Below are 72,089 nucleotides of genomic sequence, written 5' to 3' on the forward strand. Positions count from 1 at the left end.
CATATTGACTAAGACTTGAAAGAAAAAGATTGAGTTATATAAGAACTCCCCAAAGCTTTAATCCAGGGATTAGAACCAAACAAAAAAATTTCTATCTCTTCTCTGTCTTCTTTGCCCTCTGCTGCTGTGGCCTCTGTCTCAACCTAGCAAAAGTAGCTCATAAAAATTTAACACTTCACACTAATTTCCAGAATTCCTGTGTCTCCCAGTAGAGGGAAGTATTGTTTCATTTCCTTTGGCTTTGAAAGCCTGTCAGGCAAAATAAGGCGAAAGTACAGAGAGATCAATAATGTACAAAGAAGCAGATGGAAATGATCACTTAGACCTTGGCCTTGCAGGTACACAATTTCTTGCATAATCAGGAACTCAAAATAAATAAATGCATAAAAGCTTCAGGATCAGGCCCTACATTATTTAATATGCATGTGAACGACACAGAAACTGTACCAAACAAAAGTTCCTGCAATGGAAGCTAAAAGTTTAAATTAGGGTTTTGTTCGTGCTATTACCAGTATTTTCCTGGATGATAGTCTGTAGCCTAAGCTTTTGCTTGTTTTCGTTCTGCTGTTATGTCAGCCAGCTCTACTTATCCAAGGGAAAGTGAGAATGAAAGATACAAGTCATATAGGTACTGTAGCTTCCCAAGGCAGCTCTGCAAAAAGCTAGCTTGAATTTCTGCATGATGCTGCCAGGTGAACTCATTCAGGGATGGCTTTCCAGTTATTGTTTGCTGTCCTGTGGGTACAGAAAACTAGCTCAGGAGGGATCAGGGTCATTGCTCCTGAGCTCCTGGAGCAGGAAGCAGGAGGGAGTGAGGCACAAAGCCTGCTCAGTGTACCAGTTCCTGGTGATGTGCTTTGGGGCTGTGGACATGATGCTTCCAGCTGGCTCAGTGGGAACAGAGCTGTGCCTGAACTAAATAAAACTGATTTGGGTGTCTCAACCATACTAAAATTATTAGGACCAGAGTATAAACTCAGACAGGGATCTTTAATTATTCACACACACCCAGTGCAATTTTCTCCTGTGCTTATTAACTCTCCTGCAGACCAAGGTACACAGGGACAATTGGAGAGCATGGGCTGGAGGCAGAATGGACATATTCATCTCAGCCAGGGTTTGTCCATATGGACATGATCTATGTGGCATTACATAGAGCCACACCACCTGGGTAGAGACAGCTTTGTTATTTCTGTCCTGTGGGGTTTTATCTGCAGAAGGAGTAATGTGCTGGCTGGTGAGGGAGAGCAGGCTGAAGAGATCATGTTGCAGAGCCTCTCTGCTCCTCTGCATGACCTCACCTTCTGTGGCTTCACCTTTTCAGGTGCTGGTATCAGTGTGAGCCCCAGCACCATGGGCTGCAGCACTTGCCTTGTGCCCTGGGCACTCATCAGGGGCTGAACTGCTCAGGGATCCCTTCTTCTGCTGCCCCATCTTCATGCCTCTTAAGATCCCCTCCAAACTCACCCTGGACGAAGCTCATGGAAAGTCTAGAGGTGACTGAATTAATTCTCTTTCCTATGGAGCAAATGAGATGATCCTGCAATGGTTTTGAATAATTTCTCCCAGCACTCTGTGTGCTGTGATGAACTTAGCCTCAGTTCCTTAGCAATTCAGTGCTATTTGCAACAGCCAACACAGTGCTACCTTTTCCCCAGTAAAGGCCAAGACAGGATTTTTGTGAACTTGAATATGATTGCTTCATGCTGTGTTATCTTTCTTACTACTCATGGCAGCATTAATTAAAACTTTAGTGACTGAAATTTTGTACTTATAGACAATCAAAACTATGTTTTTTTCTTACCTATAAATATAATCTAAAGTTGTTCTTCCCTTTTTCCTTTTTCTTGAAACAATAACATAAAGTTTGTCTTCCACCTATAGAGTCAAGACAGATGCACCTGCTCTCTCCCAGTTCAAAAGAATATTAGCCTAGGGACTGGCATGGCATTCCCTAAGTTGTAATTGGGGAAAACACTTCCTTCCCCCATCTAGAATCTGTTGTGGGAAATTTGTCATTTTTAAGTCAGATTTATTTCTGTTTCTCCACTTTTGCTGGCTGCCTAATGCCTCAGGAATCATGTGAAATTATTCTGCATGCAGCAGCTCATGGTGGCTTCCTCAAAACATGAGTCAAAGGATTGGGCAGACAGTACCACACTACTCTGCACAGTGGCATAGAGCAGCAGTGACTGTGTGTAATCTGGCTCCATACTCAGCTCTTATTCAATCAGTTTGAGGGTGATGTTTTAAGAGACAGGAGTGGGTATGGCAGAAATTCCTCCTCAGCTTGTTAGTGGTAGTTGTGAGGATTAGCATGTTATGCTTTGCAGGAACTCAAGAACTTGTTATTCTCTTTACACAGGCATGAGCAGTAGGGACACAGCAATGTGAAGGTTTTTCTGAAATACACATTTTTCTTGTGTACATTGTGGGTTACTGGATGTAGAACTGTTTGACATTGTCAGACACATCAGACAAACTTTCTTTCCTCATACAGAACATCAAATGTAAGCAGAAGTAGTTTTGTTGGTTACAATAGACAGATTAACTCAGAGAACAGGTATCAGTCAATTTTTTCAGCCTCAATTTTACTCATAACCTGGAAGTTAAAGGGTATCAGATAGCTGCCTTCAGTGACCCTATGTGTGATGACAGGTGAGCATGCGTTCACTGGAGGAAGAACTTCAGCATCTGAAATAACACTTGCCCTCTGCTGTATTGCAGCCCTTTGCTGGAAATGCCAGCCCATGGCAGAGCCCTGGAAGGGAATGTGATTGCTCATCCAGGGTTTCAGAGCACGATCTGCCTGCTGGGTTCAAGTTGCTCTGGCAAGCTTTGGAAAGGATGTCTGGGCACTGCTGGGTGCAGCACTGGGGCAGGTGATCCCTATGGCCAGCAAGCAGCAGTGTCTGCTGTCACTAGGTTCATTTCTCCTCCCTCTTCTGGAAGACTTAGTGTCTGACTATTAGCAGTTTATAAGTTTTTGCTAATGCTGAAACCTCTTGTCAGAGATATGTGGCTGCATGCTTTCTCCAGGCAGAAGTGTCAGCAGAATTCTCCACAGGCACCAGTCAGAGCAAGTGTCTGGCTGTTTCTGATTCCTCTGACTAAAGGCTGTTGCTGGATCTAGCATGGAAGCATGCCAGTGAGCAGTGCCAATTAGGAAAGGGCATTTAACACAAAAAGAGATCTAATCAGAGTCTAGTAAACAAAGACACCTTGCCTTGTGTCAGCAATACACTGGGTGCATGGCTACAACTTCCTCCAATTGTGTGACCTCTATGATATGAAACTTTGTCCAACAATGTTTAGAATAGCCACCCACAGTTGTCTTAAAAATGACATTGTTCTAGGCTGAGGCTCATTACTCTGATGAGAGACACTGTAAAAGAAGAGGCAACATACAATTCCTTATATTGCATAAGTCTCAGGACTGGATTCTTGATGTTTTTGCTTTTGGGTTTCAGCCCTGCCTTCTTTATTTCTCCCTGTTCGATATAACGATGTAACTATGGACAGATATGACAGAGGGAAACTGCTAAACATTTTCTTAAAGATGGAACAAAATTTAATCTACTACTGCTACTACTACAACTTTACATGTTTGGTTTGTGACTGGGATTTACTTCATAGAGCTTAAAATCGGAAAGAATTTTGGATATAACTAAGCAGAATGCATTCAAAGGACATGTTAATATAATCAGTAGATCAGTGGAAACTGAATTCAAATGCATAATTTCACATTCAAGTCATTTATCCTGTGTGCAGGATAAATGTAAATATAAGGTAATTTTAACCCAGTGTTAGAAATACTGCACATTTGGTTTAATACGTCATGTGCTTGGCACACCACATTTTGTGTTCATGGTTTCAATGAAAATCAGAGAACAGTGACACCTCAGAAAAAACCCCAGCGTGTTATGCTGTAATTGATATTTTATACAGAGGTGACAGACTCTATGAATAAACCACAGGCTTAGTGTGTGCATAATTGTTTCCCATTGTAAGTTAATACATAGGGATCCTTAAAACAGAAGAAGGGAAATTATTTCAGGAATATGTAGAATATGTTCCTTCCTGTTTTGGTTGCCACTTGTCTTTGGGTGCGTGTGAATCTTTCTACTTTTAACAGAGTAACTTCACGCCAGCCAGTGCTAGATATATGTTACATCGAGTCTGCATACCTTAGCAGAGATGATCTAACTCTTCAGGACAAACAGTTAACTCCACATTTACTAACTGCTGTGCATTTTCATATACAGACAATGTATTTTTATGAATACTTTTGTTTTCCTTGGTTCTGGAGGGTTTTATTCAGATGTTGGGTTTCTCACAAACTATTTCCATCACTTGTCTCAGCCCCAAGTGACCAGTAATTCATACAATAGATAGTGTGTTGTCCGCCTCCATCTCATGGGATTATGTCTGCTCTCTTGCTGGCAAGCTGGAACTTTTCATGAAGACTAGAATGAGTCCCTCAGGGATTGGACCTTTCTGCAAACATGTATTAGTGTAAGCATTGCTATGGTGATGTGTGTTTGTGTATTATCTGTCACAGCTTGCAAGCCTCCCCAAAGCAGCAGCAATCATTCTGATGAATTCATTTGCACAGCGGTGCTTTTCAGGTCATCTTCTTGCATGAGAATTGTCATGAACAAAGTATTTCTGTGCTCAGGAATGATGAGAGCAAAACTCACGGGTGATACTTAAGCAGATGTTGTAGAAAAGTTAATATTTTCCTGTTTCCTCTGCACTCCAACTGAAGGAGAGAGCTTTCCTTATATCTGTTCTGAAGTGGGTTTTTTTTTTTTTGAGTCCAATAGGGCAAAAAAGTTACCTTTTTAACTGACTGCTGATTAAAGAACAGAAAATGCTGTGCCTAGCTCCATGCTGCCAGAAGGCAATGCTCAGAAAGCCTTGCATGGCCTTTGCTCCTGGGATTTACAATTTATTGCTAGTACACATACACAGGCTTAGTTCATGCTATTGAATGATTGTGAGGCATATGAATATGGTTAATAGAAAAACCAAATATGGAATTGAAAACAAATCTTCTTTGGCATGAAGGTAACACAGTTTGACAGCAGGAGACTTTTCCTATTGTCATTCTAGCAGTTTGCTTCATGGTGTTTGCGGTGATAATCAATCAAAATATTCTATCAGGCTGTACTAAGTATTGCAGAAAAGTTTTTCACATGTCCACACAGCTGTGAGGTCTTTCTCTGATTTGGCATTGAATCTGGAAGATGTTGACTGAGGACTGTGGCACTTAGTTGACTCCAGTGTTCCAGCAAAACTGCCCTCTGCTGCATAAGTAACCTACCCCTGGTGGTGGTTGTGCTTCAGAGGGGCTGGAGTACGATGGAGTACATTGAGGTGGTATTAACTGCATGCTCCCAATTTCTGAAGTTAAGGGTTGATCCCTTTGCTGCTGGTGGCACAGCGTTTACAGGAGGGAAACCATTTCAGTCCCATCCAGAGGATAATGGTGACACATTTTTTAAAATTTAGCTGAAATACTGAACTTGTCCTTGTTTTTCTTTTGTACCTGAACCCAGGGTATTCCCATTTAACCAAAATATATGTTCATGGCTTTGGCAGTGTATTTGATCATATGTAAGAAAAGAAGTTATCCCTGACCAGATTGCCTGAGTCACCCCACCGTGAATCTGTTCGTCTGAATGCAATTCAATGTATTTCATGTCATACTAGGAGGTCTTGGGGATTGGAGACAATTTCAGGGAAACTTGTCTTCTGAGTAATCTTTGATTTCCCAATAGCTTTTAGAGGCACAGCTGCTTTAATTGCCAACTGTTTCAGCCACAAATTTTGCAGATGTTTGCCCAGCTTGCTCTACGTGAGGTTAGTAGGAGTACTCAATATCTTGCAGACTCCTAATGAGCAATACCAGGAACAACGACCTTTCCTGCAACAGCCTAGGGTTTGACATCAGATTTCCTGGAGAAAATAATGGGGAAATAATTTAATATTGAGCTTGTATCTGCCCAGTAACTCACAGGTGTAAAAGCTGGGGGAATTAAAACACTTGTTTTCTTTGAGGATGTATTGAAAAAAAGGCTAATTGGCATTTTGCAGAAGGTTTATAAGAAGAACTGTAGAGTACTAAAGAATTATTAAGAGCAAAGGGGTGTATTAAGACAGCTCAGACATCACCAGAAGATTTATATCAGTTCATTATAGGTTCCAAATAGATGTAAGTTATATCACTCTGTAGCTGAAGGAGGGAAACAGGTGGCTCCTAAACCCTGAAATGCGGCTTTGAGAATGTAAGTAGGGCACCTATTTCTGCCCGCTGGTGATATATTAGGCTGAAGTGACTCTGAATGGTGAGGAGGTGTTACAAGCCAAGGGGAGACCACCAAGTGACCTACAGAAAACAGTAAATAAGGGGGGTTCATGAAAAGGTGTCTGCCTCAGCTGCTGCTTCTTCCTGGGCAAGTTTGGGAATGTTTCGTACCCAGCCCTCCAACTTTGCTTAGGCTAGACCAAGTTAAAGGTGGGGATTCAAAGAAGTGTCAGTCTTACTGTGAGCACTTGTATGAACTCATACATGTGGAATTTGTTGGGTTAGCTTGACTGTGGTAATCTGGAAACTGGGTCAATTGCTTGAGCTGCTACCGAAAAAGCTAAACTTCGCCATCTTGGAAAGAAAGGGTGGGAACTGTTGGATGGTCTGTGGTGGAAAAGACAGAAGTTGCACCTAGGTCAGAGCGTGGAAAAGAGGGTGATTCTGATGGCATGCAGCCATCGCTTCCTGTAATCAGCAAGCTTCCCCTGAGAGCAGATACAGACCCTCCTTTTGGGAATAAACAGTTGGATAATAATTTATGTAAGACAATCTGGTATCGAGGACAGGGAACTTTCCCAAGCCTCAAGATAAATGAGCCAGAAGAGGTGCGTGCTACATGTAAAGCTGAATGAATGCTGTGGACAATTTCCATTTGAGTGTGTGTAACTTTGAAACATCCACTTCAAAGAGTCCTGGAGAGCTGCAGCCAAGCAAGCATCTCTTTATGTTTAGTTTTGCTTCTGCTGGGTGATAAACACCTTCTGTTTCACTGTTAGAAACAGCACAGAGTCTCCTCATTTTATTAACCAAATTAGAACATCTTATTGATTTCCAAAGTTATTTATCATTATGTGATGTGTTGGGTTTAGAACTTGGCTCAACAGGTGGGCAAGGGGATTATGGCCCACAGGACATAAATCCTGTCAGTGCTAATGCTCTGCTGATGAAGGCAGCAGCTCCGCAGCACTGTGAATGCCCCCAGCACCTCTTTGTCCAGGGAGTACTGAGATATCAGAGATGTGTCCTACACAGCTGCAAACAACATCTCTTCCGCACTGTAATGGTTGTGAGACCAGTTAGCAAGTGATTTTTTTTCTTTGACTTAATGAAATGTCAGAAATGAACAGGTGGAACGAATGTTGTTGGCCCCAAACACTAGCCTAAGATTGCTATCTAATGTGGCTTCTCGCTTTCGAGTTCAGGCGGCACGCCCCGAAGCCACACAGAAAGGGCGAGCGACCACGCCGCTGCACCTGCCGGGTGTGCCCTGGTAGAGAGGCTCACTGACCGGTCTGTGGAGTCCCTGGGGGACAGAGGCGAGCGGGAAACGAGGTGGGGCAGAAGAATGTACGACACGCAGTCTGCCGGCTTCCAGGGATTTATTTGAGGGTCTTCAGGTGAGGGTCCAGGGACAGCGAGAAGGGATGGAGAGACAGGGACGTGCTGAGGGCTGGAAGTCTGGAGGCTGCGAGCCCCAAACAGCCAGTGACAAAGGGCTATATGGGGAAGGAAAAGGGGAGTGGTTTGGTGCACAGACCAACCGGGACAGTCAGAGGGAAGAGGGACAGTGTGGCTAGCACAGTTTTTCCCATGAGAAGTTTTCTTGTGTTTTGTAAATAAAGATAAAGTTTGGATGTTTTGGAACAGTGTCCCAGAACTTGGGCAGTGCAGGCCTGGCCAATCAGGCCTGGGGGAAGGCTTCTGACTGACCAATCTGGGTGACTTTTGAGAACTCTATATATGTGATGAAATCAAAACAATAAAGGTCATTCCTTCTTGCCACTGAGAACTGGTGCTTTCATTACTCTGCTAGCTGCTCAACAGCAACAGGACAGGGACACAATTCAAATGAACCAATAATACACAACTCAAGAGGGAACAAAGGAGAAGTCTCTAGAAATAATTTCTTCAATCGCAGGGGCTCATGGTTGGTTTCCACAGGTCTCCATGACCTAAACAGTCCAGGCTGTCACAGGCCCCTGCAGCTGGTCTCTTGAGCACTAGAACTTGCAGGCATGCACCACAACAATCTAATCCAGGTGTGGAATAGGAGCCTACCTGAGATCACTTTCAGCTTCATATATCTCATATCCTTAAGAGTTTTTATCACCCAGGTTCAGCACAAGCTTTTAAGTGTTTTCAGTAAGTGATAATTAAATTAACTAAAACCATGCTTGGTTTTTTCCCAAGGATGCTACTAGACAGCACAATATACCATGGAAGTATTGACAGTCTTGCCGCTACAGCACCAAGGCTGAACTCCACAGAAGGAAACTGTGCGACCCTGAGCTCACACTGGACTCCCCAACCAAAGCACCGGGGCTGTCTGTGCTGGATGTGAGTGGGCTGGCCCTTGCCCATTGCCAGAAGAACTGCAGGCCAGGAACTGTAAGCTCCCCTGGAGCCCACAGAGCTTTGCCAGGCAGGTTAATGGAAAACAGATGGGGCTCTGACAGAATTTTGTTGTAATTGCAAAATTTCATTAAAACTTCTGTTGAAATTTAAAGTCAAATGAATGGAAATATTCCATCTAGAGCACCACCTATACCTCTTAGTGAGTAATTGCTGACTAGCTTTATTTACTACTATGTCAGCCATTGAGAACCAGCAGGGTTTAATGAAAAGGAAGAGCAGACCCAGCTGCTCTGACTTACCTAGGCCTGCTGCCCTTCTTTAGGATAGATACTACTGAATACAGTCTTAGGAACTTGAGAGGATTTTGCCCTCTAATGAGTGTCCTCTTTTTTGCCCCTTTCTAAATCCAGAGCTGAAATACTCATTACTTCCATTTTTGGTTTTTTTTCTATATCACTTCTGGCATTCTTGACATATCCATTTAATGACACACCCATTTAATGACACACCTCTATGCCACTAAAATCTCTAACATTTTCATTGACTTTTTTTTTGTCCTTGAAAACATACCTTTTCTTTAACTTCCCTCATTTGTTTATTACAATTGTAATTGTTTAAGTAAAACAGCCTCCTGACTCTAAAAAGTTATACGTCAAACATCACTGAGACAGATTAAAGCTAGTGCTGCAGGGAATGAAGGGTGCCTAACTAGATGGGAAGGAGAAATCAGGGTGGATGTTTGTGGAATAGGGGTTGAGCATGTGTCTGGGACTGTAGTGCCTCCCTCATTAGTTGGCAGGTTGCAAATGCTGTCTGGCCATGGGCATGGTTCTCACATGAGCTCATTGATACTGGAGCTGTGTGCAGACCAGTATATTTTGGGCTATGAGTATACGTTAGACAAGTATGTAACAGCAGGGAAACCTGCAGCTGCAATGATAGGAAGTATTTATACATAGTGGTACCATCTGGTGTGCGCTCCCATACTATAGTTAGTAATATACTACATATACTACTGTATATACTCCCATACTATACTTAGTTGCTGTACCGTGTATCCCAGCTAATCCCAAGAATGAGGCATTCAAAATCTCACAGATAACCCCACCTTTAACACCAGCCATTCTCTACCCAGTGACGTCTGTGCAGCTCCATGAATAGTTAGAAAACAGAGAATGCCGAAGGGTTATTCTATGAAGGGGGTGCCATCGTGCTCGTCTGCAGATACATATGGATACACAAATTTCTGTCTTAAAAGGGAATGTACTTTTAAAAGGGAACGTACCTGCGTTTTTAGCAATACCTGTGTTACCACCTTGACTCTGCTTGATTTTCAAAAAAAAATTCTTATCCTGCTAGTGTAAAGCAGATAAAAAAATAATTTGCAATCTTTGAAAAAATCTTTTATTATACATTCATGGATGGTCTAATAATAAAAATCCTCACCAAGCCTATTGTCAACATTACAAAATTAATAAGCAACTCCAACTTCCAGCATTCCCAACAGTGCTAATAAGCTATGAGCAATACTGCCCTTACTCCCAGTGTGCGTAGCAGCTGCATATCACTATGACCAACATATTTTAACTCAAAAACTTGACATTTTAAAACCTTCTGGTTTTTTCTTTTTTTTTGTCATAAAAAGGCAGTGAGTTATGCCATTGTTCCATAGTTCTGTTACTTTTCTTGAGGTCATTCATATATTTTAGGTGGACTACGTGTGTTCCTAAGTCTCTACATGCAGCTGCAGTCTCAATATGTGCTTTTACTCTGAAGTAAAGATGCAGTTACAATTTCATACGTACAACTCTCAGCAATGGTAAAAGGAAGAGAGATATGGTGGTGTGTTACTATTATTTCTAGTCCATGCTAAAAGTCTCTTCAGCAGTAGAGCAATATTATTTGCATTAGTCTGCTTAAAGTAGAGAAAAATATTACTGGCACCATTTTCTTAAAAAAATACAAAGCCAGACTTAGCATGCATGAAGAAGTGTTTCCCAGTGTATTAAGAATACAGTACTCAAGTGAGCATATACTACTGCTCAGAAAGGTCGCATTTGACATGGAATATATATCTGACATTGCTTTCCAGTTGATCTGCAAGTATACACAATTTATACATACACAGACACACACAAACAGAATTTTGTGTGAAGCCGAGGAGAGAGCAGAGACAGCTTTTGAGTGCTTCACAGCCATCTGAATTCACAGGTGTGCACTCAATAGATTTCTAAGTCAGAAAATGAAAACTCCTATTAAATGAAATTGGATTTGTGTAAGCATGATAAACCAGCAGTCACACCGTCCCACTCATTCCCTCTGCTAAGGAGTTAGCAAGGCCTCTCTGGCTGCTTGTCCCTGGTGTGTACAGAGAGCATATGTAGTGAGTACTCCACAACACAGCCCAGCCATGAGCTGACTGTTAATTAAGCATGAATATAACACAGAATGCAACCCTTTTTTGTCTGTCTTGCACAGCTGCATAGCATGATACACTTGAGATTGTCAGTAATGCTGTTTCCTTTGCATAACTTCATTACATAGGATGTTGCTGAATGCTGATGTATGGATAGACAAGATGAGGAGCAAGTAATTAAAATTTGTGGTATACAATGGTAACACAAAACTTTAAGGCATGTATTAAAAATTCTCAAGAGGAAAACATCTTGCAATTTATTGTAATGTAAGTAGTAAACATACGAATGTGTTTTTACACAGGTAGCAGTTAGGGCTTGCTACAGGTAACACTGGTGAATAAAAATGAACCTTTTACAAACTAAACAATTCAATATGTTTCCTTCAAAACAATATTAAGTGTGTGGCTATGAAAACAGAGTGACACATAAAAAAAAATCAAAAATCATTTACCACATTTTTATGACTAGATAACATTTTTATGACTAGAGGAAAACAAAAAATTATGTACATAAATACATATGTTTTTATATATAGCAAATTACAGTTTCCTGCACTGAACATTTATCAAATACACAAGTACTGAACAATACTGGATAGGGTGCTTTGCCACACTTTGTGGTCTCCTTAAACTCCTGTGAGAGTGGAAGACAAGTTTTTATGAAGGATACAACTTGTTCAGTGATGCAAGCTCACACAATAATCAAAAATTAAAGAACAAAAAAACCCTGCAGCAGAAATGACTGATGTTTCCAGCACAGGTATCTTTGACAACAAAATGAGAATGCTCCACTGTTCTTCAAGCATGTGCCCCAACACAGAATCCATGTCAGAGAGCTTCATTCTGTGCGACAGCCGTCACCTACCAAGGGCGACCAATTTGGGCAACAAATCTAACACTCAGCTTTGTCCACTGGCTTGTCAAAGCTGTTATCTTTCTGATAGGCAGGTCAGTCTATCAGGCAGGGAGGAGTCACCTTGCAGATCACCCCCAGAAGCTGTACCCTTTCTCTTGGACCTGGGCAGCCACTCCCATGATCTTCAGATTGAAAACAAGGCACTGGCTAGTTTTCTGGCCATTACCTTTCCAAGGCTCTAGGAACTGTGGTTACTATCATGATTGGAGATTTTGAAAGGGGTGACACCAAGATATTTTTGAGAACTATGTACAAAGTCATTTTGCTTTTGAAAATAGAAAGCATTCACACCACACATTTCATTTCACCTGGCCAGAAATGCTAAGCTCAAGTTCCTAATGCATAAATAACAATCCTTATTGACAAGGATGACGTAGACTCCACTGGGTTCTTAACAGTTTCTTGACATTACCAGAAACTGTCTTCAAAGTACAGCAGTTACTAGCTAGGGAATAACAGTCCCATTTAGATGTTCTTCAGAGCACACAATACAAATATTTTTGTTACAAAAAGCACTTGGTTGTCTTCACAGGTTAATCATGCCTTGAACTTGGGGGATTGTAAATCCAGTCCATTACAATAAGAGTCATACTCACAATCATGAAGATTATGCCAACTATGAGAAAAATTAGAGCCTGAAATTGGAAAAAGAAATTTTATTAATAAAGCAAGTGCCTGAGCAGGCTGTAGCTCATAGATTGTCCCACTGGATCTGCATTAATGTTAATACCCAGGGCCTAAATTTGGCTTATTCTCTGTGACTAAAGCACAAGAAACATTGTGCAGGGCCACACAAATCAAAGTTAGTTCTGTGTGAATTTCAGTCTGAGAGAGATGGATTTTATACAGCTAGATCTGGAAACACCCCACTTTGTTACTGTGAACAATAATAAAAAATATAACAGACAAACAATTTTTTAAAATCTTTAAAAACGAATAAATTTTCAGTCAATTTTAATAGTCTCTGACATTAAGAATACCTTCAGAGTTAATCCTTATTAGACAAACACGTAAGCCCATATCTCTTATCTGACCATATTTAGTATATATTCAAGTGATTCAGATGCTTGTAGTCACCTTTTGCTTTAGTGGGGCTTTAGTTTACCATAATCTGTCCACACTTAACAATATTGTGTCTTCTAAAACAAAGATGAATATTGCATGTGATCTCATTGGAGGATGTGAAATTCTAGATGTGCCTAACACACAGCAACATGAAGAGTGAATGAAGACACATAAAAAATATTCACAGTCTCTCTATAATAACAGCTACAAAAGACATTGTAGAAATAATTTCATCATAATACACCTTTTATACTTGAAGTATGTATGTATTGAACTTGCATGTCTTTTATGAACATATGTATAGATGTATATACGCTCATCTGCTTACATTATGTGTCTGCATATGTATTTTATTAGTAAATTTTCTAATTTAATTTTTAAAGAACATTTCCTCAGTGATAGTTGAATGTGCAGACAGTTATTGATGATCAGGATAAAAGATACTGAAGTGGCAGTCCAGCATGACATATAGACACATGCTGTGCATAAATGATAGACCTTCATATATGTGTCCTGTAGGTGTATGGATCTGTCTCACAAGAGAGCTCACAGTTACTTATTTATCTCTCTGCAGCACAACTTCCTTCTTAACCTTGACCTCAAATCTCTCTCTTAATCCACAGCTGGTTTTCTAGCATGAACCAACAACTTCTTATAGACAATCTTGCTGCTATTTATGCAAATACAGGTGTTAACTAGAGCTTAGATCGGATTAAACAAATCCCTTATGCTAGTGGTTTAAGACACACTTTATCCTAAACACTTAGGTGAGTGTCAGGAGTAGTAGTGCACTAAAAGCTTTGGCTTGTGAAACCTGAGGTGGATCCCACTGCCCAACCTGTATTTTGAGTGAGACACTTCCATTAATGAGCAAGTGCCAGATATTGCAAGTCAAAAGTCTGAGTATTAACGAAGAGTGGAAAGCACACACCCTCTCACCCTTCCTTTTGCAACTGACCCCTGTTCTCTTACCCCAATCTTCTGGGGAGACCTGAAGGGTTCCTTCTTAACAATTCGAAGGTAGAAGGCACCAGGGAGGATGAAAATCAACATTGTGGCAGAAGAGGCTCCTGCAAGAGAGAGCAGAGCTGAGTGCTACAACATCTGACAGAAAAGCAGAGTGGTGCACCTGCGAAAGAGAGGAGGTGCAGCTGTTGGGAGGCAGCTGCCTTTCTGTGCCCAACTGCACAAAGGGCTCTCTCTGCAGACAACATTCATGGAGAGCTGTAGTTGTCAAAACATTTATTTGGGTGCTTGGGTCCTGAAGAGACTCGTTACTGAGAGGATTTTCCAAAGTGGTGTGGCTGCCCGTGGTACAGATGTCTGTATGTCATGTCAGCTGGTGAAGCAAGGGCAAATAGACATTCTGGGGGGGATGACCCTGGAAAGCAGGCATCAAAAAAAGAGTGGATGATCTGTGTCTAAGAAGCGCCTACTCCCCTCTGCTCTGCAGAGTCTAGCACGATGGCCCAGGTATAAAAGGCAGGGAGGAGCAAACCAGCTGCAGAAACCCCATGGAGGTATCTTTCTCAAGGGCATCTACATCCCTGAGTCCTCAAGCAGCTCAGAGCATGGAGGTTTTTTTTTTTTTTTTTGGTCAGAGGCCAAGACAACAAAAGAAAGTGGTAGGGAGAGAACTGTTAATGTCAAAAGAAATGTGTCACTTTTCTCCTTTTTCTAGCATAACAGTTTGGAAGTCAATGCATTTTGTTCATGCTATAGGTGCTTGAAAACCAAAGGTGATTTCCCTTTCCTCAAATGGGAATGGTCAAAATAGGAATTTCTTACCAGTTTTTATACTGGGATTATTGGATTCCTTGTGCCTCATGCAAGGTAACAACGAAGTTGAATAGCCTGTAGCTTAGTCTGTCAGCCATTTGGGAATTCTTATATCCCTTTTAACTTCAATTTGTATTTATGTCACCCTACTGTAAGACCCAAACTCAGATGGCTCCTCAGTCCATGAATGTAAACATGTTATAGAAAGGATAACAGAGTAAACAAACAACATTTATGAAACCTACCGATAAATCCAAAGATGTCTTTAATAGTTGGGACAAAAATTACAAGCAGATTATTAAAAGCCAGAATTACTGCTGCAATCAGGAAATGTCTTATCCAGCTGAATGGCCTTTTGGGAAACAGCAGTGCACTGACAGATGAACGGATCTGCAAGATGAGAAACAGCAGGGAATGTAAACCAACAATTATTTTATCTTAGCTTTCAGTTTTAAAAAATGATGCCTGTTAGTTACTTCTGCTGTGAGAAATTCTGACTGAAAAAATGTGTTTTCAGTCTTTGATTCCCATAATGTAATCTCACTCTGATGTATGTTTTTGAGAAATGGGTTCACAGTTTAATGCAGGAACTCAAATATTTGCAGTGCAGAAGAAAGTCAAGTAAATAGGGTGTAAAATCAGGGACATGAAATCTGTTCAACTGAAAGATGCTAATATCAGCAAAAAAAATCCTCAAAGAACCCCCCATAAGTACTAATCATCAGGCAAGAAATGCACGTGTGAAATATGAATTGCTGTATCCCTGAACCTGCTCCCTCTGAAAATCCCATAAGAATTCTGTCATTTACTTTTTGGAAAGAAAGAGGAAGCTGTTGTTTCACTTTCATTAGATATATACATATATATATCTGAAAAGAAAAGCATATTTTTCAATGCCACTTGGAAATTATAATCCTAAAAGCCATCGAAGAGGATCCTTTTTTGCTCCACTGACTTTCTCACACAACACAGAATTTTTTTGCTTTTACAACATAAAAGATGGTGAATAGAAAAAAAGGTCAAAAGCAAATTCATTTGGTGGGTGGAGATAGTCTTACTCTCAAGTATTATCATTAACTTAAAAGTGGATATTTAGAGATTGAACAACAGTATTTTTACACTAAAAAAGGCCCCAAATCCACTTCTGCTTGCTTGTTTTAGAATAACGTGTAACTGCTTCTGGGTGAATTTGGCAATTGAATAAATATGTGGGGTTCTGTGAGTGTAGTCCATCACTTGAAAACACAGCATGAGCTCTGTATTTCATGTTTTTCAGGTTGATGTGAACCAATACTAGGAAGAGGGAGGTAGATTGAAAATATTTTGCCCAACTTTTGAGTTGGTGTAAAACAGCTTTATTTCAGAAAAAAACTTCTGCCTGTATTCCTGTGAACTTACTGTCAGCATCTTGTGCATTATTCCTTTTATGGTGGTCCTTAAAAAGGAGCTATCAAACTGAAGTTTCACAGTGACTAATGGTACATAGATCTATATTTAGTTAATTTTATAACAATGCAATGACTTTTTATTTTTTTAAATAAAAACCTCCGACTACTTTAAGAAAATACAAATGGGATGATTAATTTAAAAAGTAGTTGAAAAAATTATACTTCTTATTTGAAGTAATAAGATGTGCTGAGCTGGCTGTCCTGATTGAATGTGTAAAGCTTTTTGATATTCTGATTTACAAGCAAATTATATTTTCTCAGGAGCTCTTTTAATAGAGCAAGTACTGCTGTGGTATGTAACTGCTAAGCTTTTGCACACTACTTAGATATAAAAATGATAACACAGAAAGCTAAAAATGTAAAATGCTACACGTGACAGACAGAGGCTTTTGCAATGTCCTTAGCTTGTCTTCCCATGAAGATTGATCAGTTTAAGTCTAATTTAAACATTTAGTTGCTGCTTTAAGCACAATGTTTAAGGCAGAGCACGGTAACTCTCCAAGCCAGAAGGACTGATCACACTGGGTGCTTTTTACCTGAATTTTTTGAAGTTTTTTTTTGGGACACAACACTGAACAGTGATCACTGCTCTTAGGCATTTGTCAGCAAGCCTGGAAACAGTACCTACGCAGAGCGTGCGTTGCATCCAGGACAACGGAGCAACAGGACCCCAGGCTTACTCAGATGGGAACACTGTGCTGGGATGCAGCCTGCTGGGAGCCCTCCAGCAGCATGATGCTGGGCTTGTACATGCTGTACAAATGACACACCAGCCGCCCAGGACCAAAAGATGAGGATCAGCTATTTTCTCCTCTGCTGCATGGCAGCTCAGGGAAGGCATGAGGGACAGTCTTACACATTCAGGAGCCTGGAGTTCTGCTCATTGGGAAAGATTGATCCATGAGGAAGGTCAGTCCCTCTGCAGAGCAGTTAGTTTAGCTGTGCCTTTCTGTCCCTGCTACTGTGGTTATTGTGTTTTTCCTTGTGAAGAGCACACAGAAGCTCAGAAGTTTGCTCAGACAACTGACTATGCAGCTGAGTCTTGTATGCCATTTTTTTCTGGCATTTAGCTTCCTCCCCTGTCCAGGCATGTGGGGTGATCACAGGGGCTTCTGTCCTTTTACTTTAGCAGCTTGGTCTGGGATTCCTGCACAATGCGTGACCTGAGCTTCATGTGTCTGTCCTGAGTTTGGATGCTATAGTAGGTGCCTACGTCTGTATTAGGAAATCTCGTAAGTGGTTTCAGTATATCCCCAAGTCTTTAGTACTTAGCACTGCTCTGATAAATATAGTACAGAAAGAGCCAGAGAGAGACAGAGAAGTCATTCCTGATTTATTTATAAAGACTGATTTATTTCAGTCTTTTATATTTTGCAACCCTAACTGCTTAAGGTCCATGCTCTGGTCAAAATGCATGTGAGAAAACAGACCTCTCTAAATAAAAACCTCAGGCTTACTTTTCTTCAGTGTTAAAATCCGTCCGTGCTGAACACATACAGCCACTGTCAGCCCTGATTTCAGCTATGTTACTTACGGGAAAAAGGACAAGGGGCACGGTCAGGGTGACAGCCACCAGCACTGCCAGGCGAACTGACAGCAAGAGGCTGTCAAAGGTGTACACTTTAGTGTAGGTATGAAGTAGCTCATCTTCAACTTCTCCTATAAAAAGGAAATAGAAAGGAGTTAAACCACTTAAGCAATACCTTGGATCGTTTTACTGCAGCCAGATAAGAGATAAGATTAGCTTTAGCCCAGCTGCTGTCATTAGATACATGTTATGGGCTAGACATGAAAGAGGAATTTTCCCACCATGACTGATACAAGTCCATCATTCAGAGATGATGAGAGTAATACAGCTCTGAGGTGATGCTTTGCACTCCAGTATCTTTGAGATGACTTTGAGAAAGTCAATAAGTGGATGTAGAACCTGAAGTAAAAATAATTTCTGGGATACAAAACATGAAACGACTCACTGAACTGGTAACAGCTCCCTTTGGCCTCCACCCAGATGTCCCAACTCTCAAAGAGAGCCCTCTTGCCCCAGTGATAGGGAGCAGATTGTGCTGTATCATTCACTTCTCTGCTGTATAGAGGAACTAACAAGGTAAAAAAGGTGGCGTTTGCACAAAATTGTGTGCTAATAGAGAGACTACTCTGTTTGCCCATCGGTTAGTCTAGCTCGTCCAGATTTTTTTTACACTAGAATGATTTGCACCTGTTTTTCAGCATAGATGGATGAAGCTGAACCAGTGGCGTCAGAGACAGATTGGATAGCACTTAATAGTGTCATGTAAAACTGTTGAGCACTAGTGTATTTTTAGTACTCTTGGCCTTTGCCAAGAGCCAAGTTTACAGCAGCTTCTTTTCTAAGTCCACAAAGCCAAGGGAAACAAAACTAGTCCCCCTAGTAGGTGACTCTGAGTCTCTCCCAGGTGAGGAACTTGTGGCCTGACAGCTGGATAAGTCCCACAGTTCATTCAGAAGGTTACATGTTGTGTATTACAATTGGATGTTGCTTACACTTGGATTCAGACCCCCAGAAAATACATTAATACTTGAGCCTTTGTGATAGAACCAGGTCTCCTGCTTTAAAATGTGAGGGAAAATTCTACAGAGAACAGGGTTTTGACCTACCGTAGAAGGTCAAGTATCCAAAGAGGGCAGCCAGAAGATACATGACAAGCATGCCAGTGATGGAGATATTTGAGACATTCTGCATGCGCTTTCGGGAGCGACTAAAGTACAAAAGAAAGAAAATAACAGTCCTATAAAGCCTCTATTTGTACAGGAAGTGCTCTGAAGTATCTTAGCTCTCTGACATACCCTCACTGGACAGTAAGTTCATAGCAGCTATATTGGTTACGTAAAGTTTTTTATGTTTTACAGCTCTGTGCAGAGCACCACAGATTTATAAAATGTGTGGAAAATGCATTTCTAGTGCTTTCTCAGTGACAACATAAAAATTTGATACATTATTTTGTATATCATTATTTATTAACTGTCAATCTCAAATGGTGTATTTTAGATTTAAAAAAAAAGGAGGGGCTAGAATTACAGGTCTGTTAATAATAGTAGACAAGATCTTTCAGCCGTCTCTATATGAACACACCCTTATATATACATAGGGCTGTTCTGCAGGTTCAAGAATCCCTTGCAGATCAAATATTTTCTTCATAAATCCTTTGGTTGAAGAAAAATCTTCATTTTATAGGACCTGCGAGCATTTTCCCAAGTCATATGAGAATTTTTATTGCTTCTGAGGTTAAACCTACTGAAATAGGAGGTAATGGCTCTTAACCGCTTTGTGTTTTGCAACACACCCTCCTGTAATGCAGTTATTACTGTTCAACACCTTATATTAGCCCCTCCCAGTCTGTGCTGTTTTAAGTAAGTGTATTTGATTTTTGATATTTGTTAAGAAAAATAGGCTGAATGAAGAGCCTATGTAAGACACCCAAACCAATGACATACCAAGAAAATTTAAAAGTAAGCAGCAACTGACCCAGACACAGTACTCATTAAGGTATTATGAGAAACCAGAATTATCTCTTTCAGCGCAACCAAGTTGCCCAGTTTATTTCAGATCATTTGAGGACTGTCCAGATTCCTGCTTGCCTAAGTAAATATCGACCAATGCAGTGGTTCTCTGTCACCAAAATCTGACTGTAAGGTCAAAGCAACGCCAATATCTGCTTACCATGGAAAGCAATAAATCATTATCATGTGGTTGTTTACACACCAGCAATCAAAGGACAACATGTAGAAAGTTATCTCTATCAATGGTTAACTGGAAGTATTGGACAAAATTTAAGAACCTTACTCTTTCAGTTCACTGTATATTGGTAGCACCTCAGGGTGGCATACGAATGCAAATGCCAGGATGGGTATTGCATAGGCAGTCTGTAAAATAAAGCTCCCATTAGTAAGAATGGTCACGGCTGTACCTCTGACTTTTGGCAGGCAGCAGTTTAGCTGTGGTACAAGTGGTTAAAGACAAATTCTACAGAACCTCCCTTACCCGTGAGTTGAACACAAAGTATTTTGGCTGGCACTTGTCGCTGTTGTCGCTGTGTGCTTCATATTCTACATCGCTTTTTGGGGAGGTATCTTTTGGCTCCTCAAGGCTCGGAAAGTGCCCAGCTGTGTTGTCCATCATGAAATTCACTCCAGAACCGAGTGACCCGTTTGGTAACATGACCAGGTGCATTGGCACTGTGCTATTGGTGGTGGTCCAGTTTTCAACCCCGTGGTCCAGGATGGGAAGAGGACAGGGTATTTGGGATTTCTTGAAGATTACCTGCAAAAAAGTAGACAATGTCATCAGAATAGTACCACTATATAGGAGATTACACATATTTGGTGTTCCAACAGAAGTATAAACAGACACTCAGAAAGAGAGGAAGCAAGAAATTAAGTGCTACCACTTCTGCTTCTTCTGCAAATATTTGTTGTTACTCTGCCTCAGCTGTTTTCCTGCTTTATTTTTCATTCTCAAGTGTTTTTTTAAACTGGTCTTTTTTATTCTGACTTCATTCAGCAGTAAGCTGTTTATTTGATTCACTTGCAAGTGCTATTCTAACATCCCCATTAAATTGTCATGATAAGAACTATAACAGTGTTTAAGGATTACAGAGTCTCTATTTGCCTGGAGACAATACCCAAACAGTCACCTACCACACTGACAAAGAAAACCATACAGGTCAGCGAAAACCCACTCGTGTAACCAAGATAACCTGTGCAGCAAGAAAAACAAAACAAAACAGAACAAAACAGTTCAGTTACATATAAATTCACAATCCTAACAGGAATAAGAAATGAGTTTAAGAGGGGCATTAAGCTTACCTAAGCTTTTTAGAAGGGAGAGGGGAAGAATAACCACAACTGTTACAAGTATGACGAGGTAGTTCCCATTAAGGTACCATTCTCTAAAGAGGAAGAATGAAAATAAAAACAATCATCACTGACATCAAAGTGAAAAATTTTCACCTGAGGTTCAGGCTGGGAAAAGGCACCTACCCAGAATTCTCCTCAAGTTTCATAAATGCTCTGATGACTTCAGGAAGTTCATATTTAATAATAAAGAGGTAGCTTGACATTGCTGAAAAAAAACCCAAACAAAACAAACACCTTCAGAGAAAACTGTAGTTCTGGGAAAAAAAAAGTTTTTGCTAAAGTAGAGAAATTAGGTTTGTTTAAAAAACAGTGTGTCTAAATAAATAAATAAATATTTTATATTGTTATGAACAGGTTCTGAATGACATCTAGCATTCTGTATTAGAATGCAATACTGTTAATATTGATTTTTAGCATACTTTAATCACTCTTAACTTTTCCTTTTGTTTTCCTGTTATAAATTCTTTTCTTCCAATGGACACTGTCTAGACCCATTCCATAGTAACTTTAGTTGTTACTTCCTCCAGATCTCTTCAGCTACCTTATCCTTCCTAGTTTCAACTTCTTTCTTCCAGTATCTTCTCAATATAAAAAGAAATCAACTAATTGTCAAGATTCCTGATGTAAGAGTGGACTTCTACACATCTCACTAAAAATGTACTGCCAGAATTAATTTTTTTTTTCATTTGTTTTATGTTTGTCACAGAGAGGTCTCTGGAGATCTATGGATCAATCTAGACAAGGATGACAGGAGCAGCTATTCCTCTTTAATAGGGAAGCATACTCAATTTCTGAATTCAACCAATTTGATATCCAGGCTTGGGGAGGGAAAGGAATACCATAGAATAATGTTTTTTATGAACAAAATTAAGAAGTCTTTTGCGGTAGAGAGGTGTGAACTTCCTCTGTTTGTGTAGCAAAGCTGCTATAACAGGATAGTAATGATCTGTTGACGGAGATTTGCGAAACATAGCAAGTTCCAATAGAGAAATCTCCAAAAAATCCGCATACATTTAATTGACTAGTGGCACATTTAATTTAAATTTCAACTGCCTCTCCTTAAGGAATCTGTAAAAAATTACACACTCCCCTGTGCTTTCAGATGTGGTGATTTTCAGCCTCCTATAAGTCATCTTCCAGGATAGTAAAGGAAAAAAGCTTTGTTGAATGAATGTACAGTCCTAACACTGCTGTTTATATTGGTGAGTCTCCTGTTCTGAGAGGATGGATGTTACTTGATAGATATTTCACAGGAAGTATCTTTGTGGGTGAATACATCCAGAAATTACTTTAAACACATATCATAGGAATAACACAACCCGACTCTTATTTCAAGGAGAGACTTAATCCGACAAATTAACTACTGAAGAGGCTTTTAGGGAGAAGTCAGAATCCTGTGCTGTTCCTTTTAGGTCAGACTAATCTTTTCTAAGTTGAAGCAGATGCTTCAACTAGATGCTAAGAAGAATAGTCTGAGCCACAGTCAATAAGGAGAAATGGCCAGTTCCTTGAGGACAGTCAGCCAGGCCACTTAAGCCATCATTGAAGCTTCTTCACTGGCCATGGAGACCTCCCAGGCAGCTGTCTTTCACCATACACTGAAGTGTCAGGTAGCTGAAACAGTGAGATTTAGTCCTCATGTCCTTCATTTTTCCAATACAATGTATGCTGTGTCTGGCTCACCTCTGATGCCATTTAGCCAGACAGAGGAGAGAAAGAAAGCATTTCTGTTCTGTAGAAGAGCATTGGAAGTGAGAAAATTTTTGTCGCTCACCTCCAATATTCTGCATTGTAACTGAAATGAAAACACCACACTTCCCAGGCCAGCCAAATGCCTTTTCTCCCAGTTTTTCATATATTAATGATCCTGGAAAAAAACAAACAAAATCAAAACCAAAAGGAAACATGGGTCACTACATTGGGCATACTTGATGAAATGCATTCCAAGGTAAAATACATGCATGCCGTAGGGACTCCATCAATTGCAGCCTGATCCACCTACCTCCTTCTTTTGATATCTTCAGTAAGAGGTGGACTGAGTAGAGTGACAATATTGCTACGCTGAGCAGCAAAATTCTGCAACACAAAGCAGAAAAGAAAAAAAAAGAAATCAGAATCCTGAGCAGGACATAAGAGACTCTCAGTCTGTGATGATTTGAACATACACTTTCTCATTCTCATGAAGTTCATTATGTAAATAGTTTTCAGTAAATTTGTTCTTTGGTCTCGAGCGCTACATGCAGAGCCAAGTGTCAGCTGTAGCTTACTTGTGAGTACAGTTGCACCTTATGCACTCCAAAAACCCCTGAAGGCTTGTTTACATTCACTAAGTGCCAGTTCTGTTCTCTTCCACGAGGACAGAATCTTGTATCTTAACAAGATCCTACTAAAATAAACAGACTTCTATGCAAGAATCTGTTCTTTGGACCCTCATCTGTGCACTGACCTCTCATTTTCATATCTCTCCTTAATCAGAGCTGTCAAAAAATCCCAAAAAATGAAACCCGAAACCAAATCATGACTGGGACAACTTCAATGCTACCTCCTGGCTGGTCACTACTTATGACTCCTGCCGTGTCACTGTGCAGTGGAGGTTAGTTGCCTGCTGTGCAAGTACATTAGAAATATTGAATAATGTTTAAGGGTGGCACAACACTGGAAAATCTGCTCTTGGAGCTCTGGGAGCTTAGTCTAGTCTAGTCTGCTTGAAGGTACCAGTGCCTGAATTAATTAGTTCTGATTATTGCCATGTTCCTTCCACACAGCAGGTGCAACCTATGTGATTTCAGCCACATGCCTCTTGTAAACTGCTGGTGAAAAATGTAGCTTTGTATGGCATTTTCAGGGCACAGCACTGTGGACAGCGTATCTTATTACCATAACCATCTTGTCTTCAGCCTGCACAAGTGCTGGTGAGGAAGGGAATGTGACGATAACATGACAGAGCTAGAAAATATGGATGCACCTCAATCCACAGCTGAATGGGAGGTTGTGCCTCCACAGAACACGTGATTTGGTATAGATATGGGAGACACTGACAGCCAAGTTTGTAAATGAGTTGCAGTCTAGGAGCAGACAGAGGTCCTGGGGCCAGGTGATGACCAGCAGACTGTTACAATTTCCTCTGAAGTTTCCCTCTTCAAGAGAGACAGACAGTGCTAAGACCTTAGTGTGGGCAGGGTTGTCTCTCGCGCTGTGAGCTCATGCAGTATGGCAAGGGGGGATCATGGCTGAGGTCACAGTGCATCCTGCTGAGATGGCATCCTCCTTGATCAGGGGCACCCATACAGCTGCTATTCACAGACAAGGTCTCTGTGTCCTGACAGATGAGGTGGGGTAAACTAAAGTCCCCCTGGCTGCACTTGCTAAATCATGCTGAGCAGCAGAAGTGTGGCTCTGGTGCATGCTCAGTGCCTCTGTAAACCTCCTTGATGGGCAGAATGTAATGGGTATATCCAGGGAGCTTCTGAGTTTTAGGACCCCTCCTTTTGCCTTGACCCTGCAGAACACCTTCCAGCATGACAGTACTTGGGCAACATGAGAACCCCAAGTTACAAAAATTTAGAGAATGCTACCAGCATCATCTAAATTAGAACTAATGTCCAGTAGTTTCCATTCAGTAGATGGGATTTTTCTGTCCCACATACAGTAACATCATGATCTGTGAAAACAGAGGAATTCCAGCAAGTGGATAAATGTTGTGGGGGTAACAATACCTACACACAAGTTTATACTTTTAAATAAAACTCTTTCCTCTACTAGAAGGGAGAATGTTCTCATGCAGAAAATATGGAAATAGCATAATAAAGAAAGTGAGCTGTGGGTGGAGACATCCTCTGGTTTTTGCTTTAGCATTATCCCCTTCTTTAGCACTGCCAACAGAGCTAATGTCATTAAGCTCATATAAGAATTTATAGCCACCTGTCAGAATGAACAGTTTCAAAATAAAGACATTACGAAGGTAATGTTTTTTTCCTTTAGTGAGGCTTGACATATCATGTTTTTCTTTCCAGTGATAATTTATGGAGATACTAGTTAGTGCAAGTGCTCAGAGAAAGTTGAAGGAAAAAAAAATCCTACATTTTTCTGACCCTGATGTGGTCAATTTTTTAACTGGCTTCCATTTTTTGCTCCGCAAATACTATATCTAAACCAGTTGAATGCAGGTGTTATGAAGCACTTACAGAGAATAACACTTGAATCTACAATTAATTTCCAGTTAAAAATTCTACTGGCAAAACAGGAGGTGTTTCTTAGCAACTGGAAGCTACATGTAACATTACAAACATCGTTGCTGTCATAGTTACACACTTCCCAGACACAAGAAGCTGTATAAAAACAGTTAAAGGATGCTAGATTTCTGTAATGTCAAACAATGGCCTATTTCCACACAGTAATATCATGCTTTATTCTAGTCATGGAGAGTTAAAATTAGGGTTTCTGCTAAAATTAAAATCTGTTATTGAAACAAGAAAACCAAAATTTTTCTTCTGATGCACTTTGTCTCATTAAAATGAGCCAGAGGTTAGCCATCGATTCAAAAACTCCCCATGGCTGTATGTTACTGCCTATCAAAACCCATTCTGTGTGGATACTGTGACTGTATTTGTCAGTCACAGATCAGTGCTGTCATTTGTGCACATTGGGTACAGGCTTGAAGAAGCAACATTAAATTCTGTGAATGCCTTTGCATTCAAAAGCATGCTGCCATTTCAGATTATATCGAATATTCTTGTTCCATTTCTACATTGTGATTAGATAGCTGGGATGATGCAAATATATTTAAGGACGATTTAATTCCCTTGTTGGATTCCCATACTGAACCGACAAGGTTGCTCGTGTTATTTTAGGACCAGTATTTCTTTCTGGATTGTTCTTTCCTTCTGGTATTTTGCACAGCATCAATTCACTCTTCTGTTCCTAATAGAAAGGAGGTCTAAACTATTAAAAAAATAGAAGGGTTCTCAGCAGTGTATGGCTCCTTGTGGTAAAGCTAAAATGTTTTCATTACAGAGGATCTTAAAAGAATCTTCAGCTAACAAACCAAGCTTGACATACCTCTCTAGCTGTAAAGACTTAATCTCCTGCTTATATTCTGTTTGCTTTTCTTTCTATATACTTACATGAAAAGGATAATTCCTGTGTTGGCCATGGCATAGGAGAGCCCTAAGATGCCGCTGCCCATAATGGCATTGCTGAGGTTGAATGAGGACATTCCAAAGGAAGTTCTTCCCCGGTGCTGTTGGGTGCAAGAACAGAAAATGGCAATTCATTTGCATTTTACTGAGCATGACCAGCTAATTATCCTCATTGCTGGTTTTCCCTATACTTCTCCCTTGATCCTTAGAGGTGGAGATTTTTCAAGGTTCTTGAACCCAGAGGCACTTGCCACCATTAGGAGTCTCTTTACTCCAATGACAGCTGTGCTGGTAGTATTTGCCTCTTCCCACTCTTTTGCTGTCTCAGTGAAGAGGAGGCCTACATTCCTGACAGGCAACTAAGGTGACACAGCTGCACTGGCTGTGTTGGCCAGCCTCTATGGAAATACATGCTGTTATCAAACAGATTTCCCAATTTTTGATTTTTAAATATTCAGATGTAAAAAAAAAATAATGCAACAGATTTTTGAATTTTTCTCCAAGTAGGATGCGCTTTTTCCCTTGAGGAACTAAAAGTGTGTCTGGGGGAGGAAAGAGAGGAGTGCTGAGTGCCTAGGGCTGGAGGCAGAGGACTGGAAGAGGATGAAACCAAGGAGAGAGGGGATGGCATGTGAAGGATTTGCAACTGACACCAAGTGGAAAAGGAAACGGGAACATGGCTCTTAATTTCAGCTTACAATCACAAATAATATTTTTGATTTTATGCCATCATTTCTTAAAAAAATCTGTAACACAACTGATAAAAGAATGCCTTTCCTTTCACCAAATTCACAAAAAATTGAATAAAATTAAATCCTGACCAGAGAGGTACCCACATGCACACCCCAGGAACAGGTGCTGTCCTTCCACTTGCATGTGGAGTTGTATAAGGAATTGGAGGTGTGCTGACAGTGTAATGATCAGCATCATAAAGCCAAAACAATAATGTCCTTTCTTTAAAGCAATGGAGCTGGATGTGGGTTCATTTAGACTGATGCTGGAAACTAAAAATACAAGCAGGCATGCTCTAAGGCACAGATCTTCCTGGCTATAGGAACAACAAAGTCCCTCTAAGCTAAATATCCTGTCAGGAAAATGGGTGCAAACCCTCCCTGGCTGAGCATCTCAGCTGACATTACATGAAGTTACTGAAGTTCAAGTGTGATCTGAGAAATTTTTCTGATTATTTGCATAGAAAAGATTCAGTTTCACTTGAAAGACAACAGAAAGGGCTTGCCACACTAACTGCTAGAAAATGTGTTTATTCTTTGAAAGCCAAAATTATGCTGGCTGAGCTCCAGAGTAATTTTGCTTACTGAAACTTTCAGAAAAAATGCAGGTCAATAAGATCTACTTTGTAATTTTTAATTAATTAACTAATTCATTCATTAAAAATGAATAAAACTTACGTATTCTTCATTATAGTCTTCCAATTTCTTTTTATCCAGATATCCATTTGTAAGGAACTTCTGACCTTCTGCATCATTACTAGCAAAGGGACTGAACACAAAGAAAAATAAGAAGATATTGATAAAGCTTATGACGTGTTTTGAGTAGTTCCTTTTGTTATCAGTGGAAAGCTTCCTTTGACGTTGCAATGAGTATTTAAAAATCCTTCAGAAAAAAGCTCTCTTCTCCTGTAAATTTCTCATGACCAATGGCATGTTTAGTAGATCTTTGCTTTGATTTGGAATTTAGTTTTAAACACAGTAATCTTCAAATTATGTTTGATTGCAGGCAATGGAAAGCAGAATTCCGTACAGCCAGCTACATGCTAAAGCTGAGCACATACTTCATGTCTGAGGAACAAAGGGCCTTGCAGCAACCCAGCTGGAGGTACATGCTGGGGGTGCAGCAAGCTGAGAGCTAGACACTGATGGCTGGTTTTGAGATGCCTTTTTCCAGCCATGCAGGTACCAGTGCTATGGTGGGTTCTGGTGGAATGAATGAGGCTGGGCTGTCCCTGCTGCCCTCCATACCTTGCCCTGGAAAGCGTTCCCCCTCAGTGTACTAAGGTTGCACTGCTCTGAGAGTGTATTAATTTACACATGTACTATCTGACTGGAGTAGCTGGAAATTGGCAAGGGGTTCTCTGTGCTGGGAACCTGCAGATGTCACTCCAGTTGGTGGCTGCTCTGGGGGGACCTGGGCTGCCTTGCTGTGCTGGGTGCACCTCCAGAGCACAGAGCAGGGAGGGTAAGTGTTGTGGGAAAATGTCCCAGATGCCATCAGTAAAGCTTGTTTATTGATTACTGCTTTCTAGCCTAAACAGAACAGATAAATGCCTACCTCCTGATTGCAGCCTTTTCTGAATCAGCCAGCTCTGTGTAGTTGTCTTCGAGGCTTTCTCCACTGTTGCTCTGGTCATCAGGTTCGATGTTGACTTTCTGCAGCTCCATGCGATCCATTAGAAAGGTCAGCGCTTTCCAGCACACACACTCGCCTCTTCAGGGTAAACAGCACTGAGCCGTCTGCTTGCAGGTCCTCTCTATCATGCAGGGGCTGCCAGAACACTCTGTTCTGCAAACAAAATACAACAGAACTCATTTGAGTTTTCTCCAAATTAGATAAACCAGTGTGAATTGTTTGGTTTGTGTTTGATCTTTGTAATAGCATTAAGAGGAGAAACTGTTGCAGACTGGGAAAATTCTGGGCAAGCATAAAAGTCTCTTTATGTGCTAGCACTTGGTCCTCCTGTCTCCCTTCAAATGGTAAAGACTGCAGAGGCCAACAGATGCACAATGGATGTTCAGCATCTGGAAAAAATACAAAGCCAGCAGAAAATAATTTCCTGAACTTCTGCTTTCGACTTTATAGGGAGGAGTGATGTTGAACTGCTTGCTGTTGAAAGAAGAGTACAGCAGGCTTTCCCATTTGTTGTAAGATTAATGTTGTCACAAGTTTTAATGCTTCGTAGATTTGTTGCTTTCACTGGGATCTTGACAGAGGTGAGTATCTCTGTATGATCATTTCTCAATAATTAGGAGGTGCAATTATTATAGGCGTGTTTCTGTTTTTCAGTGGACTGGTGTTTAATTCTTACTTGACCCATCACTGAAAGCTTTGTCTCACACAGGATAATTACATGGATATAAGACTGATTATCTTCAACCCATTAGAAAAATTCCTGCCTTTAAAAAATCATAAGAATAAATGCTCAACTCTTTATTTCTTGTATGGGCCAAATGAAATTGTACAACCCAAATTTACAATGAAAAGGTCACCTCTGGGATTTCAGCAGCTGTGTATTACAGACTCATCTGTAGATACACATGTGAACACATTTGTTTATTGCCAGATTCAGTAAGAAAATGCTGTGCAAGAAAGGATGCAGTTCTGCAATATTTCTCCCTTCCCAAAGATATTCCTTGATGCATTTTATGTTTCCACTCCACAGCTGAGGGGACACCAGTGAAGGGAGTGAGCACAGATCAGAGAGCACATTGCTGACACGCTTGGGGCCACAGCTACAGTTTCCTGTCCATTTACCTGCTGCCTTGCAATCAGGCACACTGGGCAGATTCATGACAATTTTCATAAATATCACATGCCAAATGCAGATCAGCACTCTGTAATAACAGTATCAGAAAACACTGCAACAAATAATTTCTTAGGCTGGCTCTTTGTAAGGCTAAATCTGCAATTATTTAATAGCCTTTTTCCTGGGTTTGCATTTATGGATGTATAGGTCCAGCTCAACGACCAGACCTTCACTATCCTCTAATACTGATCACATGCTGCTCTTAAGAACGTCTGCAAGCATATTTATAGTGGCAAGACATTGGAGTGCATGTGTTTAAAATGCAAATATAAAATTTAAATGCCAACCCTGGAGGTTAAAACTGACTCCAGGCCAGAAATTAAAGTCAAATTCGTTGCTTCTTACTAAAAGCATTCACCCAGACCAGACAACTGAAAAGCAGAAGCAATACCAAAGCGCATTAGGAAATTTCCTACCAGAGAGTGCTGCTGGGTTTAATTCTTTCTGCTGCCTCACAGAGTGTGTGTGTGTGTGTGCGTGGAGATGAGTGACTCAGGCACCAGGGCAGAGCTGCTGGCACTCACATTCCAGTGCCTGGAGGATTCTGCCCGCTCAGGATATGAATAACTCCGTGAGATCAAAAACCAGTAACAACCCCCGCCCCCTCCACCCCCAACAGAGCCCTAACAACTGCGGTTTCATTCACAGAACTGTCTCCAAATGCAATGCTACCCTGTCTGAGAGAAAGAGCTTTTCCAATTCTTGATGCTTATTTTTAAAATGTGGTGCAAAAAGTCAGGCAAACAAACCTAACTGTGCTTATCCCTGTTCTGGTAAAGGATAAAATCTCCCCTGTGTGCACTGCCTAACTCTTCTTGTTTGAGAAATGTCTTTTCTACAAGTGGCGGTCCAAAAAATACAGATCTTCAAAGAGATGGGAAATGGAGGAAAAGTAAGCAAAAAATTTGCCAGGAGTTAAGTCGCACAAAGATTAGATTGAGGATGAAAGCTTGTGCAGCACGGCAAACAATTTGGAAAAATTGACTGAAAATACATGTTACAGTATAAGAATCATCTGGACATTGCCCTGTCAAACATTTACACAAGTAATCTGATTTATGTGTGTCATCTCAAAAGGCTGTGGAATTACTGCATAAAACAGTGATTTTCTATTTTATTTTATTGTTTTTAATCTGTGAATTCCTAAAAGTCTTCCCATGAAAGTACAAATCCTCAGGTGGCAAAATTAAATCTGTTGAGAATCTGCTTTCAGGGAGTTGTAACTTTTTTAGGGAGAGGTTGGTAGAGCTTAAGAGGTCTGCAAACTATGAGCTGAAAGCCATTGGCATAAATGTGGGGAGAATGGAACAGGACTGGTACTGGATTTGAATCCTGCCAACACTGATAACTGTGACTATGACCAATGGTGCCTTTGAACTTTAGTAGAAGTTGGCAGAACTGCTCCTGTAGTTGGTGGCAATCCAGCTATTCAGGTTCCTGGCTCTGCAGATACTGAAGGATTTGGGAAGATGTGCAGGCACTGGTAGCATGTTCTCCCTACAAGTAACACAGAAGGGGCAGAGCTGTCACTTCTTCACCTGAGAGGGACATGGGGTGACCCTGCACCCCTGGAGTCATTACTCAGCCTGCAAGATATTTAGACACAGGGGAAGGCACTGGCACTGGGTGCTCACTTCCATCCCTTCGGGATCTTGTTCTTGTCTGGACTACTGCTCCTGGGGGAGAGCCAGGAGCCAGGGCAGGGATGGCATGAAAGCACAGCCACCAAGGCTGTGGCCTGGGCCCTGCCAGAAACTTAGCCTGTGATATTGGAGGAAAAACACCAAAGATCATCTGCTTTAGCATCCCTGGGATTTAATGCTTCCTGCTTCACAGTTATGAATTTGATGCCTAAACATACAACAGAAATCTCTTAGATTTCCAGTGTTCCTCAAACTTGGCTTCAATGCAGTGATGTTTTTGCTGCCTCTTCTAGCATTTGGCTGAACAGAAAAGATTTTTCTTCAAGTATAGTATTAAAATGGAAATATGCTCATTGCAAAAGAAATTCACCTACTATTAGAGCTTATTGCTATAAAACTAATTTTCCTCTTCAAGTGTAAGGTACTGTTCTGCATCATCTATTAAGTGATGGTTTTCAGCAATGATTCAGAAAATGATGAAATTTTTGGCATGTGATTTCACAATTTTATTGATTTCTGTCCAGTCTGCAGTTAGAACATCAGGCAAATGGACAACCACTGGGCAAATAATGCCGGGTCACAGATATGACTAATACTGTCATGGGTTTTGCAATATCAATATTTGTAACCTCCGCCATGGTGTCCCATTTAGCAGATTTTGCCAGATACTTCATCTTCATGACAGTGACTTTATAATATTATTGTCTCTGTGGCTATTTCAAAATGAAATAAGTGTTGCAACTGTGAAACAAACAATTAAAATGTAAAGCCTGTTTTCACAAATTCATTAGTTTATAGAAATATTAGCCAACTAACTCAAGGGCCTTGAAAAAAATTCTCAGAAGTTAGCCAAGGGCTGCAAAGCAAAACAATCATTCATTTCTTAATTGACTGGGCAATTTTGAACACTATTGCTGCTTCTATGGTTGCTTAGACTTTGATTTTCTGTACAAAAGAGAAGACTAAATTTCATTCCTGAAGAAATACCAAAGATATTTGCCAGTGCAAATTACTGTCTCAGTAAATCTTAAGGAGCCTATCCTTCACACTGCACTTATACTTACAGATTAATTAAATTTATAATGTCCAATTTCTGAAGATGTAGGCAGTGTCTAAAATACATTGATCAAATGTTATGAAGAAAAGAAGTTTACCTCTGAGTTGAGCAGCTCCCTGTCCTCACTTGCTAGGCAGGTTATATCTTTTAGGAATTCCACCTGTAAGAAAAGGTTTACTCATATGCAACCTAGAGCAGTTGAACAGTGATTTAAAGACAAATGGGAGTGTATGGGATGAACCAATCAACAGCTGCTACACCCAACAACTCCCTTTGACAAACTTGCGTCAGCTCTTTTAAAAAAAAAGGGAGGAAAAAAAGAAAGGTAAATCAGTTTATTGGAGCACACTGAGGGCAAACATCTCAGTTACCGGAGCTATTTGCTCTCTGAGCTTAGCCCTATTACAAAATGCGTATCATCAGAATGCTGCATCCAGGCTTGATCACACTTTCATTTGACAGTCTGGATTTTTGAATAATGCACATGCATTGAACTGCAGCAGCACAATAATAATATGTCTGGAAAATAAGTTCTGGGAGAAATACCTGTGTGCTCCCACACTGCTCTTATCTTTGTGACTACAGAGCTACATGTGGCACTGGCTGTCCAGACTTGGTCCTAAGTGTGTGCTTTCACATGGGCTGTTTGACCTGTGCCTTTGTTTCCCAGCTGAAATGTTTACTGTAATGGCAATTGAGGTGTATGTCCAGGGAGAAATGTTCTTAATTTAATGGCAATATAGGCCTGTGAAGAAGTATTTCATTACCTATGATGTGCCTGTAATACTGCAGAAGTTACTGCAGAATTTTATCCAATTACATAATGACCATAATTAAGAACTACAACTAACCCTCCAGCCTTCCTTCCCATGTAGGCTTTGTGATCAAAGCCCTCAGTCTTGCCTGACTGTGAAGGCAGGAGGGCAAATGAGGGGATGTAATTTTTAATTCTTAGAGTTTCCTGTGGAGCACTCAGAGTGTTTTAGCTCAGGCTTGGTGACAACCTGTGGGAACCCAATGCTGCTCCACCATGACCAGGGCTTCTGCTTCCTTGCTGCCAGTACTGGCTGTGGTATACTGGTTTCAGAGTTCCCCTCCAAAAAAATCTGAGTTCCAATATAGACTCAGACAAATAGTTTAACAAAAATAAGCTCTGTCTCCCTCAGTTCTGCATTCCCATGAAAAGACAGCTCATTGTAAAGCCAGTCATGCCATATGATGCCAAAAGTAGTGCAATCCAAAGATTAAGAGGTGCAAGGTTTGGAGCCAGAGGTCCTATCTTGATTTAAACCTATCACATAGCTGGAAAAATGAACAAATTTTTGGGCCTAGACTGGTTGAATGGACTTTGAATCTGAAGGCTCCCTGTGTTTTCTATTTCATCAGTTGGTCTAATGAGGGAAACAGGCTTTCCATCTAAGGCATATGACAAAGAATAGGTGTCCTTAATCTACTAAGGCAGTTCTCAGCAGAAGTTTGGCACGAAATTGCCTTATGCCATTGCTAGGGTGGGAGAGCAGAGCTGCAGGGGGAGCTGGGGGAGGCAGCTCTGCTCTGCTTGAGCCTGTTTGCTTTGCACACTCGACAGGGCTGTGAGTATGGGCAGCCTTCTTGCACTGCTGCTCATGTGGATGTTTCATGTAACAATAGGGGAGAGAAAAACATTTCTTTAAACAAAGGAAAACAAGATTGCAAACCATAAAGAAAACAGCAGGGAGATTTGGGGACAGATGTACTAACAAATCAGCAACAGCTGTGAAAATTACTTCTGATGCATTTTTTTGAACCCAATCAAATAAATAATAATCAAGGTTAGAGTAAATTTCCTTTTCAAATACCACAAGTATCGATGTCTATGTCTGATTCCCATCGAGTCTAAGCAGTGTGGCACAATTCTCTCTGTAGCCACATCACGGTAGTTGGGTGGATCTTTCCTCAGTGCATGGGGGATGGAATCATCAGAGCTGATGGTGCCTAGCAGTGCCCCTGTCCCAGCATTTGATGCCCCAAAGAGGCCAGGCAAGGTGTAAAGGCAGGTGGTGTTGGCAGGAGCCATCCACAGGCCTGTAGGCATTTTTTCCAGAGAAGAGCCAGCTAACAGGTTTTAACACAGTTTTTGGGGTTTTTTTGGTTTTTTTGTTTTAGTTTTTTGTTTGTTTGTTTTTGTTTTTGTTTTTCACTCTGCCAATCCTTAACTAGATAAGCACTGCCTAATTTTCATCAGGAAAGACTTCTTCCAACAGAGCACAAATGTCAGTGTCCAATCTTCACATTGAAGAGAGGCATATAGCAACCCTAGGACTGCAGAGCCCTTTCTGTGTTGTCTTCAGCTTGGCTGTGTTTGATTTCACTATTTGTAAAGAAAACTTTGTATTTGCTAGGATTGCTTGAGGTCATGCTAGAGTTCAAAGATAAAAAAATACATTTTCTTTTTGTTTTCTGACAAAGAACAGGATTAAATTCTTTATTAGAATGTTGGAAACAGTGAAAAAAAGAAAGCACAACCTTGTGATATCCATCACACCCTTGCCTCTTGTAGCTGGACCTAGCTTTCTGTGTGCCATGCTTTGCCACAGAGCCATGCAATCAGAGTAGCTCCACTTACGTTCGAAGAAGGGCAGAGTGTACCCTTGTCTACTTTTCCTCCAAAAGCTACTAAATAAAGCTCTTTGTTAATTTGTGGGATCATTCTACAAGCTCTGATAGTCACCTCAGTACCCATGGAGCGCCCTGATGCTCACCAGGCAGTTTTTCCAGCCCAGACCCCTGTTTACCCTTTCTCTGAGGAAGCCAGGTTAACTGCAGTTAAAATGATGATATTTGGTAGATGTTATATTTTTCTCTTCTGGTGCCTTTGGGCTATCTTATGTCTCTTAGAGAAAACTCCTGTTGCAATAGTACCTGCCATCACTTACAGGAGCAATTTCCAGGCATGGCAGATCTGAGGGCTGAGACCATGTTCGTTTCCTCAACAGAGAAAGAGGGAACAATCTCCCGTAGCTGTAAGTGTGTGTTTCCAGAGTCTTCTAGAGTTAGAAGGGTGTTTCCACAGCAGAGGTTTTTGGCAGAGCCTAGAGCTGGCAGTGGTGGCAGTGCCATTAAAAAAGGCTCAGTTGTCCTTTGCCCCCCAGGCACAACCTTCCACATCTGCCACACCAACAGGTCCCATTTTCTGAACACTATAATGTTCTTTAGGGAGCAAAACCTATCAGGCATTGCTCCGAGCCCTTGTCTGAAGTCAAGAGCAATCTGGAGTTGGTCTGGTTGTGTGAACTAGAGGTGCTGGCCCAGAGCTTGGTACCTGAGGTCCCCCAAGCATGGGGATCACTAGGGCACTGCTGGGGGAAGTCCAGCATGTTCTGCTGCCTGCCTGTGGCCCAGCTGCTGTCCCCCACACAGCTGGTGGTCAGTCTCCAGGACCTGGGCTTGGTCAAGGCAGGTCAGGGCTGTGCTGCTGCCCTTGTGGCTGCTTACATTGCTATGCCTGGAGCCCAGGTTGACAAAAAGGCTTTACAGCATGAAATCAACTTGTACGGAGCATGCTGGAGATGTGGTTACCAAAATAATAAGTACATTTTCCCCTGTATTTTGGCCTAATTTTTTTTTTTTTAACTTGAGGTTGTGTTAAATGTTTCATTAACATTTTCATGTTTTCTATAAACAGGAAACACCATTCTCACCTATAAACTAATTTAAAAAAAAAAGAAAACCAGAAAAAAGAATATGCCTGTTTTGTAGCAATTGCTGCTCTCTGACTCATGCTACTTTCCCCTTGACACAAGAGCCTTTATCTGTCTGTGTTTACTTCTTGCTCAAATACCTTCTTCTGAAGTTGAAGATTTTATTGTAGCACTGAGTTTAGATTTCACTCTGTATTCACTGTCACTGAGACAGTTTTGTAGAGCAAAGCAAAGTGTATTTTGCAATGTTGCAATTTTCACAGTTGTTGTGACTGTGTGCTGTAATGCACTAAAAGTCAAAGTAATCCTGCTGATGATAAACCAGCTATGTTCAAAGCACCTCACCCTACACACACATGCATACAGAAGTCTAAATCCCCACTTTAAAAAGGAAGCTTTTTGCAGGAATCTTTTCCATGTTATTTGACTCTTCCTATGTTTTACCTATGTTTTGACTCTTTGTATCTCTTACCCCTTAAAGATTAGGATTTTTAAACAGTTTTTTAAAGTTTAAGGCCAAGAGGGGCAGTGTCCCCTCCTGCATCTCAAGCAACCAGAATTCTCGCTCAGATCCTGCAAATTCAAGGTGCTGCATGATTTCAGCTGTTCGGAAACATTTGGATTTTTCAAAATAGCAAAGTTTGGGAAAGAGATGCTTGCATAAGCTGGGAGAAGCTAAAGGGAGGCATGAGAACAAGCTACTGCTACTTGAAGGGTAGTTACAAAGATTACAGAGGCAGACTCTTCTCAGTAGGGCCAGACAGCCCAGACATGGGGCAGGAACCATCAGAGTGTGGGAAGCTCACATTGGACATGAGGAGAAGGGTAGCGCAACTCAGGAAAAGGTTGCTGAGGGAGCGGAAGCTGCAGAGTCCCTGAAGGTTTTTGAGACTTTACAAGGCAAAGTCACGTCCGAAATGACTTGGTGTTCATGTCAGCCCCTCCTTGAGGAGGAGGAGGCTGGGCCAGCTGCTCTCCACAAGTCCCTTCCAACCAGCGTTTTGATGGGTCTGTGAAACTGCTTAGTGCCACGGACACGAACACAAAGATGTGAAAGATGCTTTCAAAAACACTGATGGCAGGAATGCAATTAGGTGAGACATGACCAGACATTAGGCAAACAACACTCCCTGTCCCAGAAGCAAGTTAGAAAAAGGACTTACTGAGGAATTCAATAGACTTCTTGAAGAGATTTGCTGAAGAAAGTGAGCAGGTTTTGGCTAAAGTAGTCTTTTTGTCTTCACACATACACTGTAAATATAACTACCCGCAAAAGATCTCCTGTAAATTATCAATACTCACAAATTTTGAGAAACAAAACTGAAGACAGTTGGTAAATATATTAAGTTCTGTGTAGCAGAATAACTGGCATGTTCTGAAAAAAGGTTGCAACATCCTGTGTTTCCCTTCCAAAACCAGAATTTCTTCTTATCCCCAAGTTTATTTCAGTCTCTCTGGCAATAATGAACTTCACAGGGCAAGTATGAAAAGCTGCATTTGCCATTGGCTACAGTGAACTAAAAGGAAGAGCTAAAAGAGAATATTAAATAAAACATATGTGATTAATTTTATGAAATAGGATTCCTAATAAAAAACACAAGTTTCAGAGTCATGATTATAATTTATAATATATTAACTGCTTTACTACCGTGCTTTTTGACTTAGTATGCTTATAACATTAAGTATGTCTACAGACAGCACAGGATATTTCCTTTGTGAGATTACCACCTCTTCCTGTTGCAATGATTCCTGCTGCTGCAGAGTGTAGGTATTTATTGCTGCCCGATATTTTTAAGTAAAAAGGAAAATGGGAGGTTCATAACACCTAACAAAAGGCAATTCACTGCAACGACTAAGAATGGAGGCAATTTACTTCAGCATCTCTATAATCTCAATAGAGGGAGAGAAGAACATCTCCAAAAATTATTCCAACCCCCTAGAAGGGGCTTATGGTCCTTAGCTAGCTTCATTAATATTCTTCAGTCTGCTGCTTAAAGGCTTATGGTATGAGTCTAGGCTTTGGGAAGGGTATAAGGTATTACTCACACTATTTCCAAGAAATACCACACAAATGTTTTTGGCCTTTTTTCTATTTGAATGATGTCAGGAACAGACAAAAACATCCTCTAGATTTTTGCCCCATGTCTTCTGTTGTTCCATATCTTCACCTAAAAGAATTACTTCAGTGGTGCCATTTCCCCCTCATTATTTTCAGAATATATTTGGGAACATCTTACACTGTCAGGGCAATTATTGCTGGCTTCAAGCATTGCCTGAGCAAAGGCAGGGGCTACCTGAAGATTTTCACCACAAGCCTGTGTCTGTTTGCTCTGAAAGTGTCCACATGTGCTACAAAGAACATATTTTCTGTGCTCTACATGGAATGAAGCTGAGCAAACAAAGCTGCATGGCAAAGGGATGATCAATTCACTAAGTAGTGGATAATCACTGCTGGATATTATGGAGTATAACACTATGATTTTGTATGTTTTTAAATATAATAGCTGACTGAGTAATATTGAGCTATTATATCCCTTTAGTCTAGATCCTTTCTGAAATGATATATATGAGAAGTCTTATTGCAATTTATCCAGTCTCTTCTCACTGTGTCTTTTGCTAAGAGCAGAGAACTGCATTTTCAGCTGACTACAGTGTGCCTGGGGTTTCTCATAGCTTGCTACATCCTGAACAATTTGTCAGAACTGGACCAGCTCAGATCCAATCTGCCAGAGCATTTCATCTGGGTGGTTTCCACCTCTGCTGCCACATCTTGTGGAGGACCTTCAGCTGTAAGGAAAGGTTTCCAACAGGCTTACATCCTAGGCTAGCCTGCCTATGGATCCCTCTTCCCTGGGGCCCAGTGATTGTCCTATTGCATGGCCAGACATGTTTCCACTCCAGCTTGTATCTGCAGTTATCTACTGTGAGATAAACACACTTCCACTCACACAGACTGGGAAGACCTCACTGTTCATCATTTAATAGGGAACACATGGAACACATGCATTAATTTTTGTTCACGTTTAGTAATCCAGAGGAGCCTACATTTGTTTAGCAGTGTACAGCTCTCAAATGCCTCCATATGTGCCAGCATGATGAGCTGGGATGGAAGGCCTGGCCATCATGACTCCTGACACCAGGGTCACAGGGTGAAGGCCTGTGAGAGTTCTCATGAAACCATCTGGATGGTATTTGCTGGAGTGCAGCCAGCAGGTCAAAGGTGCGGAAGAGATTATTCCCTTCCATCAGGCAATTTTGAGTTTTTCTCCCCCAAGAAGGAGTACAGCAAGATGGCAGTGGACTGCAAGACATCCAAGGAATGGTTGAGGGAGTTAGACTTGGTCAGCCTGCAGGAAACAAGGATAAGTAGGGATATTACTGCTGTCTACGGCAACCTAATGGGAATACGAGAAAAGTATTATAGTTTCTCCTTGGAAGCAAAGAGGCACAAGTTTTATGAAAAATGCAAAGAAAGCCACTGCTAGCTAAGTTTCACCAGTAATCTTTAGGACCCTTTGGCAACAATTCTGATTTTAAAAGTAATAAGGTGTCCATGTAAACTAGATGAGACTGAAATCAACCAGAGTAAACAATCTGATTTCCCTTTCATTAGCAGAGTTTATGGGAGACCAATATTGCTATTTGTGCTGTCTGAACAATATATAATTCTTTGCACCACTTAACAACATTTCTCAGACCCTGAAAGCTTCTTTAGAAGCAGTGACAATGAGGTATCATTAAAAAGGTTTATCTTCACATAAGGGTAAAAACATGCCTTTGGAGACATATGGGTGTTGACACCTTACAACAATTTCCCATTTATTAAAATCAATGAAAGAGAGGTGAAAGCACTACATTTCTGGCCCAGCAGAGTCTGAGCCTCTTACACCCTTCTGGCAGTGAGAGGGACATGCTGTAGTCCCAGTGTACTCCTCAGGCGTCCTGCAGTTAGTCCAGGGCAGAAAACTTTTATTCCTGGTCCTGCTGCAGACTTTTTCTCCTTATTGAACACACCTCTAAGGGTATATTCATGGAGAGTTTAGGCACCAGGGTGGCAGTCAGCACTCAAACACCAATGTGCCAGGCACTGACATCTTCCCTGGGGAGCGAGTATCTTGTCTGGCATGGCCTCTGCCTGGGCAGGGCTAAGCAGCTCAGCACCTGGGCAACTCAGGCTCTGCAAAGTCAAGGATTCTTCACTGTTCAATCTGCCCAATCTGTTCAAAATACACCAAGCATACACGTACTGGTGTGTGATGTGACAGCCTAACAAAGCTTCAGTTCTCCTCTGTTGCACTCCTAAGGGTTCCATAGGCTGGACTGACTGAGCAGGGGTAGTGCCGATGTATGGCTGTCTAAAACATACCTTTCACATAAACTCACAACTGCTCAGAATCAGATGTTGCACTGTCCTTGGTGAATCTAATCCACTCTCTGCTCCCCAGTCCTCAATCTGCAAAACTGGGAATTTGGTACATCTCTGCTTCACCTTGACATAATAGGGATAAGTACATTCAAGGCTAAGCAGGAGAGGAGCATGCAAAGTCCTCAAAAAATCTGTCTGCCATTTATCCACTATTTAATGACTTAGAAAAGCCACATGAAACAAAAGATGATGCAAAAAGGGGTTAAAAAGATGAAAACCATAATCTATGTGACACATTCTTGTTCCTATATTTTTTTTCTTTTGAAACTTCATAGCTAGAAAAACTTTGTCTCTATCAGTTCTGCGTACTTCTCTTGACAGTGTACCATACCCCATGGTAGTGACTTTCTATAATGCTTTATAGATGAAAAAAAAAAAAATTAAATCACCAGATGACTTAGAACTCTGATTCATGTTATTGTTATTGCTCATTATTATCATTTGTCATATGAGACAATGCCTGGCTGTGCACTTTTTCTCTTTGAAAGAGAAATCTGGCTCAGCTCTGAAGGCTCGAAATTCTGTTTATTATACTAGCTGAAACATGTTTATTACACTGTCATGTTTTTATATCCCTCCTGCTACCTTGTGAAAAACATACTTCTGCGCTGACCAAATTGTGAAAATTCTGCAAGGCTTTGCCTGCTCTCATCAAGCCATTGATCCACTGAGTTTAGCAGCCTCATGTGGTGGTAGCCTGTATCTGACCCAGCAGTGTCCTCCCTCTCTCAGCACCACACCTAATCCTGAGAGGCCTTTCATGGGGAAGTGCCGTCATGAATTCCAATCCTAAAATTTCCTGAGTTTTAAGCTCTATTCATTCCTAAAAAATGTGATTTGGAAAGAGTCATGTACTACCTGCCTGTATGGCTGTTAGTATAACGGTGTTTGATTGAGAGAAAAAGCCACAGGCGATATATATGTAATAGACAAAAAGAGCAGTGATAAAGCAACAGTAATGACAATCCTATTTTCATGTTGCAGCTGCACTGAGTTTCTGCATAGCTTAGAGCAAGAGGCTTTCAAGGCATTTTGGCCAAAGCCTTTTGGACCTCTGAGCAGCACTGACTCCACAACTTGACAGCAGGAAGTCTGTCAAGTGACATTCTGAATACAAAAACAGTCAAAGAAAGTCATCTTATGAGAACTCTGCTGTTACCTCCTTCATTGTGCACCACTTCTGAAAGACTAACAAGCTCTACCTTTTGACATCTAGAAATGCGATTGATTCCTCCTGATTTCTGCAGTTGGATCTAATAAGTTACATTATCTTCCCCTAAAAACTTACGTCATCAGTTTTGTCTGTTAATGACCAATGGGATATTGCTAGAAACACACTAAAAGTTCATGGTTACACAAAAGTCTCCCAAACAGTTTTCTTGGCTCTGCAATGATGTCAATATTTATTGTCACTGTCACAGAAAGATTACACAGATACAGCCAGGACACTGCATTTGCAGTTTGTATAGGGTTACATACAGCCCTCTCCCTCTGGCTTTGAATTTAAGAGATATTGCATCACAACTGGTGTCAATGAGATGAATTTTTCACTCAGCCCAAACACTGTTGGGAAAGGAAGGGAACCAGTAGCTGACGCATCTGGGTTCCTGTTTCTTGCTCTGCAGATCCCAGCTGGGTTTGAGCCTCATAGGAGTGATGCTAATTCTGTAGTCCCACAACTCACTTAAGTCAACATAAGCAAATGCTGATGCTAAAAGAGGCAGTGCCAACTTCCCACTGACCTAATTGCTGTTTTCACTCTCCTTGCTTCCCCAGTGACTGCAAATAGTCATAAATACATATGGGAGGGAAAAAAAAAGAGGTTAGTTTTAACACAAAATGTTCTGTTCCAACTCACCGTGTGGCTGCATGAACATCTGGCAAGAGAGAGAGATGCAAATGGCTACAAGCAGGCAGAGGACTGGAAAGTAAGCCAGGACTGGTTATTACAGTTTAAATGAATTCTGGAACTAGCAAGAAAATTACAGCACTAGTACAATGTCCCCTCATGGCTAAACAGGAGTGGAGGGAGGGTGTGCAAAAGCAAAAGGCAGACATCCCTGGTCCATTATATCTGGATTAGGCAGATTAGATGAAACAAACTTTCTGACTCAGGGAAAATGCCATCAGAAATGTTTAAATGGCTAAATGTAGGTTAAATGTAAGCTAAATGTACCTAAAGTACACTTGGCTTACAAAATGCTTCACATTATCTATGATGACATCCAAAACCAAGTAGTGGTAATTTCTAATGAAACATAGCCTAGTCAAGATGCTCTTTTAAATCAAAACCACTGTCTCATCTTTTTTTAAAATGAAAATCACTTGCCTCATAAAAAGTTTTTACGTTTCAGAAAATTATATTGAGAATAATGTTTCTAGATAATGACTCTTATAATGGCATTACTTAAAACAATTAAATCAATTAGTTCAATAAAATTCTTCCACTGAACTGCAATATTTTGACACTGTGACTGATTGAGTTTACTGCCTTTACAATTAATGAAAGATTGGTTCCTTTAGCAGTTACACTCTCATTAGTCCACAGCAAGAACATTTCCCATTACTCATCCCCCACTGCTATCAAAGGGCCTTTACTTCTGGCTTTTAGTTCTCTCTTTAATCCTAAATTATCAGAAGTTATCAAAATCCTTGCTCACTAGAACTCTTGGAGAAAATTTGATTTTGTATTTTACCTGTGTTAAAACTTCATTGAAATAAGAAAATCCAAGAAGTAACTAGACACTAAGGCACAAGCACCTAATATTTTTGGTTTAATTTAAAAAATTGCAGTTGTGGCTGTTCAGGACCAACTAAGAGTTATTGTCAAAACCTGTGATGAAAAAAACAACAAAACAGCATAAAGAATCTTTTCATAGCCCAAGTAATCAAGCTTCTGTCAAAGTGAGAAAATTGTCAGTCAAGCTTTCAATTCAAACACAGCCGCTAAAAATCAGAGACTAGAAGCCAGACACTTCACTCCACTTTGGGCACTAACTCAGAAGTGAGTACAGAGGTTTGGCAGTAGCTGAGACCTTGTTGTAGTTCTGTAGAGTTGTAGAAGCACTCAGAAAAGATGACTAAATTGGGTAGCTTTTTCTTTCTGAAGTTGAAAACAAATGTATTTACTACGATGGTTAAAATGGTACTCAATGAGAAAAATCTGTCAGTATATTAGCGTTTTTTTAACAAAAAACCCCAGAGTATTAAAGGTGTCTTGACTTTCAGTATACAACTGATATTTCTTTTAATCAAATCTTATTAGTAAAAGCCTTTTCTTGGATCAACAGATTGAATGAACATGGCAGGGAAGATTGTGAATGCAGTACAATGAGCAGGAACCATTTCTGCAAAGAGTCATCCTTCTTTACTCTGTTCTTGACTGCTGAAAGTAATCAAAAACTAAACAACAGGTATTGCTAAAACAGAGCTGTAGTATATATTTATTTTGTGACCATTAGTTTCCCTTCCTTTTCCCCCCCTCAAATGCTAAAAAATGGTTTAACATTGTATAAGTTTTGTTGCTTACTCTGCTTGACTCTGTTCAAAGTAGAGTTTGAAATAAAATCTGGAAAACAACAATTCTCACTGCAAACTATTGTTTTGCTTTTATGTGCTGCATATTCATACACCACTACTGCTTATTATACTATTTTGCAAATGTGTACAGATATTGACTAGTAATTTCTTAAATCTGGAGACCACAATTCCCAGGTGATGACCATGACCCTAGAAAAACCCTAGAGAAAACAACCTCATTACGAGACATACATTGCAATAGATGTTTGCTTAACTGGAAATCTGCAAGAGCAGCTGCCCAGTGCGACGGTACATATTTGCTTCTGAATCCTTTCTCAAAGACACTATTTAAACATGTTAATGAACTGAGCTGGATTTTTCCCCACCGCTATTCCAGCAAAATAAGGAGACTTAGAAGGTAAAATTTGTTTTGTTATTGCAAGTAGTGCTATGTGGTAAGTGAGAAATTTACTTTCTATAGTCCTATGTAATTATGAAGGTGGAAAATATCCATTTCTTGTACAGATGCAATGTCTGTGTGCATGCTCAGTGATATTTGTATTTGAAAATGAATACATTTCTATTTCTAGAAGTGTTTGTGTATACAGCTCCATCTTCTCCATATTTGGCTTGATATTAAAGATCTGCTACTCTAGCTTCACCACTCTGGCAAGAGGAAACAAGCATTTCTTGTATTGAGCCTGTAACTCCAATTCAAGCTATACGATGTGTTTCAGATCTGGTTCTGGTTTATGTTAAACTGTAAACAACTGAGAACTGTAACAAGGGTTTTATGATGTGTGCAGCTGGACTAGTTATCACTAAGCTTCATGCTGCATGCTGAGTAGGAAGAGTGATAACAGAGATTTTTCAGATACCCCAGTTCTGCACTAAGTTTGATGCTTTCACCTAGAGGGGAAAATCTGTGCATCCTGAGCCAGTCACAATTTATGCTTTCTTCCTGGGCTCTGTTTTAGCTTTTTTTCTGGCATGGTCTGGATGGGAATCCCTTCACCCAGTCAGCAACTTGAATTAGCAGAGGAAATTTCTAAAGTGCTCCTTCTCTCTTAGAGCTGTTTCTGCAACCATTATAACATCAAAATCAAAGGAATTGGGAATGACCATGGCTGAGGTGGTGTTACTCACCTTCTCCTCCACCACTGGCCAAAAGTACAAATTGTTAGAAAGGACTTGATACAATGTCCCTTCTACTCCTGTGGGATGCATTTATGCATGTGACAAGCTTCACTCTCGCATGGAGGAAGCTCTGATCTAAGGATACACTAAGTGACGCAAAAAATAAACTTTCTCAGAGTAGGAATGATATATTTCGTAGTAACATAGAAACAACAAGGTACAAGATGAGTCATGCTTTTAACGTGTGAAGTCCTTTGTCACCTATTTCAAACAAAACTAAAAACGTCCATCAGCCACTTACTCTTTTATTTGCTTTGTGTTTTCACTTGCTTTGGAGTTTGTAGGTAATAAACCACAAAAACGAAACATGGGCTGAATCCTGAGATATTTATTTGGACTAAAGTCTTGTTACTGGCAAAGGTCTGTCTGAGTAGCCTTGTCATCCCCTAATTTTTTCAATGTAAAAAGGAAAAATACCAAAAAATCATATTCCTGCCACATCCAGCAATTTTCCTTCTCTCAGTTTCAATAATCAGAACATTACCAACTAATCTGGTTTAAAAACAGAAGGGTAAAACCATACTTCCTAACAAGACTTGTGTTGGGCTTGAGGAATGAAGGTTTACTCCTCAGACATCAATCTTTGGTTTCATAGTGGAATTTTCTGGTTCTGATTAACTTACCTGATATTTTCTCATCCCTTGCAATGACTTTAACACTAATTTCTGAAAAATTACTTTTAAATTTTCAGATCTAATTTCTGGACAAATTAAAAAAAAAGGAGAAAATTAGCTGCATTGGGAATCACAGGTACTTGGTAAATTAGAAGAAGATGTTGTACCTGTTGTGGCCATGACTTTGAAGAAAATTTTGGCTTGAAGCAAAATGATGGTTTAATAGTGCATAGAGAAACTGTCCATGGTGGCTACAAAATCCAAACTGAATCATCAAGATCAGATGGTACTCTTGACTATTACTAATACTGCTTGCAAGACTCATCAGTGGTAGTGATTAGTGACACATTTTCAGTCCTAATATTTGGTTCTGATGAGAAGGGAAGTGTGACAATAATTTGCTCCCCATTTCACAATGATTTTATGAAAATCCATTGGTGTTTGTAGAATTTTTTGATTGGCTAATCCTCTGCACGAGCATTCATCTTTTAATTGGATAGCTGACCTTAATGCAATATTCTGAAGCATTCTTTGTATGTTTCTTAATTACATAACTCTTGTATTTTTTATTTCTTCCTTCAAATTCCGAGCTCTTTAGCATGATATGATTTAGCATCTGCTATTTTACATAAAGTTGTGCTTTCCATTATATGAAAGTGAAATTCAAAATATTGACAAGATGATGATTTTTTCCCTTCTCTATTCTTTACATATATGAAAATCATAATATAGTGGTTTTGATTTTTTTTGCTTTCTGGTGCTATTAGTTCACAGTAGTAGATGAAAATCAAGTCAAATTATGCACCAAGGGTGTCTGTTGCACAACTTTCAAGGTCTGGAATCAATGGTTCACTGGTTATCCATAAGACTTTTGGTAAAGATGTAATACCCAAGATTGTGTTTCCAACTTTACCTGAAATTTCCTGTCATAAGAATAAAGAAGGTAATATCAAGAAGCCTTAGCCACCAACGACTGTCACTAAGAGGTTCTGGATTTACCACTAAGCAAAAGCAATGAATATGTATTGATAATTTCAAAACAATCTATTGTGACTTAGAAAAGTGATACAAACAATAAATGGTATCACACTGATACAAATTTTTAACCATGAACCAAGACTATTTACAATCTCTTCTGTGTATTTTATTCTATACATTTATCATCTCAAGGTTACACTTAGAATGCATTCTAAAGGTAATGCCCATAAGGAAATCAGAGGTGTCAACAGTTTCAACATGCACACACTGACTGCCTTAGGGATGCTGGGAGGAGCCTCTTAACATGTTGCTCTGGTGAACGATGCTGTTTTCTCTTGTGTTTTTCAAGACAGCTCAGATACTGTTTTCTGGGACCTATTTATTTGAAAAAAACTCATTTGTGTCTTATCATAGCTACCAGGCTTTACCCTGCTGATATTACCTGAATATTCAACTTTGGAATCTGAAAATTTTCCAATAAAGATCCTTAAATGTGGAACTTATTCCATTCCTTCCAGTCCTCCTTTGCTTCAGTTCTTTTGTGCACAGTGAAGCAAAGAGGTAGATAAAGAAATAACACGCTGACTTATTGTCTTAGAAGGATTACTTTGTACATGGATTCGTACAGCTGAAGATAACTGGTATGGAAAATATGAATACAGCATTCTAATAAAAGAAAAAAGAATAATTACTAGTCTTCATAATGATAATTATTTTGAAAAATGGGTAGGCTGTTGCTTTAGTCATGTTCTACACATAGGCAGATGCCACAAGACAAGTAAAGTCCATTATGTTCTACTATTCTTTGTTTATGTTATTGGACAACATTTCCTAACATTTTTAGTACTGCTGCTTTTGACCCTAGTACTGCAATGTCAGATATTGGCTCGCATTTGGAATGAAGGCCTTACAGCAGAAGACTGAAAGGACATTTCTCATCTTCTAGTGCTGTAACATCTGATTTTGTAGAGCTTGAGGTCTCTTCTATTGAGGTTTTCTCGCTCTGGGAAAGCGGGAGGATCCCGTAAACCTCACCGACCGAGGTCCCCGCAGGGCACTCCCACGCTGCGGGGGCGGAGCGGATCCGGGACGAGCGGAACCCGAGCCCGGGCTGAGCCCCCGAAGGAAGGATATCAGGAGCCTTGGCGATCAAGGAGATGCAGTCTCTCAGTTCTCAGAATCCAGGGTTTATTGGTAGGATCAGCGGGGCAGAGAAGGCAGATGGAACACAGGGGGACGGAAGCAGCTGGATTCTGAGCACAGAGAGCCCCGAGGGTGCCCGTTCCAGGGGTTAAGAGGGACCGCAGGATGAGAGGGGTTTACACAGGAGAGCCAACGGGAGCACGAAGGATACAGAACTGGCAGGGGAGCTAGGCAATGGGGACGCGAGGAGGGAAGGCACAGAACTTCAAACCCAATGGGGAAACTTGGCCAGAGGGAACAAAGTAGAACTTTCCAGCTTTTAACTCAAAATGGGGTAGGGGAAGGGGGATGTGCAGTGCCAATCATCTCTGACTATGGTGCTTGCTTCCACTAAAACCTGCAGACACCCTGCTACATTCTATGAAGGAAATGAGCAACAAGTTGGACAGTAACATCCAAATATTTTAGCACTTAAAACTTTGAGCCACTCTCCAAAACACCATCAACATTATTTCAATGGTATCTATGACTCCTTTTAACAAGAAGGGCTGTAATTTATGCTGTGTGAAACACCCAGCTTCTATGGTTTGTGCCTGGGCAACATCTATCACACTTCTCTCTTTCGAACTGTTGGGGTAAATTCTCAAAAAATAGCCTTCCCTTCTCATTACCAGCTAATGACATACATTTATGATCTGTTTGAGTTTCTGCATCCAACCTTGTTTCCCCTGACTTAGGAGGAAGATGTGTTTGTTCAGCCACACTGTTCATCCACCTCAGTAATGATCATCCACTCTCACTGGCTGACATGAAGCACAGAAGAAAGCGATCCATTTAAAAGTATAGTCCTTACAAGGTCAACGTGCAAGCACATATGCAAGTCCCAGTATAGTAATCAGACCTTATGGGCAAGTTGGATAAACTTATTTGTTTTTCTTGGTAAAGGTTGACTTCTGCATCCACGTCCTTAAAACCTGCAGTTTGAGTAAACATAAATGTATTTAGAAATATTTTTGTAGAAGTTTTGCTTCAAAAATATAATTATCTGTTGGAAGGGATTTTGACAAATATAGACATTTCCCACAAATATTTGTTAAAAAACGACCATGAAAGGAAAATATTTAATCAGGTGAACCTATAAATTTATACAAGAGCTGTCCTAATATACGCAGTGTAGCTCATAGAGAAAAACGTTCTCAGAAATTTACTCTTTTTTAAAGTAAATTATTAGGATAGTAAATAGGTGCCATAAAGAGAAAAGCAGTCGATTACTTCCAACTAAGCACTGCTTTCTTACATGTTATGCTGGAGGGGGACTCAAATAATTACTCAGAAAGAATGCACTGGAGTCTACAAGTTACATTTCTGGTGCCATTTAGTTAAATTGAATCCTTAAATACAAGAACTAAGGACCTGGTTCTCCTTTATACAGAATTGTCTTTATGTGACTCTGTCAGTACAGAAGGGATGTAAAAGAAGTGCTGCAATTAATGCCTGACTGAATGACCACCGGCACCAAGTGGAACAGTGAAATGAAAACTAACCCCCACATTTTCATAAAGATTTTTCTAAATGAGAAATCCCATGGCTGTAATCAAAATTGCTAAGTACTAAAGAATAGAAACAAATGCATTGATTTTTTAAATTTGATTTTTATGACTCAAGACTTCAGAAAATTATTGATGCTGTGCTAAAAATACACAGGAAGAGTACAAAAGCTTCTGCGGGTTTGGTTTAGGAATAGTTTTCCTTGTTTTTGGGCCAAGTCATTACAGGAAAACAAGTATTTTTCATAGAAATGCTGACATAACTTTACTAATAACACCTTTAACAGAGGTTGCTGCAATGTGTATTTACTCAGGTACAGGATTAAATAAGAGATGTGAACTCACCATAGCAACCCCTGCATCACATTGCAGATATGCTGCTTCTAAGATACGGCAAATGTTTCTGAAGAAACACACATAAATGTGAGGTAAACACCTATCAATTCCAAAGTGTGTATCAAAAATACTTTGCCATGCAGTATAACAAAAAGCAGCATAACTTGATGCTCTGCAAATGAATGTATTACTGGACGGTGTTTTCATTGTGTTATGATTTTTGGCTCAAAATATAAGTTTAGATAACTCCCCAATTCACTATAGCAAAAATAGTGACGAACACACTATTGAGCTCTTCCTAAATGTCACTGCAAATCTTACACTTCCTAGTAATCTAGGAAACTCACCTGTCCTTTTTGAGCCACCTCCTGCTGTTGTTCTAAGATCTTTCAAAAATACCAATGCTCACCATAAGGTATTCAGCAGAGTTTTGTGAGTACAGTTTAAGCTGGAAGTAAGTTTTCTTGTAAATTATCTTTTCCCCCACTTTTAGACATTTTACTGTTTTCTCTTAATTATCCCTCTGCATCTTGGACTTTATCAGCTAATATATATCCCTTCAATTTATCTTTATTCAGGTTGGCTTTTCTTGTTTTACATAGAAAACCTGTCACTGTGTTTACAAAGTTACTGCTTGCTTTCTTTTTTTAATTAAGCATTTTCACTTTCAACTTCAACTCACTTATGCAGTGCCTAAAGTGAGTTCCTGATGATATCCAGTGGTTGCTATACCTCCTGAAATGACGTTTTTTCTGCTGTATCTTTCTTTTACTTTACCCAACAATTCATGGCAGAATTTACTCCTGCAAGGAGAACTAAGTGATCATATGCTTTGGTTTTTTTCTCGCTATTAAGTAACCCTATTGTCTCTTCCCAGATTTTGCTTGCAGAGAGGGAACCCTCATTTTCTCACATTGCTTGAGATGACTGATAAAGAAGACAACAAGTATTCTGTTTTGCCACCTAAAATTGTCTCCATACACTCTTTCATCACTGTTCACCAACTTGCTTGGGAGACGTGTCCAAAGTCTTTTATCTGCTGATTATGTGCTGTAACTTGAGCATAGGAGCCTCATGTGAGCTACTTGGGAGCTGTGCACAGCTCTGGGCTACAAGCTGCCTCCTCTCCATATCTAGTCCATTGGGACCAGCTGGAAGAGGAAGACATGGAGACAAGGCTTCTAGTTGTACGAAATTGCTAGTATGAAATAGGTTGTCTTTTCTTGCTCTTTCTTCTAAGTCTACTTGAGCCTACTTGGACTGAGCAGCTACACGATTCATCAGGGAAAGCTGTGATTAAAGATCTCTGCTATTTTCTGAAGAAAGGGCGAGATGACACTGTGTGTTCAATATACAGGCTCACATGGATGCAAACTGACATTTGTGATTGGTGCTGGTATACTAAGACGAACCATAATGCATCTGGATACTCACTGTGCATGGAAACAGTGAGGCTTTACACCTGCAGATTTCTTACATAGACTATCACAAGAATAATAAAACTTAATGCCATTATGTGATCCTCCTAATACTGGCTGCCTGCAATACCTGTGAAGTGTTGTCCAGTTTAATCATCAATACAAATTACTTTCTACACTTCACAGCAGAAAGTTCAGTACTTTGCAGAAAACATGAGCAGCACTTGATCTTTTACATTTCAGCAGAACCTCTCTCACAACAGCAATGTCAGGCCAACAGAGAGGTGCTTCCTTTAAGAACACTTTGTCACCCTCTTAATCCTGTCTGTTTTTATGAGAGAATAGACATCGAATCTTGGGTTAGCCCAACAGACTCATGTTCACAACTGTGTAAAAATTATTTCATATTGTCATTTTTTTCAAAAATAATGAAACCCAATTAGTTTTAATCTAAGAGAAACTCCCGGGCTTCACCTGCCATTTGAATTTGCATTTTAACCATTTAAAGCTCTCCAAATTCAGCAGAATAAATGACGTGAAGAAGGCAGACACCTGAACAAAATGATAAAAGAATGAAATTCATGTTCTTTGGACTACTGAGAAGAGAAAATAAGATGCTACTGCAAAATATTCAGGTATCTCAAATACAGGAAATTTCTTCTAAATGCTGAAATCTGGTATAGCAAGAAAAATTATAAGATCCATGAGATATTCTTCAGATATATTTTAGATTGGTATCCTTCAAATCCGTATTCTGAATTATGTGTTAGAAATACTACACGTCTTAGGAATGAAGGAGTGAAAAGTCCTGAGCCATATGACAACAAATTAATATGCTAAAATGTAACTGAGTATTATGAAAATGCATATGTTTTTGCCAGAAGAAGAATGTGAAATCAAGCAATTATCATAGTGCTTAGAAACAGCCCCAATGGCATATATCTAAATAAAGAAATACCAGAAAAATGAATGCAAATTAAAGTTATTAAAATGCAAAAAAATCTATGTTCTGTACTGAATATTAGGATGAGTCCTAGTGAGCAATGTAACTTATTTTTTGTAACATCTTCAAAATATATGGATGAGATTTTACTTGTTTTAAACAGCACTGTTTCTTCTAATTTAAAATAATGAGTTTTGTTTCTGCTGCTTTGGTCATATTTATTACTAGCTTATTATACCAGCAGCTTTCAACTCTTTCACATTTACAAATATTAAATGAATTTTGAATGTGTAAGGATTGTCTCCAGTGAATTTGATCCTACTGAAGAAATACTTGTTTTTCTTAGGTACCTCTCACGGGATCTCAGAAACTGCCAACTGCAGACAAGTTAAAAGGTTAAAATTCCTGCTGTATTTTATAACATTTCTGCTGCCATGCCAGAGTCTCCAAATTCTTCCACTTAGCTAATCACCAAGTGATTTATTAACTTGACATGTTCCCTTCACTGGTCCTGAGAATTCATGCTATACCAGAATTAAGTGGTTCACCAAAGTCTTGTCTCTGTGGTACAGAAATGCAAAAGCCCCAAATATATTTTGAATATTTTTGGTAGCAGAGGCACAATTTTAGTTAAAACCTCAAAGCTGAAAAAAACCTCATCAGTCAGCATGTCTGTATTTTATCAGAATGAAATTTTTTTTTGTTCTTACAAACTAACAAGTTTGTTCATTGAAGAGGTTTAAAAATCTGTTTAAAAATGAACTCTAGTGCATCCCCTCATATGCAACTTATTTTTATTACAACTGCATTTCCCATTGGTTTCCTACATTTTTTCACGGAGAGTTATTTATACTTGGGGTAAAGGATGATGCACAGTGACTGAATGGCTGGTCCCTGGTGCTCCTGTGCACTGGGGATGTGCCCTGGTCCCAGGTAGCCCTGGCTATGATGGGATTCAAGAACTCACCTTTTCCCTTACTTGAAGTCCGAATGGTGCTTGGCAAAGCCTTGGCCCTGGATGTGTGTTTCGTGGTGCCGCACTGCTCTTTTCACGGCCGAACATGCCCCGCGACAGGGAGGAGCGGGCGAGCGAGCCGAAGCACGCCGCTGCTCAGGTGGGCAAAGCACCGAGGCAGGCAGGCGGAGCTCGGGGAGCGAGAGCTGGTGAGGAAACATGCGGAATGAAGAAATGTAGGTTTACAGTCCGGGATTCTCTGAGGGGATTTACTGAGGTTAAGAGGCGAATGTCGAAGGGTTGTGAAGAGGGGTGGAAAGCGAGCGGCGGTGAAGAGCCACACAGTCCAAAGCTGAGCGCCCAGAACAAAGGATTGCAAGGGTTTAGGAGGGAAGGGAAAAGGCGGGCGGTTAGCTCCAACCAGGGAAGGCTCCATGGGTGGAGATAGGGAAGGGAAAAAAGGTAACAACCAATAAGTTTGGAACAGGGGAGGGTACAAATCTGAGGGACCAATAGGATGTAGAACTGAGGAGAACCTTCCAGCATACAAACCATATAAAGAACTGGGGTGGCGGAGAGTGCAGGGCCAGTGAACTCTTACAAATAACTAATAAGTAATAACTAATTCCCCAGCTGCAGGGGTGCCTGGGCTGTCACCCTAACTAGATCACTGTGGCAAGCTACTCAGACCCAGCTGCCATTCTGAACAAACATTCCCCCTGCAGCTGGTCATTTGGCCCTAACCTGTGCATGGCCACCACAATATCCTGGGATGGGTGCTTTGGTCCTGGTGGGAGCTGAGACCAAGTGTCTCAGGGCTTGGGAGAGCTGTCCAGCCTAGACTCCCCCTGGGACTGGTGGCCTCCTCCCAGACAAGCTGTGCAAGGAGCTGTATTTGTTTGTGTTTTTTGCCTGGCTGATCCAAAATACATTCACCACAAGTTTATGAGCTCCTTAAATGAGGAATTGCTGGTTGTGGCCCTCAGATGAATGAAACAACAACAACAACATGGCCAAAATACATTTATTATAAAACAATAATATTCTAGATTACTTCTCAAGACCCTGGTTTACAAACTTACTTGAGTTTAAGTGACGGAAGTAGCCTTCACAACCTATGTTAAAATGAGTCAAAAGTCTGCCTACACGGCTCTCCAAATAAGCATGACCAACATATACAATTTACTGAAACTAGTGAGGGCCAAGGGTGTGATGCGGCCAGCATTCCATCTAGCTGTCTTTGAGACCCTGAATTCAACAGAGTTTCTATTTATAACTATTTCTATTTATTGAAAATGGCCTTTGGCACCAGGACAGACTGGAGCTTGTTCTTTGGTCTCTGGATCCACTGGGGAGAGCCCTGTCAGTCTCCCACACCTTGCCTTTTCCCTGTACAAAACAACCACTGCTTATGGAGCCATGGAAATAGTTCATGACTTCCTGCTATACATGTTGCTATAGATATTCACTGGGTTAACCCATTCATTAAAAATCAAATAACATCCCCTCCCCTCATTATTCTTCCCTCAAAAGAATGTATTTCATCTTGACTTTTCCCCCACTTGCTTTACTCCTGATGGAAAAAATCTATTCCATGTATTGCAACCTGATGCTAAAATTATTGTTTTATAGTGCTTAATATTTTATTTTTCTTAAACCAGAATTTCTTAAAATTTTAGTGGGAAAAAGAAATTCACATCAGCTTTATAAAAATGGAGTGTCAGCATTACATGGCTCAGAGAAGCACCATGAATATTTTGCTATTGCCATCTCAGATTTCTGGACAGTGTGACATTTCTTGCTGTATCTGTGTTTTTGCAGTGAACATTTCTGTTTGACATGGTAGAGTAATTCCTCATCAATGACGCTTGAAATAAGTGAGCATTAAAGACTGATATAATGTTGCGTGGCTTACTGCTGAGAATGCACCTCATACAACCCAAGGAAGTGGGACATGAGTGTTGAACAGATTTAGAAAATGACTAAGCCTCTCTCCCAGATTTATTGGTACAAATGGTTCCTTTTTAATGTTGAACTCCATAGTCAAATCTGCCAATTAATATTTTTTCCCTTATTTATTTTTCTTTAAAATTTGTTTGTGGTTTTTTTGTTTGTTTTTTGTTCTGCTTTTTGGTATTTTTGGTGGTTTTGCTTGTTTGTTTGTTTTTGTTTTGTTTTGTTGGGGTTTTTTTTGTTCTTTTTTTTAACAGGGTTTGTTTTGTTTGTTGTTTGTTTTTTTCCAGCTATTTGATTTGAGGGAACAATAAGATCAAATAATCCTCAGGTATTTTGCTCACTGAAAAAAGTCTGTGTAAGTTCTTTTATTATCCTTCTCCTTGCCACTGCAGTAATATTTCCATAGATTATCATTACAGATGTATTTTACAATAACGTAATGAATAACCCAACACAAACACATCCATTCTCTTAATTGAATGAGCTACAGCTTTTTGGCTGAAAAAACCAAAAATATTATTTATAACTCAAATTACATTCCACAAACTATGCTCTCATCCATAAATGGCATGGTAGGGTTCCATATTTGCTTTTTTCTTTTTTTTCTCCAATGACTTTCCTGTTGACCCCTCTTTTAATTTACAAATAAAACCTTGACTTTCTTGACTGCCAGCACTGAAAATCCACCCTGGGATCTGAGATCAAGCTGTGTCCTTTCTGCTTTATGCCAAAATAGACTCCGGTTCACCTCCTCAGCGCTGAGGTGGCTCTGCAGGGCTGGCAGGAATGTAAAGCAACAACAGTACTTTTGCCAGTAAAAAGATAAAGTGAACGAATTCTCCCAGAAGTAGGAAGATACCAATTTTCAAGTCAGCTTTATAGAAAACATCTGTGCTTTGAAACAAATGCTCATAGGAGGGTTGGGGTGAGACCGCTCATTGCATGATGTTCCTGGGCAATCTTTTCCCCTTTGGTCTTTCCAGTTCAGCCTGTAGATCAGTCCAGCTGAGGTGTTTGTGGCTCTGGCTGCACAGCCTTTTTCCCTGTCAGCAGTGCTGGACTCAGGTGTTTCTGTCCTCTTTGCATTGTTTGTGCCCCTATGCTTGTTTTGATTCTGAGTTTGCTGTGTGCGTTGGGTGGAGGGGACTTCTGTGGAGGTCCCAAGCTCATCTTTTTGGAGCCAGGTTCCAACACAGCTCTGCAAAGAGTTGGGCTGTCATGGATATATCCTCACCCTTCTGCTTCTGTATGCATGCGGTATCAGATGAAATCTAGGAAGTCAGTTTCCTAAATACTTTTTCCCAATTCTAGTCAAATATGAACATTCAGCCAGTTCTTTGTGATTAGCTATAAAACCTAAAATTTTTCAAAATCAATCTTCCATATTATGCTTGGAAAAGACATGTTCTCAGTGTGAGCCCGATGCATATAAAATCCTTTTGTACAGAGCACAAAGACTTTGAGATGTTCGGCTTCCACTGGGAAGTGTGTGTCTCTGTGGAGATCAGGAACCTGTTTGTACTCAGACACAGGGATCAAGCCTCCTCTGCTGCCGTGGAGCCTATCGTGGGAGAAGGGCTCACTCCTTGCAAGGATGGGAGTTTACACAGGGCAGAGAAATGTGGGCAAAGCAGAGAGGGCGCAAGCAGCCAAAAAAGGTGCCAACAGGGACTGCTATAGGGGTTTTTCAGAGGCTGCAATTATTCCTGCTGTGAGCCAGGAGTCCTGGGGCACGTGTTAGGTGAGAAATACTCTCTTAGGAAAGTGGTAACAGGTGAGGTCAGGTAAAGACAGGGTTGAATCCAAAGGCACACATGAAGCCCCCTTCCTTGTCTGCAGTGGGTCTTAGCTCTCTTGGCAGAACAGATTCAGCTGCTCAATCCTATAATTCACTGTGTTTTATTTCTCATTTATTAAAGAGAGAAGGTAATGATGCATAACAGACTGCTGCCCCTGGAGCTCTCTCAGGCTGTGGACCACAAAATCCCAGATTCCAACTCGGGGAAATAATCGGCTACAGTACTGTTGGATCTTAAGAACAAGTAAAGTTCATGGTGACCTGCTGACATCTGGGTTGTCAGCCGCCCAGTACTATCTGCCCCTCCCAGTGGCTGTCCCCTGCCACCCCATGCCACCAGCTGTGCTGAGAGCACTGAACTCATCATGCACAGCTTCAGCAACCCTTCTGGAGATCCTGACGAACATTGAGAAGTAAAGCTGAAAAATTATTTCTACTTTATAAAAGGACAGATTTAACAGGACAAGAAACGCTGAGCCGCGGGAAATGTGCACTGGCATTTACAGTTTCTTCTGCAGATACATACTGTGTGAAATGTGATTATCTGCACTGTCTCCTTGGGTTTGATGAAAAAGATATTCAATGGAACTTTATTTTTTATCTTAAGTGTAATTGAGCTCACTGGATATACACTGACATGTAGACTAAGAGAAAAGGAAGATAATTACAAAAGCAAACTAAAATAGCTTCCTCACAAACCAGAGTTATATGTAGAATTTCATCTAGAAGAAATTATTTTGTGCTTGGTTTGGCTGGTATGATGTGCTTAAGTTCTATTTTTAATGTAATTTTTTAGGCTACTTCTGCAAATAGGAAGTTGTGACCTCATTCTAATAATCACAACAATCTGAATATTTACTTTTTTCTGTCCAAGGGGTAAAAGTCTACATGTGGCAGAAAATGTATCTGTTAACACAGAGCCTCTGTAAATCTTTCCTAACAGCCAGCACAGAAAAGGTAATTCTTTTTCAGGAGCAAATCCAAATTCATGAAACCAAAGACATTCACATTTAAGACATTGGCTCTTTTTTTCCTCTTAGCTCAATTCAATTTGTTTATGTATTACAGCATCTGCCACAGGTTATGTAAGACCTGTTGCAAGAACTCGTGATATCTGATGAATAAAGGACAAAGTCTCATTTTAGTTTTGAATTTTCAGGGTGTAGTGAATTCTTCTGCAACCCTGTCCCAGGTCTCACTGCTCCAAATGGTTCAATTGCAAATCATCTCTCTCTCTCTGATTTACAGAGAAACTCCTGTCACTGCATACCTTGAGGTTGCATCCCTGCATGCCCAAATATAATCAAAGGACATTCCTTGGGAAAAAGTGCAATAGTTCACCTATTAACAGACAAATCTCATTTTTGCATTAGGTGAACTGCTAGATTACATTATCAGAAACAACCTTTACATTTTATGAGTTGCCAGTCACATAAATTAGAAGACTGATCCTCTGAATCAAAATTCTATGGTTAGCTCAATTTTTAATACTCATACTACATGGACATCTATTTTGACGTCACACAAACCAGTTAGCGATCAGAAAGTTTAATCTGGTTCATTTCATTCAGATGAGTATTCTCTCTGGGGTTAATGAAGTGCTCATAAGTGTAATATGAACATGGTTACTTAATTCTTGCCTAGATGATGTTAAATCATTTGATCCAATCCCTTTTTTCCGCTCAAGGCTACTGACAAGAAAAATTAACCAAGACTCACAAATATCCAGTTATGATCCAGTACAAACCCCATATATTCCCAAGAAGAAAAAGAAGTTTCTTTAAACAGAAGTATGCTTTTAATATGACAACGAAGACAGAGTAATACTGCTGGATTACCATAATTAACTAGGCCAACTTAAAAAAAAACCCAAACCCAAATATCCAGACAAATTGCCTTCAGAAATTAATTGGTTTCCGCATAAAAATATTTTACATTTTACTTGCAAGTGTACACTTTTTCTGAGGACAAATGTGTGTTTGCTCATTTCATTAAATAATGCATGCTATTACATACCTAAGAATATGCACAACAATGTATTGAAGGGCACATGGACATCCTGATCGTGGCACTTCTTTGTCTTCTTAGCTCTAGAACTGGTAATTGAAACACCATGTCCATCACCCAGGTGAAATGCACTTTGGGAATATGGGCAATACACACTCAATTACTGCTCTTTATTTTATGGACATAAAATTGAGAGGAGACAAGTGTCTTTAATCAGTATGAATACATACTGCCTACAGAAAACTATATCTAACAAATGCTGCTGTCTCCACACAGAAGAGCATTTTTAACAAGGATTGTACCTGAAAGCATGAATGTTTGACAATCCCTACTAACAATCACATGGTGATGATTAATAGTTAAAAAAGACCAGGTAAAGTCCTATAGTATATAATCAACTCTAAATGCCATATGTATTAAAATCCATAAAATCCCATGTAATGTTGCCTCAGTAAGAGACTGGCATGTAAGGACACAAAATGTTAACCTGTCCCATGGACAAAGCTGGGCTATTGCTCCAGGCAGTGCATTGGGAGGGGAAGAGCTGTTCCATGTGGCTTCTGCTTGTGCTGTGCAGGCAGATCAGTAAACACAGGGTAGAGACAGCATCATTTATCTTCACCAAATCACCAATAGCCATGTCTAGAAAAATGAGTTAAGGCTGTGCAACCTTTGCTATTTTCTACCTCTTGATTTCTTATTTGGGTAAATAGATATTACCCTTTGCTCATTTGATTAAATTGTATTTTCAGGTTTACTTTTGTGATTATTCCTTTCTTTTGAAATAAAAAACCAAAGTAAAATAAGTGAAAAACAAGAGCTTAAGTCTTTTGGCTCTTTCAAATTAATTTATTTTTGGAAAAGCATGGCTTCATTCATCTGAGTCTACATAAGAGTAGTCTACCACTAAGAAAGTCTACCACTTTCTTTAGCTCAAACTTTCCAGGACATTCCACCTTCAGAGCCAAAACAGAGATGTTTTGAAAGAGGAAAAACTTATGAGGTTACTGATGTGTGGTAATACAGCAAAAATAGATAAGAAACTGTCACAGTGTTCTAACCCAATGTGTTCCAGCAGCTACATTATCATCCCTGCACTTGGAAAATCAGTCTGCCTTTTTTTCCAAGGGTCTCTTAGCTGCCTCCTTTCCTTCCTCAGTCCTTCCTTTCAGCCCACTTGTGTTTTACCCTGTAAAAATATATGTTAGCCACAGGACATGTGAGAGAGTAGCATATCTTGGCAAGAAAAGTAGGAGAGATGGATACCTAGAACAAAAATTTAAAAAGTGCAATAAGAAAATGGTGGAGCAGATTGTGGAAGACAGGCTGCTTATAAGTACAGGCAGATACTAGGATGAGACTAAAACAGAGTGTTTAATGTATGCCTGTAGTAATTATCAATATTAACATCACTATATAATGGCTGTTAAAAGCATAAAACTAGGAGAATAAAAATTGATAGAACTCATACAAACCATTATGATAATTTAAATCCTTATTATCAGTGTTTACTTATGTCTTAGGGTAGAATAATGAACATTTGATTGCAGGCAAGCAATTTTATGTTGGAATAAATCAGAACTTGGGCACACTGATAGCATTTATCCAACAATGCCCTTGATGTTGGCACTCATTCAGCATTGTATATATTAAGTTTTAATGCAAAACATCTGAAGCACACTGTTAATAAAGCTGTTAGGTAAAACTCATATAGAATGAAATGTTCCCCATTCTCTCCCCTTTTTCTTTCCTTTCAGCCCACACAGGCCTTATTTTTACAGAACAACTTCCCTTTTTTGATCTCCCAACCAAGGGAAAAATGGAGCCAAACAAAATAAAACACACATGCAACAAGAACAGTTGATTTCTGAGGCTGGAAGGGTGAAATGCAGGATGACTTCTTGTTCCAGGAATGTTTTGTTAGGCATTGAGAAATATTGTTTTCTAAAGGAGCGACACATATTAAATGGTCTTGAACAGTATAATGTCAAAAGACTGATGACTGTATTTTTAAAGCTGGAGATCTTAATCTTAGTCTAGAATAGAGTAAAAAGTACCTGTGTTAAATTATTCTAATCTTTCAGTGCATATTAAACAAAATGGGACCTGTCCTGAACTTGGGATTCATTGAGAAGTAATATAAAATGTTATTAAACATGCTAATAGGATAAAAAAAAAACCCCAGCCTCGTGTCAACACTCAGACTCCTGATTGTCTCAGACAGCCCAAGCCAAAGGTCCATTGCCAGCAAACTCCTCTTCACACTACCAGAGGACTAGCTCAAGCATCTAACTTGGTCTGGGCTGCAGCCTGAGGTGTTTTCTTACCATATAAAGGCAGATTTTTTGGCCCTTGCAATGCACTGGTGTGTTAATGGGAGATATGCTTGCCAGGGAGCAAGATGCTGCTGGGAGGATCCAGGTATAGAGAGCAAGGTTTACTGCAGCTATGTTAAAATCTCTACCATAATTGCTAATATTTCCCTGAGTTAGAAGATGGAAAACCATAAGATAAATAACAAGTTATTTACCAATGTGATGTTACAAATCAAGGGAGGAGAATTATAGTGACATTCCAAAAAATACCAGTCTGAAGAGAATGGAGCAGCTCTTACTTTCTGTATGAGCATGGGAAAGAAATAAGAGGAAAATTAGGCAATGCTACCTAAAAAAAATTCTGATGGCTAATATTTCAAAATGTCCAGAACCTCAAAGTCAGCCACCAAGCCCCTGTCCCAACACCGTAAAAGCTATGCAGACTTCACAAATAAATTGCAAAGGCTCTGGCAAGAATGTAGTGCCAAAATCAGGAACAAGATCTGTCTACTTTTCTCATCTGCCTCGGCTGCCTATCTTGCCATCTACAATGCCTTATTATGTACATACATACATATATATATATATATATATATACACACACACACATAAATGTTATTTGAAACATTCAAATGGTGATAGCAGTAGTTCACATAGTTCATGTTTTAGCTTTTATTAAGCCAGCTCTAATTTAAACAGAGTAAATCTAAGCAAGGACTAAATTTGAATTTGGATATATTTAGGAATAATGCAGTTTTAAATATTTCAAATTAGAAGCACTTATTCGTAAACTAAAATGGAGTCTACTCAGGATTTCATGGTTTAAAGTAAAATTATTTGCCTGGCTTTGCATTTAATTGGGCTAATTCATGGCTGGACTCAGCAGTGTTATTCTATTTCCTATGAAAGGACTCAGTGTACCATATTTCACATAAACTATATTATCTGGTATATGTTTTATACTAAATTCTAGGGAAAAATTGCAAGATGAAGAGAGAATCTTATTTTACACAACCTCTTTCACAATTAAACCTCTCTGAAACTAAGATGGTTAAATGAGCAGAACAAACTCGCTTGTTTTGCTCATATAACTTTTATACAATCCAGTTATGGCTGATGTTTCTTGAGCTTATGTAGCCTTATATTCTTGATCTCTCTTTAAAGATTGTTTTATAACTAAAACTGAAATTCACTCATCAACATACACACAGAAGTTATCTAAAGAGAATTCTAAGGCTGTCGGTTTAAGCACTCAAAGGATATAGAAATGCAAGCATCAAGACCAGCAGTGAATTCCTAGGTCATGTCCCTTTTATAAGTATGCATAATATTTAATGATCTTCCTCTCTTTTCTGTTGCTGTTCCCACTAGGGATTTTTCCAGAAGTTTTTGTTTGGCCAGTTATGGAAAATAGTTTCTCCAGCTCAAGAAGCCCACTGCTAAAGTTCTACATTTTGTTTCAAAACTTGAAGAGATGTACTGGGTCATATTTTATTTGAAACTGTTCCTAGTTATGATTTCTCTGAGTTGAGATTAGTACAATACTTCATTGCAATCAATCTGCCTTGGCTTGCTAGAGGAAAAAATGCAACCAGGTTCAGAAGTAAAGGAGATGACCTCATGAACTTGAATACCTGCCCTACCTTGTGGCTGTCATTAACTCATAGTTGTTGACCAAAGGGATCATAAAAGTTTTGTTGCAATTAATGACTGATAGTGTATTTTAAAATCCAGAGACATGCCTGTTAAATTAATCAGCAACTGTTACCTTGCCCATGTTTATTCAGGCGTTATTTATTGTGAAATACAAGATGACAAATTTTACTTGTCACTGTGGAAATATTGATATCCTGAGTGAGAAGAAAATAAAATACCTAAAACATAGTTAAATATAATTATTACTAACTATTGAAGCAGAAGAAACCTTTTGGATTTCGGAGCTGAAAAATCTGATTCAGACACTGATTTTGAAAAGAAAAATTAAACATTCAATTTATATGTGGAGTTCAGATTTTAGTTTGCAGGTCAAAAATATCTGTGAAAGCATGTGAGCATATACATGATCAACACTTTTTTGGATCATGGGCATGGGACAGTACAAATAATATCAACTTGGAAAATATACTAAAGCAGCATTAAGAATATACTTTAAAGGAAATTACAAGGTGACATCAAAAGGAGTAAGGAAATTGCAAGGAAGTTACAATTTCCATTATATTAAAGCACTACATTATAAGTTACATAGGAGAAGGAAATTCTAAAACCTGACTCTAGACATGCAAAATTTTATTCAATGTATGTTGTTCTCTTTGTGGAGCTATTAAAATGCTTTTTTGTTTACAATGTATTTGGTAAAATTAGTTTATCTACAGTTTATGAGTTTTCTATGATTTACTATGTTTCCTGTTTAAAATTATTTTGTCACTATTGGTTCCTGATTTTATCAGTGATTGCTTGAAAAACTGCATTTTGATGGCATTTAAAATTGCAGAAAAGTAAATAAATTGAAATAACTTCAAAGAGATTTCAACTAGGTATAAGCAGATTTCTAAGGCTCATTAAAGCTTTGAAACTTACAAAGTGTTTTCAGATAAAACAATTCCTTTCCTTTAATTAAAAATAAAATTATTTTTTATTCCTTAACATAAAAGGTGTAAAAAATTATGTGTATAGCAGTTGCTCTGAATAAATCATAGAATCCTAGAATTGCAGAATCATGGAATCATAGAATGGTTTGGTTGGGAAAGGACCTTAAGAGTACCTTAAACTTTAGCCACCACATCTTGTGGCAGAAGGAAAGAATATAGGGTGGGAAAATGCAAGCTACCAATTTTACAGTAGATAAGGTAGCAAAAACACCATTTCATGATGCAATATATTTAAGTACCAGAAAAATACAAATATGAAGTCCTCATGAAAATTGAGATGGAGAGCTGGTAACCCAGTTCCTCAGGGAATGCAGAGATGTGACTTAGCCACCGTAAATTGTTAGTGCATGTTATAAACCCATTTCTTTCAAAATTATATAAAAGAGAAATTTACATAGTTTGGTACCTGAATAATAGATGAATACTTTCAGTTTTCAAAGTGCCAGGTTTGAGGGTTTGGAACTTTTTCTGCTGAGGAAATGTGAAGTGTGTTGTTCTTTTAAGATTTCCCCATATGTTCATTAGCATATACATGGATAAGCATTAGTTTTCTTTTGTTTCATCCTTTAGACTACTGTGTCTTGATGTAAGGTATGTAGGTATCAGGGTGACCACATGAAGAAGAAGAAGGAGCTTTAGCAAGTGGAGATATGCATTGCTGCTGAGGGGTTATGCATTTTCTGGCATTTAAGTACTCAGAATTATTTAACATCTCAGTCCTGCTTTGTAACCAGTTAGTGTTTAAAAGACAAATATAAATTTAGTCATCTGTTAACCTCCATCATTCATCCCTTATTTCTATTCAATTCAAGGTTAATCTAAGTTTCTTGAAGTGTCAAGGAACAAAAGAGGGCTAACTTGTTTCTTCGAAGAATTGAGGGACTTAGTAAAATACAAAAGCAAATGCCCAGAAATTTTTTCATTAAAATTCCACCCTCATGAATTTCTCTCTCTCTCTCTCTTTTTCTCTCTCTCTCTGTATGTATGTGTGATATGTGTATTAGAGGAGAGAGCAAGTAAAAATGCCCATTATTACTTTGACTGCCATCTACTCATTCAATTTGGTAGCACATTGGAGTAATGAAGTAGAAAGTGTAAAATAAATTTTTAAAGATTTAGGTTGCATCTGTTTTTAAATTATAACAGCTATTTCAAATTTTCTTTTTGTACTCCTCAAAAAGAGACTAGTTTTTTGGTGAAGCTGTGTCTCCTTCTTTAGCAACTTAAATCTTTGGTGGCTCAAACATATTCTTAAACTTGCAGAATTTGCAGTGGAGAAGATAATAATTCAGTAAATATGTTTAGCCCTCCTTTGTTTATTTAAAGAATACATTTTTCAAATTTCTGTGTTATGAAGCCAATAACTCTTTGCTGTCAGAGCAATATATGAGTGGATGTCTAAATGGTCTTTTTTAGGCAGTTGTTCCCTTGCTGTGCTCATGTCATGAGTCCAGCAGGAGCTGTGTGGCCCAAGCTTGACCATGAATTGCAGCCACAGATCTTTCATTTTGTTCAAAACATGGAGAGTAAGCTGAGGCCTGCCTCCAGATGACCTTGTAGATATTGCTTGTTGATATTATCTTGACTTAATCGGTGTGTTAAGTAACTAATTGAGCAAATAGTACAATATTGTGTTGCCACTTACAGACATTTTTGAAATACAGTAGTCTCTCTACATAGATGCTGAGAGGGAAAGAGCTAGGTCTAGGTTACACTGAAGGTATCTGCTTTTGCCTTGAAGGCTATTTAGAAATGTTTAAACTTAATGACATTTTTTAAAAAACTTTGTCTATCCATAAATTTGCAGAGGGAATCAAGTGTAGAGGCTCTCTGTGTCATCATATTTGGCTTTTATATACCATGGGCTGACCATTGACAGCTTCTCCTTTTCTTGGTCTCTTGCTTGTCTTCTTGAGTGGCGCCAAATTGTTGGTTAGACTCATAGGCTTCCATAAAGCAGAGAGGAGAGCAAGAATGTACAGCCGAACTTCCCTACTGTGGGGGACAGAAAACCTGCCTGGACTCAAGTCTCCCTCCCCATGACTTGCTTTTTTATTATAACTAATGATAGTTTAATGCAGAATGCAGAAATAGTGGTGGAAGTTAGAACAGGTATTCAAAGTCTCTCCCATCATACTAACTGCTGAACTACGTAACCACATGTCCTTTTGGTCCCTTGTTTGCTATGGTAAATCACAGGTTTAGAGACAGGCATCAGCTCCTCACATGTCTCTAATGTTTAGCTAAATATCACCTTGCCCCTACGCAAGCAGTCCTGTATCACCCAGATACTGAAACATGCATCTATCTTATGAACACAGTTTAGACGATAATGTAACATAATTTTGCGAACAAACACTAGACCAAGAAAAGCTCTTTAATCTTGGGAGGTCAGGTAGAAAATTAATTTTAAATGTGCCTGGTTTATTCCACAATGGTTTGTTTTCTTGACCTAGGAAGGCATTGAACATGAACTTCTGTACCTTCTCATACACGGTCTCATCCAGCTTGCTTCCACAGGAACAGTTATACTTCCAGAGACGCAAAAAAGACATGTCATGAAATGAGCTTGTTCAATGAAAACCTTCTCAGGAACTCATGTTAAAAATGCAGTGAGTTCAGTGTAAACATTATAACCTGGATGTCCATTGCTCTTGCCATGTTTCTATAACAAAAACATTCCAACTCTTTCTAGTTTAAACTAACAGGTAATATTCAGCACTCAGTATTTTTCCTCCAAAAAAAGTAGCTGTTATTCTCCTCCAATGGTGAGATAAAAGGTGTTAGTTTTAGCAGCTCAAAGGCAGCCAGAAGGAGGACAGCTTCACGTTCAGGAGCAGCTAGTGCACTAGGGAGGCAGCTCCTTGCTGCAGAAGGCAGCTCTCCGTCCACACTGCCCAGCACAGCTCTGGGCTCTGCCTTGCTGGGAGGGCATGTCCTGGCTCTCTGTAAGTTTCCCATCACTCCAATTGTGATCCTATTCCTGCCTGTGATTCCTGCAAGGTGCGTCTTTTAAAGACCAAGGTATTCTGAAATATTTCTGCAACACCAGTGATATTATCAGAGATAATAGATTCCCTTTTCTTTTTCGACATGTTTACAAAGCATTTTTTAAAAGTACTAAAAACATGGAATCGTTAAGACAATTAGAAAATATGCTATGGTATAAAATAAAGGAAATATCATATGCAGACAGCAGGGCAGATGGCAGGAAACTTGAACCCTGATGTAAATTTTGAAGTTAAACAGAGTTGGTAGGTGAAAATTCAGTTTGTCTCTTTTAGAGTTTAGCTACAATAGAAGGATAACATTTTACAAAACAGCAAGACCACATCTGTGTTAAGATGGCCCCACAGGCATCATTTCCTTTGCCCAAAGGTGGGGGAAGAGGTGGAAACTCCTAAGTGGAATAACAGCTTTTGTAAGGGTGGGCAGGTGCTGCTGGTGAACAAAATGAAGATGGAGAATGACAGTCTGAGATGTTGCAAAAGAATGGAAATTGAGTCAGCAGTTTCACATCAGAAATAATGTTCATTTAGCACAAAACCAGCTTTGCATCTGACCAAAACACACTCTGTGTTTTGGTACAGAAATAGACACGTTTACTTTGCTTAATTGAACAAAGATTTTGGTACGTTTGAAATCTTTGGAATTTGGTACAACTCCAACAAATGTTTCCATACATTTAAGTAGTCTGTTTTAAAGGCAAAACCAATCCTGGTATTCTTTTGCCACTGGCTTTAATACATGGCTGTGTTGGAGAGGCTGTGCACATGCCATGTAGAGAAACTGCTAGTGCCTGGCAAAAGCAGATTGGCATAGAGAAGTGTGATCTGGCAAAGAGCAGATCCTTTGCTAATGAATCAGCACGAGCGGTTCGGTTTGGACAGAAACAAACCATAAAATGCCAGCTCAGCAGGAGCACTTCCTCGAATACATCAAAGCTGTTCCTTTCTACATGGCACAGCTGCGTTCTTTCCAAGAATTTCTAGGCCAGCATTCTTGCTTTTCAAAGAGGTTTTAAAAGTATGCAACCACCCCCTGACCCAAATGTCCACAAATGAATAAAAGGGTATGTAAAAATTAGAAGCACCAAAATATTAAAATCATCAATCACACAAAACATGAGCATAGCTGATTACAGTACCCCCTTGCATATATGATGATTATGTTTAAAATAAACATGTAGCTTATTTTCTGGGGAAGTAGATATGTTGTACATTCTTATTTTCTTTATCTGGGTATTTAATAATATTTTTTCATAATGTTTAATTTCCTCTATAGCTAAGCACTAAAGTTCTACCTATATTATTGGCATGAACTGGATTTCAGCTGCATAAGTGACTGGGGAATAGTTTTGTCTGTTTCAACAGATTGCGGTAGAACAATCAGAAAAAATATCAGAAGTAATATAATAGCTGAGTTATCTTACAGCATTTCTGAGGCTATGGACAAATTTTGTAAAAGAATAGGAAAACATCAGGTCAATGTGTTGCTAATTATATTAGTGTGGTTGTGGTGCTGTGGCTGTCCCAAGGCAGCAAAGCTGCAGTGAATTGAAACTTGTGAGTCCATCTCCGCCTTTGTGAGGGACAGCCACGGCACACACTCTGGGACATGGGGACACTAAACATGTGCCTCAGCTGGGTGCTGGGCAGGTGCAGGGGAGTGCTCTCAGCTACAGGGTGTTCCCCAGCTGGGGCAGTAGGTAGCAGAGATCTGCAGGTAGCACTGCTCCTATGGGTCTTTCCAGTTTGTATCACACTCTTAAGACAAATGGTGTCACTGGCTACTTGTTGTGATAAAGGCAGGGATGGTGTGTTGTGATGGAAATATCAGACTTGTGGGAAGGGCTCACAGGCTGCATGTGTTAGTGCAGAAGTAGGAGATGACAGAGGGGAGCAGTGTTTCTGGCCAAGCCAGGCTGGGTTTCCATCTAAATATCTCAGCAGTTTTGGCCCTGTGTCTTAACTTCAGCAGAGTTTAGGTGCACTGGATTAGACTCAGGCATTGTATGGGTTAGTGATCTTTTGCAAAGTATTATATTTTTTATAATAACCAGAAGTATGCATTTGTAAGTAGGATGGGGAACTTGTACATGCCATCAGTTGGGATGAGGTAGATCCATCTGATAAGTGTACCATGGTTTTCTGTTTTTGCTGTTGATATAAACCAGTACAAGGAAAATGGTCCCACCAGAGATAGGGAAGGGGGATGCCATAGTCAGGGCCCTTGCTGAGAGCTTTGTGAAAAAGGAGAAGCTCTTTGGCATGTTTCAGGAGTGTTCAAGCATCCAGGGCTTCAGCTATTGCTGTAGACTGCCTCTGAGATCTGCTGCCAGAGCACCACCTGTGGCTTTGGATTGAATTTTACAGAGGACGTGACACTCCTGTGTGGAAAAGGAATCTTCTCTGGGGAACAAACTGGCTCTTGCTATATTTGGGTAAGCAAAGTGAACTGTTTGTGAGATGTGAAGTACTTGTCCTGATGTCAGAACTGGATCTGCTGAGACCATCTCTTGCTGTGCCAGAAAGAACCAAAATATGGCCCAGGAGATGTCCTAGAATATATATGAATATATGGAGCAAAACAGAATAGCAGGATGGAAGCTGTGAGAAAGAGAGCTCTGTGAGGTACTGAGAAGAGGACACACAAGGAGAGGAATTTTTCTTTTTAAATTTTTTTTTAAAAAAAGGTACCATAAAATATATAGCAGTAGGGCAGAGATGCAGCTTCAGAGCAAGACTGAATTAGAGGCATTAAAGAACAGAAAATTCAGTAGGAAATGAAGTAGATAATAAGCATATAAAAATGCACAGGGTAGAAAGTACATTGAAAATACCTAGACAAAAGGAAGACAGTTTAACTTGGGAACAAGGTACTCTGCTGTAGCCCTAACTTACTACATGATTCATACAACAGATGCACACCTCCTTTACTCTTCATGGAAAACACAAAAAATTTTGTTGATGTTTGTAAAATAGTTACTAAGATGATAAGAAGTTGTTAGGAGGTTATTTTGTCAGTTTTAGTGGTGTGTGACAGCCGCAGATCAAAGTCCTGGTCTGCAGCTCTGGTCCTTTTCAAAAGAAGCTGGAAATGATGTGCTCTGATGGCTGTTGGGGAACTGCAAAACCTGTGCACTGGCCAGGAAAGGGGAGCATCAGGTTTTCAAACTGTATTTTCCAAGGTTCTTGTTTTTTGTATTTTATGATTAATTTTTGAAATCTTAAAACCAAATAAACATTTCCATATTTAGTGGAAACAGAATTACAGACAACCCTTTAATTAAACGGGCTGTGAATATCCTTCATGCTGTATGATTAAGTACAATTAAGGAATAGAAAGTGGGGCTCTGTCTACATTCAGAACTCTGAATGATTCGGGCTCTTCACTCAGCTTTAGGGACACACAGCCTCAGTAGGAGCCTCCTAAGTGCTCCTATGTCCTCTCTGGATGTTCACAATCCTCATCATGGGTATGCCCATGATTTCCTGCCAGACTAATTCAGCACTTATACCTTTTTGGAGAGCATTTAGGGTCCAAAAATGAAGAGACCCTCCACAAGTAACTTCTTGAACTTATCTTGCTTGACAAAACCAAGCTTCCTTCAAATTCAGCTGAGTCCAAGTATTGATGGAGATGGTGGCTGGTTTTTTGCTATAATGACTTCAGAAGAAGTGAGAAGTTCAAGTTCAGATCCCTACTTAGCCAGCTCTCTATTGAGCTGTGGTCAGTTCAAATCTCAGTCCCCTGCAGCCCAAAGGCTATTCTGAAGTTTGGGTATAAATTGGAGCAAAAGGAGGGGAGGATTTTGAAGAAAAGAGTGCTTTTTCATGAGTCCAGAAGGAGATTAATAAGAAGATCTGAGGGATCTGAAAGCAGAATCCCAAGTGTTTGACTCGGTATTATTGCAAAATCATTGTTTAGAGCTGGAGCTGTAACATTCACGTCCCCTTTTTCTTAAAAAAAGCATTTAGAGTAAATCTGATTTCAGTCCTCCAATGCATTAATTCTCCAATACAAAGATGGGGACAGTAATAGCTACCTTCTCACAGGCAGTATATGCAACTAAATTCTTGAATGTGTATAAGGCTCTCAGATACTATTTTGAATTTTTCTGTACAGTCAGTTGGGAGAAAAAAAGTCAATCTCTCTTTAAATAAGGCTTTGAATTAGTGGGAAGCTAGCAAGGATACAGCAATATATCAAAGAACTGCTCATGGTTTTCCAGCAATCTGTTATTAAAATGAAGCATAAGTGATAATATTGTGACAAAGAGTGGGAAATTATAAAAGTCTTTACTAGATAGAACACACAATTCTTTTTAGCACTTTTTCTCTCTTAATGGTTGAATGAGCTAAATTCTGCTTTTCTGAGAGGGCTGCTTAAAGAATCCTCTGTTAGAGAATGTTCCACTATTGATAATTAAAACCAGTCAAATGTCCTGAAAATCCAAAAATATCTGTGTTCCTATCCAAAAAAAGCTGGTTGGCACAATCGTGTCATTGTGTTTTTCTGATAAACTCCTCATGTAAAGTGATAAGCAAGAAATTGTGGTATCCTTGCAAGCAGATGGAGGTTGCATCTTTTTCTGTATCTTTTCCATGCCTTTATGTGACTACACATGCCTGTATTCTCATATTCACTCACTCTGCCCACTGGCATATAGTTATGCGACACACAAATATTTAATCTGCTTTATACTGGATTGGTCACATAAGAGGTAATATAGAAGGACATAGAAGGTCTTGTGACAGGTGGGATCACAGATAAGGAATAAAGGCACACAAAGGAGCTACTGAATGGTCAGAAGCTCCTTTCAAGAAAATGTATAACAGCATTCCTGAGAGAACCACCACTTCCAATTCACTCAGCATTTCATGAATGGCCTTGTGTGTAGAATTGCTTGAAAAAATTTAACCAGTCTCACTTGTTTGTGCAGAAATTACAGCTATGCCTTCATAAAATCTCTGCTTTTGGAAAGTTCCCTTTAGCTCCCAGTACACTTCTGTATATCAATAATTACAATTTAGTATCCCAAA

At 39.7% G+C, this 72,089-nt stretch overlaps 1 protein-coding gene and 1 long non-coding RNA gene across 3 annotated transcripts; one reads left to right on the forward strand and one right to left on the reverse strand.

The window, feature by feature from the left end:
- Positions 1–10,049: 10,049 nt before the first annotated feature.
- SLC38A4 (solute carrier family 38 member 4) lies at positions 10,050–32,811 on the reverse strand. Of its 2 annotated transcripts, none has more exons than XM_085043873.1 (16): positions 32,662–32,811; positions 28,613–28,843; positions 27,733–27,823; positions 26,309–26,424; positions 23,188–23,261; positions 22,960–23,052; positions 21,309–21,390; positions 21,135–21,217; positions 20,967–21,025; positions 20,311–20,589; positions 20,113–20,192; positions 18,927–19,027; positions 17,827–17,951; positions 15,090–15,234; positions 14,038–14,135; positions 10,050–12,635 (listed from the first exon to the last, which is right to left on the reverse strand). In XM_085043873.1, exons 2-16 carry the CDS (start codon positions 28,729–28,731, stop codon positions 12,534–12,536), a joined length of 1,647 nt encoding a protein of 548 aa, XP_084899999.1. In that variant the 5' UTR covers positions 28,732–28,843; positions 32,662–32,811; the 3' UTR covers positions 10,050–12,533. The 2 variants fall into 2 exon arrangements, with proteins under 2 accessions (XP_084899999.1, XP_084900008.1); XM_085043882.1 differs by lacking the exon at positions 32,662–32,811 and adding an exon at positions 30,281–30,373.
- LOC146443393 (uncharacterized) lies at positions 28,388–59,089 on the forward strand. The gene is made up of 7 exons (XR_014847136.1): positions 28,388–28,519; positions 41,655–44,607; positions 48,859–50,096; positions 50,882–52,057; positions 52,712–53,529; positions 55,564–55,631; positions 57,196–59,089. It is a non-coding gene; the product is annotated as an uncharacterized LOC146443393 (long non-coding RNA).
- The last annotated feature ends 13,000 nt before the right edge of the window (positions 59,090–72,089 follow it).

Source organism: Lichenostomus cassidix, chromosome 1Aa (assembly GCF_008360975.1).
Source record: "Lichenostomus cassidix isolate B80296 chromosome 1Aa, HeHo_3.0, whole genome shotgun sequence".
Taxonomy (NCBI): Eukaryota; Metazoa; Chordata; class Aves; order Passeriformes; family Meliphagidae; genus Lichenostomus; species Lichenostomus cassidix.

Excerpts from the sequence above, each read along its gene's own strand:
- SLC38A4 (XM_085043873.1), bottom strand. The coding sequence starts at position 28,731 with ATGGATCGCATGGAGCTGCAGAAAGTCAACATCGAACCTGATGACCAG. Across the intron at positions 27,824-28,612 it reads GAAAAGGCTGCAATCAGGAG|TCCCTTTGCTAGTAATGATG; the intron begins GTAGGCATTTAT and ends CTTTGTGTTCAG. Across the intron at positions 23,262-26,308 it reads ACAGGAATTATCCTTTTCAT|AATTTTGCTGCTCAGCGTAG; the intron begins GTAAGTATATAG and ends TTTGTGTTGCAG.